This window comes from Pongo abelii, chromosome 1 (genome assembly GCF_028885655.2).
Source record: "Pongo abelii isolate AG06213 chromosome 1, NHGRI_mPonAbe1-v2.0_pri, whole genome shotgun sequence".
In the NCBI taxonomy this organism is placed as follows: Eukaryota; Metazoa; Chordata; class Mammalia; order Primates; family Hominidae; genus Pongo; species Pongo abelii.
In genome coordinates this window covers 1,694,547-1,766,635 of record NC_071985.2, presented here as the reverse complement: position 1 = coordinate 1,766,635, position 72,089 = coordinate 1,694,547, and the positions used below count along the sequence as shown (strand labels likewise).

The 72,089-nt window shown below is 38.1% G+C and overlaps 2 pseudogenes; both read left to right on the top strand.

The window, feature by feature from the left end:
* The first annotated feature begins 13,892 nt into the window (after window positions 1–13,892).
* On the top strand, window positions 13,893–15,718 carry LOC100432177 (zinc finger protein 668-like; annotated as a pseudogene).
* PONPYGV1R-PS1826 (vomeronasal 1 receptor ponPygV1R-ps1826 pseudogene) lies at window positions 43,769–44,820 on the top strand (annotated as a pseudogene).

Here is a 72,089-nt window from a genome sequence, read left to right as displayed (position 1 = left end):
GAATCTTGTCAATCATGAAATAATAGCTACTTTGTCATAATCATTTTGGCAAATATCATCATCATTTTTAAAATTTAGATTATCTCATGGAAAGAAAATGGATGTGTTTGGGTGATAAAATTATCACTGTGAGAAGGGGGCTTTGTTATGCCAAGAGGACAACTGGTGATAGTCATTTCAAAAGCAGGAAAACTGTGGAGAGAAACATAAGAAATGCATGAGCCACATATGGGAAATGCAAAGACTTGAAAATTTGCATATACAATATGCAACCACAATGAGACTACAAAAAATATCATTAAGAAACTGTGGTATAGGCACAAGACAGGGATGCCCTCTCTCACCACTCATATTCAACAGTGTTGGAAGTTCTGGCCAGCAATCAGTCAGGAGAAAGAAATAAAGGGTATCCAATTAGGAAAAGAGGAAGTCAAATTGTCCCTATTTGCAGATGACATGATTGTATATCTAGAAAACCCCATTGTCTCAGCCCAAAATCTCCTTAAGCTGATAAGCAACTTCAGCAAAGTCTCAGGATACAAAACCAATGTGCAAAAATCACAAGCATTCTTATACACCAATAACAGACAAACAGAGAGCCAAATCATGAGTGAACTCCCATTCACAATTGCTTCAAAGAGAATAAAATACCTAGGAATCCAACTTACAAGGGATGTGAAGGACCTCTTCAAGGAGAACTACAAACCACTGCTCAATGAAATAAAAGAGGACACAAGCAAATGGAAGAACATTCCATGCTCATGGATAGGAAGAATCAAGATCGTGAAAATGGCCATACTGCCCAAGGTAATTTATAGATTCAATGCCATCTCCATCAAGCTACCAATGACTTTCTTCACAGAATTGGAAAAAACTACTTTAAAGTTCATATGGAACCAAAAAAGAGCCCGCATTGCCAAGTCAATCCTAAGTCAAAAGAACAAAGCTGGAGGCATCATGCTACCTGACTTCAAACTATACTACAAGGCTACAGTAACCAAAACAGCATGGTACTGGTACCAAAACAGAGATATAGACCAATGGAACAGAACAGAGCCCTCAGAAATAATACCACATATCTACAACTATCTGATCTTTGACAAACCTGACAAAAACAAGAAATGGGGAAAGGATTCCCTATTTAACAAACGGTGCTGAGAAAACTGGCGAGCCATATGTAGAAAGCTGAAACTGGATCCCTTCCTTACACCTTATACAAAAATTAATTCAAGACGGATTAAAGACTTACATGTTAGACTTAAAACCATAAAAATCCTAGAAGAAAACCTAGGCAATACCATTCAGGACATAGGCATGGGCAAGGACTTCATGTCTAAAACACCAAAAGCAATGGCAACAAAAGCCAAAATAGATAAATGGGATCTAATTAAACTAAAGAGCTTCTGCATAGCAAAAGAAACTACCATTAGAGGAACAGGCAACCTACAGAATGGGAGAAAATTTTTGCAATCTACTCATCTGACAAAGGGCTAATATCCAGAATCTACAAAGAACTCAAACAAATTTACAAGAAAAAAACAACCCCATCAAAAAGTGTGTGAAGGATATGAACAGACACTTCTCAAAAGAAGACATTTATGCAGCCAACAGGCACATGAAAAAATGCTCATGATCACTGGCCATCAGAGAAATGCAAATCAAAACCACAATGAGATATCATCCTACACCAGTTAGAATGGCGATCATTAAAAAGTCAGGAAACAACAGGTGCTGGAGAGGATGTGGAGAAATAGGAACACTTTTACACTGTTGGTGGGACTGTAAACTAGTTCAATCATTGTGGAAGACAGTGTGGCGATTCCTCAGGGATCTAGAACTAGAAATACCATTTGACCCAGCCATCCCATTACTGGGTATATACCCAAAGGAATATAAATCATGCTGCTATAAAGACACATGCACACATATGTTTATTGTGGCACTACTCACAATAGCAAAGACTTGGAACCAACCCAAATGTCCAACAATGATAGACTGGATTAAGAAAATGTGGCACATATACACCATGGAATACTATGTAGCCATAAAAAATGATGAGTTCATGTCCTTTGTAGGGACATGGATGAAGCTGGAAACCATCATTCTCAGCAAACAATTGCAAGGACAAAAAGCCAAACACTGCATGTTCTCACTCATAGGTGGGAATTGAACAACGAGAACACTTGGACACAGGAAGGGGAACATCACACACTGGGGCCTGTTGTGGGGTGAGGGGAGGGGGGAGGGATAGCATTAGGAGATATACCTAACGTTAAATGACGAGTTAATGGGTGCAGCACACCGACATGGCACATGTATATGTATGTAACAAACCTGCACGTTGTGCACATGTACCCTAGGACTTAAAGTATAATAAAATATATATATATGTATAAAAAATAGAATTATGACTTCTAAAAAGAAAGAAATAAAAAAAAGAAACTGTGGTATAAATGAATGAGAACTGAGTCCCCAAACCATGGCCCAGACTATCACTTCTTGGCAATGGAATTAGATAGAAGTTTAGTTTGTAGTAATATCCTGTTACTAGTGTCTTTACAATCCCAAGGCATTTATTAATATGTTATTGTAGAGAAGAAGCAGGAAAACAGACATAGAATTGAAATAGTTCTCCCACAAATGGAATGTAACTCAAATGGGAAGCCCACGCTTCAATCTTGCCTATGTTTTCCTGATAGCTACAAAAATTACAATGAGAGCAAAGTGTGTGATTTTTTTTTGTCAGAAAGTTTGCAAAGTCTTACCTCCTCACTTTGCTTGTATCTCAAGTTGGCAAAAGGGAGTAGAATACGCTCACCTTCTGGAAGTCAGGACAAAGAGTCAGAAAGGAGTCAGTAGAAAAAAAAAACATTTTAAATCTGTAACGCAGGATGACTCAGAGTCAGACTGTCCTCCTTCCTTAATGAGAAAAGCTGGCACACGCCTGAGCATAAAAAGAGAAAGGGAGTTTTGACTTTGAATATGTTTAAGAATATCTGAAAAATTTCTCAGTAAAATCCTTAAATGTAGATTTTTCTCCAACTTAGGTTTTCTGTTTTTTTTTTTAAATTTGATTCTTGGGAGACATAAAAGAAAAATATCTGTAATTTTGACTTGGCCTTTTATTTACCTTATTGTTGGTCCTGCCCCAATTTTCTTCTTTTCTGAAGGCATATTACAGAGAGTATGGTGGAATTACCTAATCACAAACTACCAAGTTGACATTTGTGGTAAATCATTTAACTTTTTATAAAGAATATTTTTATTGATTAAATAAAAATTTGAGTTTTTAGAAGAAGATACATTATAATTCTATTACGATAAAATATTTTGAACAAAAGGAAATTTTAAAAATAATTTTAATTTACTCTTATCCATTTATTAAGAAAATAAAGTAAAACCAACAGTTTATCACTCATGTCTTGTGACTTTAGGTAATTAAAAGTAACACTAAAAATATTTCAATAAAATTTAGAGTTGAGATGTCACATTCTTTTCCAGCTAAATATGAATTACTTTTCTAACTGTAAAATCAATTAAGTCACTAGGGAGAAGATATCTCAAGTTATATGAAAGATACAGTAAGAGGCTGGTCACTAATTACAGTGATGAAAAAGGTAAAATATGGTTACTTGTTAAAATTATATTTCTCATGCAGTTTTTTTTTTTTTTTCTGAGACAGGATTGTGCTCTGTTGCTTGGGCTGGAGAATAGTGGCATGACCATGGTTCACTGCAGCCTTGACCACCTGGATTCCAGCAATCCTCCCGCCTTAGCTTCCTGAGTAGCTGGGACTATAGGTGTGCATCACCACACCCAACTAATTATTTAGCTTTTTATAGAGATGGGGGTCTCACTGTGTTGCCCAAGCTAGTCTTGAATTACTGGGCTCAGGCAATCCTCCCACTTTGGTCTCCCAAAGTGCTGGGATTACAGATGTGAGCCGCTATGCCGTACCATCCCATGCATTTTTGAAAATACTAATCACTGTTACATCACAAATGTAAAATAATTCTATCACTTTGTTTTCTTCTCACAACATCCTTAGAGCACTTTGAATTGAATAAAGTGCCCAATATTTCAAAGAATGTAGTGAGAAACAAATGAGAAGGAAGACATAGACCTTCATTTTGTGGAGAAATAAACATAAGAACCACTATGGGATTCATTTGGTATAAATTTATTACACAGAAGAAACTATAAATTGAGTATTCAAAAAGAATTGAATACATTCACATTTTTAGTCTGCCTCACATTCAGGTTTTAAAGTAACATAGTAAGAGTGTAAAAAGGTTTCAATAATATAAATAAATAAAAATCTAGAATCATTTCTAGAAAAATTATTGCTGAAGTGAGCTTTTGTCTAAAGTCTACTATTCTTTCCAAAAGCAGAGGGGGTTAAAATAACAAAAACCAAAAAACAAATAAAGCCTACTGAATCTAAATTAACTAAAGTATTAGATATTATTAGATTCTGAGCATTATTATAAGTTATTCTGCACCTTAAGAGAAAATCATGCCTCTTGCATATGCCTGGGTAGACCCTAAATAGTCAGTCACTGAAATTATTGTCCTAGACCTACATTTCTTTCCCACTGCCTCACTGTCGCTCTTTCTCAGACTGAAAAATTAAGCAACACTTACCAAGTAGGGCTTTGAGAGTGTATTTTTCCATGTGAGGACAGCCACGCTGTTGTTATATAAAAAGAACCTCATTACCTCATCTCTCCGCCTCTCCCCAGATGAGCAATTTTCCTATTACTTTTGAAATATGGCAATGTCTGGTTGTTTTGGTAGGAAGCAGTCTCAAAACGGAAAAAGAGGTACTTACTTTACTTACCAAGTAAAGCAAAGTGAATGGCGACACCTCTTCAGTTGAACACTTTTTAATGTCATAATCCACAATGTATAAACCTGGGGTGTTCATGTGATTATATCACACTAAGCCAAACTAAATCCCCACTTCCACTTGACCTAGCTTCTCTATCAATGTAATGCAGGATAAGCTCGAACACATTGAGAACTGAAAATTGGAATATAAACTAATTACTTTTTTTGTTTGTTCGTTTGGGTTTTTTTGAGATGGAGTTTCGCTCTTGTTGCCCAGGCTGGAGTGCAGTGGCGCGATCTCGGCTCACCACAACCTCCACTTCCCAGGTTCATGTGATTCTCCTGCCTCAGCCTTCCTGAGTAGCTGGGATTACAAGCATGCGCCACCATGCCCGGCTAATTTTGTATTTTTTTAGTAGAGGCGGGGTTTCTCCATGTTGGTCAGGCTGGTCTCAACTCCCAACCTCAGGTGATCCGCCTGCCTCGGCCTCCCAAAGTGCTGGGATTACAGGCGTGAGCCACCGGGCCCGGCCAACTTATTACTTTTAACTTGTCTTTCTTTACTGAAAGGGTGAAGGCAAGGAGAAACTAGTAGCAATGAGCGGGCCATATATTCAGATTTTTGAAAAACTATTTTATTAAGATTTGACTGACATATAAAAAGTTGTACATATTTGAGGGTAAGTATATGCTACAAAACCATAACCACCATCATGGCCATAAACATATACATCACTTCCCAAAGTTACCTTCTACATCCTTTATTATTGTTGTTCTTTTTGTTTGTTTGTTTGGTTTTGTGTTTTTTTAATGAACATTTAACATAAGATCTACCCTCTTAGCAAATTGAAGGTATACAATACAGTTTTGTTAACTATAGGCACTAAGCTATACATCTTGAGAATTTATTTATCTTGCATAACTATAACTCTGTACAATTTAACCATTACTTCTTCATTTCCTCCTCCATCCAGCCCTTGACAGCCATCATTCTATTCTCAACTTCTGTGAGTCCGTTTTAGATCCTTCACATATAGGTGAGATTATGCAGTATGTGTCTTTCCCTTACAGCCAGACTTTGATTTCTAAATACCTATTTCTATATAAGCCTAACCATGATTCTTTGGTCTTGAGTAGGAAATATATAAAATGGGCCTTTGTCAAAAAGCAAGAAAGCACTCCAAGATGAGTGAGATTTCATCAAAAAGATAGACAAGACAGAATTTAGAGGCTTCCAAGGGTAAATTGGGGATGACATTTTTGTTATTGTTTGTTTGTTTTTTTGAGAGAGAATCTCACTCTGTTGCCCTGGCTGGAGTGCAGTGGTGCCATCTCGGCTCACTGCAACCACCACCTCCCAGGTTTGGGTGATTCTCCTGCCTCAGTAGCTGGGATTACAGGTGCCTGCCACCACGCCCGGCTAATTTTTGTATTTATTTATTTATTTATTTGTAGAGATGGGGTTTCACCATGTTGTTCAGGCTGGTCTCAAACTCCTGGTCGCAAGTGATCTGCCCACCTTGGCCTCCCAAAGTGCTGGAATTACAGGCATAAACCATCGTGCCCAGCCCAAACTGGGGACATTTGGACATCAAAATAAATATTGACTAGAATTAATGCAGCTGAGTGCCATGGTGCATGCCTGTAGACCCAGGTACTTGGGAGGCTGAGGTAGGTGGATCACTTGAGCCCAAAAATTTGAGCCCAGCCTGTGCATCATAGCAAAGCCTAGTCTAAAAAAAGAACTAATGCTTTCTATATATAAATGTTCATTATCCCACTCTCAGTGTTACTTAAAAAAGAGTATGAATATTAATATTGTGTGTGTAATAACATAGATGAAAAGCGAATGTCAAACTCACCCTATCTACCAGTCAGTCTTAAAAATGTCCAATCAGTAATGCTACCCAGTCTCTGAATACACTGTAAAATTTCCCTGGGCAAGGAGGCAAGCCCAAGACCATTCTTATTTCTGGAGTACCTCATTGCCCATTTCTAGTGGCTGAGCAATTATTCCACCGAACTTCTGAGCCTTGCCCAACTGCAAGATCCAAAGAGTAATACCACTCAGCCTGGAGCCACAGCCTGAGACCCTCCTTTATAAAGGTGACAGCAGAGCCCAGTCCACAGCTCCTCCTGACTGAAGGGTCCAACTACTGATTTCACCAGACCTCATAGCCCAGCCAGAAGCTTTAGCTGATCTCAGAGCACAGGCCGCAACCCAGCCCAAAGAGAGAATGTGACAGCAACCTCCTCCTGTCCATGGTCACTGCCATTTGAGCCATCCAGAGCCCAGGTTAGAATAAATAGTAAAGGACTAGTCCCATGAAAGAACACATGTGAAGACTGGGAGATGCGGCATGGTTTTAAAATGACAGACACCAACACAAGGACACAAAGATTATGAAGAATCCGCAAAATATGACACTACCAAAAGAAACTAATAAAGCTCCAATAATAGATTGTTTAAAAATGAAGATCTATAGACTAAGAATGAATCCCTTAAAGAAGTTCACTGAGTGATTAAAAAAAAAAAGAAAACTAAATGGAATTAGGAAAATACGACACAAAGAAAAAGTGAAGATTGAAAAAATAAATAGAAACAATAAAACAAACAAATAGAAATCCTAGAAAGGAAGAATAAGATGACAGAAGTAAAAAACTCAATAGAAACCTTCAATAGCAGACTTGATTAAACAAAAGAAATAATCCATGAGCTTGAAGAAAGAACATTTGAATTTATCTAATGAGAGAATCAAATAGCAAAAAGAATAAAAATGAATGAAGAAAACCTACAGGATCTATAGTATATTATCAAGAGAGCTAATATTTGCATAATAGGAGTTCAGAAGGAAAAGAGAAAGAGAGAAATAAACAAAAAGCTTACTTTTAAAAATTATGGGCCAGACAGGGTGGCTCATGCCTATAATCCAAGCACTTTGGGATGCTGAGGTATGAGGACCATCCGAGATCAGTAGTTCCAGAGCAGCCTGGGCAAGTCCAAAAATATATTTTTATTTTAATAAAAATTTTGATAAATTTATATCATTATAATATATATTGTTTAGAATTTATTAAAATAATAACTATATATTATTATTTTATAATATAAATTTTAAATAAGATATTTTAATAAAATTAATAAATTTAATTTTTGTCACTACAAAAAATAAGTTAAAAAAATTTTTTTAAGATGGTTAAGGCCGGATGCAGAGGCTCATGCCTGTAATCTTAGCACTTTGGGACACCAAGGTGGGAGGAATGCTTGAGCCCAAAAGTTAGAGATTGGCATAGGCAACATAGTGAGAGCCATCTATTAAAAAATTTAAAACTTAGCCAGCCATAGTGATGCATGACTGTAGTCCCAGCTACTTGGGGGGCTGAGGTGGGAGAATTGCTTGAGCCCAGCTGGTCAAGGCAGCAGTGACCTATGATTGTGCCACCGTACTTCAGCCTGGGGGAAAAAGCAAGGCCCTTCCTTAAAAAAAAAGAAATGATGGTTAAAAATTTCTGAATGTGGGAAAAGATATGAGCATCTAGGTATAAGAATCTCAGTGATATTCAGTTAAACTTAAGCCAAAGAATAGCTCACCTAGAATTAAGAAAAACCTCTCAAAATCAAAGAAAAAAAGAAAACTCTGATATCACCATGATATAAAAAATATCACATACATGGGAGTCCCCAGTGTAGTTATCAATGAATTTTTTTAACATTTTTAATTTTTATTTTTAATTTTTGTGGGTACATAATAGGCATATATATTTATGGGGAACATAAGATGTTTTGTACAGGCATCCAATGCGTAATAATCATATCATGGAGAATGGAGTAGCCATCCTATCAAAAATTTATCTTTGTGTTACAAATAATCCAATTATACTATTTTAGTTAGTTTTAAATGCACATTTAAATTATTATTGCCTAGAGTCACCCTGTTGTGCCATATATGAGTAGGTCTTATTCATTCTTTCTAACTATTTTTTGTACCCATTATCCACCCCTACTTCCCTCCCAACCCCTCACTACCCTTCCCAGCTTCTGGTAACCATCCTTATACTCTCTATCTTCATTAGTTTAATTGTCTTGATTTTTAGGTCCCACAAATAAGTGAGAATGTACATTGTCTTTCTGTGCCTGGATTATTTCACTTAATATAATGATCTCCAGTTCCATCCATGTTGTTGCAAAGGACAGGATCTTATTCTTTTTGATGGCTGAATAGTGCTCCATTGTGTATATGTACCACATTTTCTTTATCCATTCATCTGTTGATGGACATTTAGGTTGCTTCCAAATCTTGACTATTGTTAAAGGGCTGCAACAAACATGGGACTGAAGATATCCCTTTGATTTCTGACTTCCTTTCAGTGGGACTGCTGGATCACATGTTAGCTCAATTTGTAGTTTTTTTTGAAGAACCTTCAAACCATTCTCCATAATGGTTGTACAAATTTATATTCCCACCAGAGTGTACAAAGGTTCCCTTTTCTCACACCCTTGCCAGCGTCTTGTATTGCCTGTCTTTTGGATATAAGCCATTTTAATGGGAGTGAGATGATATCTTACTGTAGTTTTGTCTTCCATTTCTCTGATAATCGATGACGTTGAGCACCTTTTCTTTTCTTTTTTTTTTGGAGACACAGTCTTGCTCTGTTGCCCAGGCTGGAGTGCAGTGGCGCAATCTCAGCTCACTGCAAGCTCCGCCTCCTGGGTTCACGCCTTTCTCCTGCCTCAGCCTCCCGAGTTGCTGGGACTAAGGTGCCCACCACCACGCCTGGCTAATTTTTTTTGTATTTTTAGTAGAGATGAGGTTTTACCATGTTAGCCAGGATGGTCTCGATCTCCTGACCTCATGATCTGCCCACCCTTGGCCTCTCAAAGTGCTAGGATTACAGGCGTGAGCCACCACGCCCAACCAAGTACCTTTTCATATGCTTATTTTCCATTTGTATGTCTTCTTTTGAGAAATGGCTATTCAAATCTTTTGCCCATCTTTTGATCAAATTATTAGTTTTTTTGTATATAGTTGTTTGAGCTCCTTATATATTCTGGTTACTAACCCCTTGACAGATAGGTGGTTTGCAAATATTTTTTCCTATTCTGTGGGTTGTCTCTTTGTTGATTGTGTTTGCTGTGCAGAAGCTTTTTAACTTGATGTGATCTCATTTGTCTATTTTTGCTTTGGTTACTTGTGCTAGTGGGGTATTGCTCAAAACATTTTTGCCCAGATCAATCTCCTGGAAATTTTCTCCAATATTTTCTGGTAGTAGTTTCATAGTTTAATGTCTTAGATTTAAGTCTTTAGTCCATTTTCATTTTATTTTTATATATGGTAAAGGAGAGGGGTCTAGTTCCATTCTTCTGCATATGGATATCCAGTTTTCTCAGCACCATTTATTGAAGAGACAGTCTTTTCCCCGAGTGTATATATATTCTTTGCACCTTTGTTGAAAATGAGTTTACTGTAGGTATGTGGAATTATTTCTGAGTTCTCTGTTCTGTTCTATTGGTCTATGTGTCTTCCTTTATGCCAGTGCCATGCTGTTTTTGGTTACTACAGCTCTGTAGTGTAACATGAAGTCAGGTAATGTTATTCCTTCAGTTTTGTTGTTGTTCAGATAGTTTTGGCTATTCTGGATCTTTTGTGGTTTCCTATAAATTTCAGGATTGTTTTTTCTATTTCTGTGAAGCATTTCATTGGTATTTTGACAGGGATTGCATTTTATTTGTAGATTGCTTTGGGTAGTATAAACATTTTAACAGTATTGTTTCTTCCAATACATGAACATGAAATATCTTTCCATTTTTTGATGTCCTCTTCAATTCCTTTCATCAGTGTTTTACAGTTTTTATTATACAGATCTTTCCCTTTTTTGGTTAATTCTAGGTATTTAACTTGATTTCTGGCTGCTGCATATGGGATTCCTATTTTTTATTTCTTTTTCAAATTGTTCACTGTTGGCATAAAGAAATCCTACTCTTTTTTTTGGGGGGGGGTGGGGGGCGGAGAGAGCCTTGCTCTGTCGCCCAGACTGGACTGCAGTGGCGTGATCTCAGCTCACCGCAAGCTCCACCTCCCAGATTGACGCCATTGTGCTGCCTCAGCCTCCCGAGTAGCTGGGACTGCAGGCACCCGCTACCACGCCCAGCTAATTTTTTTGTATTTTTAGTAGAGACGGGGTTTCACTGACCTTGTGATACACCCACCTTGGCCTCCCAAAGTGCTGGGATTACAGGCATGAGCCACCATGCCCAGCCATAGAAATGCTACTGATTTTTTGTATGTTGATTTTGTATTCTGCAACTTTACTGAATTTACCAGTTCTAATAATTTTTTGGTGAAGTCTTTATGTTTTGCCAAACATAAGATTATATCATCTGCAAAAAGGATAATTTGATTTCTTCCCTTACAATTTGGATGTCCTTTATTTCCTTCTTTTGTCTGATTGTTCTAGCTAGAGCTTCCAATACCATATTGAATAACAGTGGTGAAAGTGGGCATCCTTGTTGTGTTCCAGATCTTAAGAGGAAAAGCTTTCAGTTATTCCCCATTCAGTATATTAGCTGTGAGTCTGTCACATATGGCTTTTATTCTATTCTTCCTTCTATACCCAGTTTTTTTGAAAATTATGAAGGAATGTTAAATTTCTTCAAATGCTTTCTAGTCATCAATTGAAATAATTATATGGTTTTTATCCTTCATTGTGTTGATATGATGTATCACATTGATTGATTTGCATATATTGGACCATCCTGGCATCCTAGGGAATAATATCACTTGGTCATGATGAATTATCTTTCTAATGTATTGTTGTATTCAGTTTGCCAGCATTTTGTTGAAGGTTTTAGCATCAATAATCATCAGAGATATTGGCCTGCAGTTTTCCTTTTTGATGTGTCTTTGGTTTTTGTATCAGTGTCATACTGGCCTCGTAGAACGAGTTTGGGAGTATTCCCACCTGCTCTACTGTTTGAAATAGGATTCGGGTAGGACTGGTATTAGTTCTTTAAATGGTAGAATTCAGCAGTGAAGCCATTGGGTTCCAGGCTTTTCTTTACTGGGAGGCTTTTTGTTATGACTTTGATTTTGTTACTTGTTATTGGTTTGTTCAGGTTTTGGATTTCTTCATCATTCAATCTTGGTAGGCAGTATGTGTCTATGAATTTGTCAATTTCTCTAAATTTTCCAATTTATTGGCATATAGTTTCTCATAGTAGCCACTAATGATCCTTTGAATTTTGCTAATTATTTGTAATGTCTCCTTCTTCATGTCTCATTTTATTTATTTAAATAGTCTTTTTTTTCTTAGTTTGTCTGGCTAAATGTCTGTCATTTTGTTTGACTTTTCAAAAGACAACATTTTTGTTCATCTTTTGTAATGTATTAATTATTTCAATTTTAATTATTTCTGCTCTGATCTTTTTTTCTCTTTCACTAATTTGGGGTTTGGTTTGTTCCTGCTTTTCTAGTTCTTTAAGATCCATCATTAAATTTTTTATTAAAAGCTTTCCTTCTCTTTTCTTACAGGCACTTACAGCTATAAGCTTCCGTCTTAGCACTGCTTCTGTTGTATCCCATAGGTTTTGGTATGTTGTGTTTCCATTATCATTTGTCTCAAGAAATTTTCCAATATTCTTCACAATTTCTTTTTTGACCCACTGTCATTCCGGAGCATATTGTTCATTTTCCACATATTTGTATAGTTCTCAAAATTCTTCTTGTTTTATTCCACTGTGGTCAGAGAAGATGCTTAACATTATCTCTTTTGAATGTTTTAAGACTTGTTTTGTGACTTAACATATGGCCTATCCTTGAGAATGATCCACGTGCTGAGGAAAAGAATGTGTATTCTGCAGCCATTGGATAAAATGTTCTGTAAATATGTGTTAGGTCCTCTTGGTCTACAGTGCAAATTGAGTCTGATTTTTTGGTTGATTTCTGTCTGGAAGATCTGTCTAATACTGAAAGTGGGGTGTTGACATCTCTAACTATTATTGTAGTATTGTCTGTCTCTCTCTTTTGGTCTAATAACATTTGCTGTATATATCTGCGTGCTCCAGTGTTGGGTGCATATGTATTTAAAATTGTTACATCCTCTTGCTGAATTGATCTTTTTATCATAATACAGTGAACTTCTTTGTCTTTTATAGTTTTTGTTTTGAAGTTTGTTCTATCTTATATAAGAATAGCTGCTCCTGCTCTTCTTTGGTTTCAATTGTCATAGAATATCTTTTTCCATCTCTTTATTTTCAGTCTATGTGTATCTTTATAGGTGAAGTGTGTTTCTTGTAGACAACAGATGATTGAGTCTTTTTAAAAATATCAATTCAGCCACTCTGTGTCTTTTGTTTGGAGAGTTTAGTCCATTTATATTCAATATTATTATTCATAGGTAAGGACATCTCCTATTTTGTTGTTTTCTGCTTATTTGGTGGACTCCTTTCTTTTCTTTCTTGACTTCCTTTTAGTGAAGGTTTTTTTTATGGTGATATAGTTTCTTGCTTTTCATTTTTTTCTGTATTTGTTGTTTTTTGTTTTTGGATTTGAGATTACCGTGAGGCTTGCAAATACTATATTTTAACCTATTATTTTAAGCCAACAACAACTAACACTATTTGCATAGACAAGCAAAATAAAATTAATATAAACCCACACCTTAACTTCATATCCCTGCTCTTTAATCTTTTTGTTTCTATTTATATCTTATTGTACTATGTTTTATGTTGTTCTAGTTATTATTTTTGACCAGTTTATTGTTTAGCCTTTCTGCTTTGTATAAGAGTACTTTACACACCACAGTAACAGTGTTAACAATATTCTGTGTTTTTCTATGTACCTACTATTACCAGTGAGTTTTGGACCTTCAGGTGATTGCTTACTGTTCATTAACTTTCTTTTCTTTCTAGTTTAAGTACTCCCTTTAGCATTTCCTGTAGGAGAGGTCTTATGATAAAATTTCTCCCCCGCTGACCTCTGGTCCCTCTTTGGCAGGGTCCGGGCTCCGCTGGTGCGAGAAGCCGACTCCGACGCCACCGAGCCAGCCCAAGTCGCATCAGAGAAACCCTGTTCACCAAGGCCATGGAAGTGGAGGCTGCAGAGGCTGGGTCTCCAGCCCCCGGCTACAAGCGCTCTGGCCGCGCTACAAGTGGTGTCCTGTACCAAGACATTTCCAAACTCGCCCAGAGCAGCGCATCACGCTGCCACACATGGGCCGGCAGACTGCTCTGAGGAGGTGGACGAGGTGAAGCGAAAGCCGGAGACAGAAGCCAAGGCAGAGGAAGCCAGTGGGGACAAGCTGTCAGGCTCCTCGGGTAAGCCTAGGCCCTCTGCGTGCCCGCTGTGCCCCAAGGCCTAGAAGAGGGCACCCGAGCTGCGCAGCCACGGGCGCAGCCACACGGGGGAGAAGCCCTTTCCGTGCCCCGAGTGGGGCCGCCGCTTCCTGTAGCCCGTGTGCCTGCGCGTGCACCTGGCCTCGCACGCCGGTAAGCTGCCCTTACGCGCCTTCACTGCCCCAAGGCCTATGGCGCGCTCTCCAAGCTCAAGATCCACCAGCTCGGCCACACGGGCGAACGGGCCCTACGCCTGCGCCGACTGCGGCAAGTGCTTCGCCGACCCTTCAGTGTCCGCAAGCACCGGCGCACTCACGCTGGCCTGCGGCCCTACAGCGGCGAGCGCTGCGGCAAAGCCTACGCGGAGCTCGAGGACCTCCGTAGCCATGAGCGGTTCCACACCGGCGAGCGCCACTTCCTCTGCTCGGAGTGCGGGAAGACCTTCTTCCGCTCGTCCTAGTTCACGTGCCACCAGCGCATCCACGCGGCACAGACGCCCTATCGCTGCCCGGCCTGCGGCAAGGGCTTCAGGCAGCTCATCCTGCCAGAGCCACGAGTGCACGCACTCGGGGGTGAAGCCCTTCCTTTGCTCGCGGTGCGCCTACATGTTCTCCAACCCCTCGAGCTTCCGGCGCCACCAGCACGCGCACGACGGGGTGAAGCCCTACCCCTGTGAGAAAGGTGGCAGGACTTCCGGCAGCCGGCTGACCTGGCCAGGCACCGCCACGTGCACACAGGCGACCGGCCGTTCGAGTGTCTGCAGTGTGACGAGACGTTCCTGGCGTCCTGGGATCTCAAGCAGCCCTTCCGAGGCGAGGAGTGCGGGCGAGCCTTCCCCGAGCCTGCCAGCCTCACGAAGCACAGCTGGGTGCACTTGGGGGAGCGCCCCTTCCCCTGTAACGCGTGCAGGCAATCCTTTGTGGTGTCGTCCAGCCTGCCGAAGCAAGAGCGGACCCATCAAAAGCAGCGAGGCCCCGGGGGCGCCCCCTGCACAGGAGCTGGTGGTGGGGTTGGCGCTGCCTGTGGGCGTGGCAGGCGAGGGCTCAGCCGCCTCAGCAGCAGGGGCGGGGCTAGGGGACCCTCCAGCAGGACTGCTAGGGCTGCCCCCGGAGTCAGGTGGTGTGATGGCCAGACAATGGCAGGTGATGGGCATGACGGTGGAGCACGTGGAATGCCAAGATGCTGGCGTCCGAGAGGCTCCTGGTCCCTTGGAAGGGACAGGTGAGGTGGGGGGTAAGGAGGTTGACGAGAAAACCTCCCAGTTGGTGTGCTGAGAGTTCAAGGAGACTTTCACAATGACGCTGCTGCATCGGCATGAGCGCTCAACACCCGGAGCTCCGGTCCTTCCCCTGCACCCAGCGCGGCAAGAGCTTCTCTGACCGGGCTGCGCTGCACAAACACAGATGCACTCATATCTCATTGTGCACCTACACCTGCCCCAAGGCCTTCTTGAGTGCTAGCGACCTGCGGAAGCACGAACGCACCCACTCTGTGCCCATGGGGACCCCCACGCCCCTGGCGGCTTTGCTGGGAATGCCCGAAGAGGGGCCGGCCTGAAGCCCATGTCCCCCCAGGAGCACACTCCGGGAGCCCAGCCCCCATCAGGGGCTTCCAGTACTTCCTTTTGCCTGGCTCGCTCTTTAGACTCCAGATCACTACCCCTCACCAACTAGTTCACCTGTCGCCCAGCTAAGAGAGCTGGGACAGTGGAGGCTGGCAGCAGTTGAGATGTGACTGTCTAGGAGTAACATTCATTAAAGCTTTGATTTTGGCACCAAAAAAAAAAAGTAAATAAAATTTCTCAGTTTTTGTTTGTCTGGTAAAGTTTTTATTTCTCCTTTATGCTTAAATAATACTTTTGCTGGATATACTATTCCAGTGTAAAAGTTTTTTTCTTTCAGCACCCTAAATATATCATACCACTTTCTCCTGGCCTGTAAGGTTGCCACTGAAAAGTCTGCTGCCAGATGTATTAGAGCTCCATTGTATCTTACTTGTTTCTTTTCTCTTGCTGCTTTTAGGATTCTTTCTTTATCCCTGATCTTTGGGAATTTGATTATTAAATGCCTTGAGGTAGTCTTCTTTAGGTTAAATGTGCTTGATTTTTCTCTTTCTTATACTTGCATATTAATGTCTTTCTCTAGGTTTGGGAAGTTCTCTGATATTATCCCTTTTAATACACTTTCTACCCCTAACTCTTTGTCTACCTCCCTTTTAAGGCCAATAACTTTTAGAATTGCCCTTTGGAAGCTATTTTCTAGAATTTGTCAGTGTGCTTCACTGTTTTTATTCATTTTTCTTGTCTCCTCTGACTGTGTGTTTTCAAGTAGCCTTCTTCAAGCTCATTAACTTTTTTTCTGCTTAATGAATCCTGCTATTAACAGACTCTGATGTATTTTTCAGTATGGCAACTGCATTTTTCAGCTCCAGAATTTCTGCTTGATTCTTTTTAAATATTCCAATTTCTTTGTTATAATCATCTGATAAGATTCTGAATTTCTTCTCTGCATTATCTTTAATTTCTTCGACTTTCCTGAAAACAGCTATTTCAAATTCTCTGTCTAAAAGGTCACATATCTCCATTTCTCTAGGATTGGTCCTTGGTGCCTTATTTAGTTCATTTGATGAGGTTATGTTTTTATGGATCATCTTGTTACTTGTAGATTTTCATCTGTGTCTGAGAGTTGGGTCCAGTTTTTTTTTTTTCTGCTATAACAAGACAACAATTAGTTCATTTTTTCACAATTGCTGCACTCTCCCTCAGCACACAGAAATGCTTTTCACACCTTGCCATTGCTGTTCAGGGATGCAGCAGTGGTGGCATTGGTGATTCAAGGCTTTTTTTTTTAAAACTGTTTAATACCTCTTTCCATGATATAAAGTTTAAACCAGGTACTTTGAGTGCTAACTTTATTTTGGTTCCTTTGATGATGTATTTTTGGTGTAGACAGTTGTTAAATTGGTGTCTTTGTTGGGGGGATAATCCGTGGAACCTTCTATTCTGCCATCTTGCTCTGCCTCTTCCCCTATCAACATATTTTTAAACAGAAATCTTGAAGATCAGGAGAGGTGGAATGATATATTCAAAGCACTGAAAGAAAAAAAAAACCCTGTTAAACAAGAGTACCTTATACAGTCAGCCTGCTTTTCAGAAATGAGAGAAAAATAAAGACTTTCTCAGACAAACAAAAGCTGAGTAAATTCATTACCACTAGATGAGCCTTAAAAAAAATGAAAAAAGAATGTTCTTCAAGCTGAAAGAAAAGGATGCTTACTAGAAAAATGAAAACGGATGAAAGTATAAAACTCACTGGATAAGAAAGTACATAGACAAACCCAGAATATGCTAGCACTGCGATGATAGTGTATAAGTCAGTTATATAAATGTGTGAATGTTAAAGGAGAAAAATATTTAAAATAATGTAGTTATTCTTATAATAATTTTTAAAGAAAAAAATTACTTAAAATGCTATAAATTGCAGCATAAAAAACTGGGCATAATGTGTACAGTTTTTGTATGTGATGAAAGTTAGGTTGTTATCAAGTTATGTGTTATATTTTATTTGGTAACCACCAAATAAAAAACTATAGTAGATACACAAAAGACAAAAAGAAAGCATTCAAAGCATACCACTACAAAAAATCCTTAGGCTACAAAAAAAGGGAGTAAGAATAAAAAACAAAGAATCTACAAAACAACCAGAAAATAATTTAAAAATTGGCAGAAGTAAAACCATCCTATTAATGATTACTTTGAAATTAAGTGGAGTATATTGGTAGAAATGTAAATTAGTTCAGCCACTGTGAAAAGCCATTTAGACATTTCTCAAAGAACTTAAAACAGAACTACCATTCTACCCAGCAATCCTATTACTGGGTATATATACAAAGGAAAATAAGTCATTCAACCAAAAAGACAGACACAATGCTACGTTCCTCACAGCACTACTCACCATAGCAATGACATGGAATCAACCTAGATGTACATCAGTGGTGGACTGGATAAAGAAAATGTGGGACATACACACCATGGAATACTACACAGCCATAAAGAATGAAATGATGTCTTTTGCAGCAACATGGATGCATCTGGAGGCCATTATGCAGGAACAGAAAACCAAATATAGCATATTCTCACTTATAAGTGGGAGCTAAACATTGGGTACACATGACATAAAGATTGCAACAATAGACATCAGGGACTACTAGAGGCGGGAGAGAGAGGGAAGGACAACAGTTGAAAAACTGCTGAGTACTATGCTCATTACCTGGGTGATGGGATTAATTTTGCCCCAAACCTCAGCATCATGCAATATACCCCTACAACAAACCTGCACATGTACCTCCTGAATCTAAAATCAAAGTTGAAATTATTTTTTTAAAGATGGCAAAAAATAAATTCTAGAAGCCACTGCTGGTTAACTTGTGAGTACATAATACATGCCTGTTGCTGCTGGGAGTAAACTGTACCAAAGGGAAAACAAAATTAAGTAATTGGATAAAATTCTTCAATCAAGAGGCATAGAGTGGCTGAATAAATAACAAAACAATATCCAAATATATGGTACTTCAAAGAGACTCACTTCATCTTTAAGGGTACACATAGACTAAAAGTGAAGGAATGGAAAAAGATATTCCATGCAAATGGAAACCAAAAGAGAGTGGAGATGCTGTACTTATATCAGACAAAATAGACTTGATGTCAAAAACTGTAAAAAGAGACAAGATTATTATATAATAATACAAAGGTCAATTCATCAAGAGGATATAACAATTGAAAATATATGTGTACCCTATATCAGAACACATAAATATATAAAGGAAATATTAAGATCTAAGGGAAAGACAGACTGAAATTCAATAATAGTAGGGAACCTGAATACCCTACTTTCAACAATAAACAAATCATTCAGTGAGAAAATCTATAAGTAAACACTGGATTTGAACTATACTTTAGCAAAAAAAAAGGCCTAACAGACATATACAAAACATTCCATCCAACAGAAGCAAAATACACATTATTCTCAAGCACATGCAGAACATTCTCTAGGAAAAAATTTTATGTTAGACCACAAAAGAAGTCTCAACAAATTTAAGAAGATAAACATCATTATCATGTATCTTATTTTACCACAATGGTATGAAACTAGAAATCTATAACAGAAGGAATCCTGAAAAATTCACAAACTTGAAAAGTAAACAACACAGTTCTGAACAACCAATAGGTCAAATAATTAAAAGGGAAATTCAAAAACCTTATGAGACAAATGAAAATTGACACACAATATGCCAAAACTTATGGGATGCAACGAAAGCATTTCTACAAGGTTAGTTTATAGTAATAAACACCTTCATCAAAAAGGAAGAAATAGGCTGGGTATGGTGGCTTATGCCTGTAATCTTAACACTTTGGGAGGCTGAGGTGGGCAGATCACTTGAGGTCAGGAATTCGAGACCAGCCTGGCCAACATGGTAAAACCTGTCTCTACTAAAATTACAAAAAATTAGCTGGGTGTGGTGGTGGGCGCCTATAATCCCAGCGACTCGGGAGTCTGAGGCAGGAGAATCGCTGGAACCTGGGAGGCTGAGGTTGCAGTGAGCCAACATTGTGCCACTGCACTCCAGCCTGGGCAACAGAGAGAGACACGTCTCAAAAAAAAAAAAAAAAGAAAGAAAGAAATATCATAATAAACAACCTTACATTACACTTTAACATACTAGAAAAAGAACAAACAAAACCCAATGTTACGGATGAAAAAATAACAATAATTAGGGCATAAATAGACACAAAACAATAGAAAAAATTAAATAAACTGAATTGTTTCTTTGGAAAGATAAAATGGAAAGTTCTTGAGATAAACTAGGAAGAAATAGAAAAGCTCCAAAATGAATAAAATCAGAAATGAAGGCATAGACAGTACAACTAATACCACAAAAATACGAAGCAGTGTAAGAGACTGCTATGAGCGATTATACATCAATGAATTGGATAACCTAGAATAAATGAATAAATTTCTAGAAAGATTTAACCTATAAAGACTGACTCTTTTTTAAAATAATTTCAATTTTGATTTTAGATTTGGGGGTACATGTGCAAGTCTGTTACATGGGTATATTGCATGATGCTGCAGTTTGCAGTACAATCAATCCCATCATGGGTGATAAGCATAGTACCCCGTAGTTAGTTTTTCATTCCTTGTCCTTCTCTCTCTCCACTCCGCTTAAGTAGTTCCCAGTGTCTATTGTTACTGTCTTTATGCCCATGCATACCCAGTGTTTAGCTCCCACTTATAAGTGAGAATATGCAGTATTTGATGTTCTGCTCTGCATTCCCTTAGGATAATGACCTCCAGCTGCATCCATGTTGCTGCAAAGGACATAATTTTAATACTTTTATGGCTTTGTAGTATTCCATGGTATATATGTACCACATTTTCTTTATCCAATCCACCACTGATGTACATCTAGGTTGATTCCATGTCTTTGCTATGGTGAGTAGTGCAGTGAGGATTGTTCGTAGTTCGTATGTTTTTGGTCGAATGACTTATTTTCCTTTGGATATATAACCAGTAATAAGATTGCTGGGTTGAGTGGTAGTTATGTTTTAAGTTCTTTGAGAAATGTCTAAACTGCTTTTCACAGTGGCTGAACTGATTTACATTCCCACCACCAGCGTATAAACAGTGTCTTTCCTGTGCAGCCTCACCAGCCTCTGTTGTTTTTTGGCTTTTAAATAGTAGCCATTCTGACTGGTGCAAGATGGTATCTTATTGTAGCTTGGTTTGCATTTCTCTGATAATCAGTGATGCTGAGTATTTTTTATGTTTGTTGGTCGCTTGTATGTTTTCTTTTGAAAAGTGTGTGTTCATGTCTTTTGCCCAGTTTTTAATGAGGTCATTTGTTTTTTGCAAAGTGTGTGTTCATGTCTTTTGTCCAGTTTTTAATGAGGTCATTTGTTTTTTGCTTGTTGAATTAGGTTCTTTATAGATTCTGGATGTTAAACCTTTGTCAGATGCATAGTTTGCAAATATTTTCTCTTATTTTGTAGGTTGTCTGCTTACTCTGTTGATAGCTTCTTTCACTATGCAGAAAATCTTTGTTTAGTTATACCCCACTTGTCAATTTTTGCTTTTCTTGCAATTGTTTTTGAGAACTTAAGGACTGAATCTAGAAGAAAATCTGAACAAACTAATAATGAGTAAGGAGGTTAAATCGGTGCTAAAAAATCTCTCATCAAAAATGGCCAGAACGGGTGGCCTTACCACCAATTCTACCCAACTTTAAAGAACTAACATCAACTGTTCCCAAACTTTCCCAACAAGTTAAAGAGCAAAAAATGCTTGAAACTCATATTATGAGGCCAACATTACCTGGATATCAAAGCCCAAGACATTATAATAAATAAAATTAGAGTTCAATATCCCTGGTTGACATAAATTAAAAATTCCCAGCAATATACTAGCAAATCAAATTTGACAACACATTAGACTAATCATTCACCTTAATCAAGTGGGATACAGGGGTTGTTCAACAAACACATATCAATAGAAGTGACACATTCCATTAAAAGAATAAAGGGCAAAAATTATAGATCATCTCAGTAGCTTCTAAACTGCATTTGACAAAATTCAATATTCTTTTATGATTAAAAACTCTCAAGTTATAATTTCTCCTGTTACTGATTTCTAGTTTCATACCATTGTGGTTGGAAAAGATAGTTGATATAATTTTGATCTTCTTAAATTTGTGAGAACTTGTTTTGTGGCCTAGCATGTGAGCTATCCTGGACAATGTTTTATGTGCACTTAGAAAAGTTGTTTATTCTGTTACTATTGACAGAATATTCTATATATGTATGTTAGGTCCTTTTGGTCTAAAATGTAGTCCAAGTCCATTGTTTTCTTACTGATTTTCTGACTGGATGATCTGTGTATTATTGAAAGTGAGGTGTGGAGGTTCACTAATATTATTGTTTCACTCTGTCTCCCTTCATGTCTGTTAATGTTCACCTTATATATTTGTGTTCTAATATTGGGTGCATATATATTTACAACTGTATCCTGTTGATAAATGGACCCTTTTATCACTACATAATTATCTTTATTTTCTGTTTTTACAGTTTTTAACCTAAAGTCTATTTTGTCTAAAATAAGTATTTTCACTCTTTGGTTTCCATTTTATGACATATCTTTTCCATTCCTTCCCTTTCAGTTTCTGAGTGTCCTTTAAGGTGAATTGAGTCTCTTGTAAGCAGAATATAGTAAGATCTTGGTTTTAAAGTTGTTCATTTAGTTACTCTGTGCTTTTTGATTGATGAATTTAATTCATTTACTTTAACATGATTACTGGAAGATAAGGATTTCCTAGTGCAATTTGGTTAATCATTTTCTGAGCTTTTTGTAGCTCTTTATTTTTTCTCTTTCTCTTGCTTTCTTCTGTTCTGGTTTGATGGCTTTTGTATTGGTATGCTTTGGATCTTTTTCTTTTTCTTTTATTTATGTTCTTGGGTACATGTGCAGGTTTGTTACCTAGGTAAACTTGTGTCATGGGGGTTTGTTGTACAGATTATTTGAGCATGCAGGTATTAAACCTAATACTCATTAGTTATTTTTCCTGATCCTCCCACTTTCCACCATCCAAAAGGCCCCAGTGTGTGTTGTTCCCCTCCATGTGTCCATGTGTTCTCATCATTTACCTCCCACTTATAAGTGAAAATATACAGTATTTTGTTTTGTGTTCCTGTGTTAGTTTGCTAAGGATAATGGCCTCCAACTCCATCCATGTTCCTGCAAAGAGCATAATCTCATTCTTTTTTATGGCTGCATAGTATTCCATGGTGTACATGTACCACATTTTCTTTATCCAGTCTATCATTGATGAACATTTAGGTTGACTCCACATTTTTGCTATTGTGAATAGTGCTGCATTTGTCTCTATAATAGAATAATTTATATTCCTTTTGGTATATACCCAGTATTAGAATTGCAGGGTCAAATGGCATTTGTCTTTAGGTCTTTAGCTCTTTGAGGAATCACCACAATGTCTTCAGAAATGGGTGAACTAACTTACACTCCCACTAACAGTGTAAAAGCATTCCTTTTTCTCCACAACCTCACCAGAGTCTGTTATTTTTTGACTTTTTAATAGTAGACATTCTGAGTGGTGTTAGATGACATCCTATTCTGGTTTTCATTTGCATTTCTCTGATGATCAGTAATGTTGAGCTTTTTAAAATATATGCTTGTTGGCCACACGTATGTCTTCTTTTAAAAAGTGTCTGTTCATGTCCTTTGCCTACTTTTTAATAGGGTTGTTTTTCCTTGTAAATGTAATTACATTTTTTATAGATGCTGGATATTAGACCTTTGTTGGATGCATAGTTTGCAAAAATTTTCTTCTATTTTGTAGGTTGCCTGTTTACTATGTTGATAGTTTCTTTTGCTGTGCAGAAGCTTTTTAGTTTAATGAGATCCCATTTGTCAATTTTCACTTTTGTTGCTATTGCTTTTGGTGTTTTTCTCATGAAATCTTTGCCTGTACCTGTGTCCTGAATAGTATTGCCTAGGTTGTTGTCCACAGTTTTTATAGTTCTGGCTTTTACATTTAAGGCTTTAACCCATCTTAAGTTAATTTTTGTATATGGTTTAAGGTGAGGGTACAGGTTCAATCTTCTGCAGATGGCTACTCAGTTATCCCAGCACCATTTATTGAATAGGAAATCCTTTCCCTATTGCTTGTTTTTGTCAGGTTTGTCAAAGATCAGATTGCTGTAGGTGTGCGGCCACATTTCTGGGTTCTCTATTCTGTTCCATTGGTCTATGTGTCTGTTTTTGTACCAGTACCATGTTGTTTCAGTAACTGTAGCCCTGCAGTATAAAGTGGGATAGGATAATGCCTCCAGCTTTGTTCTTTTCGCTTAGGATTGCCTTGGCTATTTAGGCTATTTTGTGGTTTTATATAAATGGTAAAAACTGTTTTTTCTAGTTCTTTGAAGAATGTCATTAGTAGTTTAATAAAAGTAGCATTAAATCTATAAAGTGCTTTGGGGTGTATGGCCATCCATGCTCATAGATTCTGCCTGTTCATGAGCATGGAATGTTTTTTCACTTGTTTGTGTCATCTCTGATTTCTTTGAGCAGTGTTTTGTAGTTCTCTTCATAGAGATCTTTCACATTCCTGGTTAGCTGTATTTGTAGGTATTTTATTTTATTTTGGCAATTGTGAATTAGATTGTGTTCCTGATTTGGCTCTCAGTTTGACTGTTTTTGAAGTATAACAATGTTAGTGAATCTTGCACATTGATTTTGTTTTCTGAGACTTTGCTGAAGCTGTTTATCAGCTAAAGGAGGTTTGGAGCTGAGAATATGGGGTTTTCTAGATACAGGATTATGTCACCTGCAAAAAAGATAATTTGACTTTCTCTCTTCCTATTTAAACGCATTTTATTCCTTTCCTTTGCCTGATTGCACTGGCAGGGAATTTCTTACTATGTTGAATAGGAGTGGTGAGAGAGGGCATTCTTGTCTTGTGCTGGTTTTCTAAGGAAATGCTTCCAGCTTTTGCACATTTAGTATAATGTTGGCTGCGGGTTTTTCATAGATGGCTCTTATCATTTTGAGGTATGTTCCTTCAATACGTAGTTTATTGACAGTTTTTAACATGAAGGGTGTTGAATTTTATCAAAAGCCTTTTCTGCATCTATTGAGATAATCTTGAAGATTTTGTCCTTAGTCTTGTTTATGCAGTGAATCATATTTATTTGTTGACATATGTAGAACCAACCTTAAATCCCAGGAATAAAGCTGACTTGATCATGGTGAATAAGCTTTTTGATGTGCTGCTGGATTTGGTTTGCCAGTATTTTGTTGAGGATTTTTGCATTGATGTTCGTCAAAGATATTGGCCTGAAGTTTTCTTTTTTTGTTGTATCTCTGCCAGGTTTGGGTATCAGGATGATGCTGACCTCACAGAATGAGTTACAAAGGAGTCACTCTTTTTCAATTTTTAGTAATAGTTTCAGTAGGAATGGTATCAGTTCTTTGTACATCTGGTAACATTCAGCTGTGAATCCATCTGGTCCTGGGCTTTTATTGGTTGGTAGGCTATTTATTACTGATTCAATTTCAGAATTCATTATTGGTTTAGGGATTCAATTTCCTCTTGGTTCAGTCCTGGATGTATGTGTCTAAGAATTTATCCATTTCTTCTAAATTTTCTAGTATATGTGCAGAGAAGTGTTTTTAATATGGTTGTTTGTATTTCTGTAGGGTCAGTGGTAATATTCCCCTTATCATTTCTGATTCTGTTCATTGGAATTTTCTCTTTTTTATTCTTTATTATTCTAGCTAGTGGTCTATTTTTTTTCCAGAAAACCAGCTCCTGAATTTATTAATCTTTTGAATGGTTTTTCATGTCAAATCTCCTTCAGTTCAGCCCTGATTTCAGTTATTTCTTGTCCTCTGCTAGCTTTGGGGTTTGTTTGCTCTTGGTTCTCTAATTCTTTTAGTTGTGATGTTAGGCTGATAACTTGAGATAATTCCAGCTTTTTGATGACTTGTTTTGCAGCCTATCATGTGATCTATCTTGGAGAATGTTCTGTGTGCTGATTAATAGAATGTATATTTTACAGTTGTCGGGTAGAATGTTCTGTAAATATCTGTTAAGTCCATTTGTTGTAGAGTATAGTTTAAGTTGTTTCTTTGTTGACTTCCTGCCTTGATGATCTGTCTAGTGCTGTCAGTGAAGTATTGAAATGTCCCTCACTATTATCATGTTGCTGTTTATCTCATTTCTTAGGTCTAGTAGTAATTGTTTTATAAATTTGGGAGCTCCAGTGTTGGGTTCATATATATTTAGAATTGTAATATTTTCCTGTTGGACTAGTCCTTTTACCATTATATAATGTCTTTCTTTGTCTTTTTAAACTGTTGTTGCTTTAAAGACTGTTTTGTCTGATATGAGAATAACTACTCCTGCTCCCTTTTGGTGTCCATTTGCATGGGATATTTTTTTCACAACTAGACCTTAAGTTTATGTGAGTCCTTATGTGTTAGGTAAGTTTCTTGAAGACAGCAGATAGTTGGCTGGTGAATTCTTATCCATTCTGCCATTCTGTATCTTTTAGTGGAGCATCTAGGTCATTTACATTTAATGTTTGTATTGAGATGTGAGGTACTAAACTATTCATTGTGCAATTTCTTGCCTGAATACCTTGTGTTTATTTCATTGTGTTATTGTTTTATAGGCCCAGTGAGAATTATGCTTTAAGGTGGTTCTATTTTGGTGTATTTTAGGTTTTCTTTAAAGATTTAGAACCCCTTTTAGCAGTTCTTGTAGTGCTGACTTAGTAGTGGTGAATTCTGTCCGCATTTGTTTATCTGAAAGAGACTTTATCTTTTCTTCATTTTTAAAGCTTAGTTTCACTGGATACAAAATTTTTGGCTGGTATTTATTTTGTTTAAGGAGGCTAAAGATAAGACTCCTTTTTTTTCTAGCTCGTAGGGTTTCTGCTGAGAAATCTGCTATTAATCTGATAGGTTTTCCTTTATATATTACCTGATGCTTTTGCCTCACAGCTCTTAAGATTCTTTCCTTCATCTTGGCTTTAGATAAACCTCATGACTATGTGCCTAGGTGATGATCTTTTAGTGATGAATTTCCTAGATATTCTTTGAGGTTCTTGTATTAGGATGTGTAGATCTCTAGCAAGATCTGGGAAATATTTCTCAATTATTTCCACAAATAAGTTTTTAAAACTTTTAGATTTATCTTCTTCCTTAGGAACACCAATCATTCTTAGGTTTAGACATTTAACATAGTCTCAAATTTCTGGAGGCTTTGTTCATTTTTTCTTTGTTCTTTTTTCTTTGCCTTTGTCAGACTGGGTTAATTCAAAAGCCTTGTCTTTGAGCTCTGAAGTTCTTTCTTCTACTTGTTTCTTTCTTCTACTCTCTTTTTTAAATTTTTATTTATATATTTTTTATTTTATTCTTGAACCTTTAAATCTACTATTAAAACTTCTTGTTAAAGCGCCTGTGCCTTGCAGCTCTTTCTTCTGTTTTTATTTTACTAGAACCCTGTTTGTGTGATAGTAAGGTGTTGGAGAGGGGAAATGCATTCTACACAGGTTGAGTACCTTTAATCCAAACATTCAAAATACCCCAAAATTCAAAAATACTCCAAAATGCCCGAAGAAGCATTTTGGATTTCGTATTTCTGAATTATAAATGTTCAAACAGGCTAAATATCTAAAAATATTTGAAAATTTGAAAAAAATCTAAAATCTGAAACACTTCTCATCCCAAGCATTTTACATAAATTGACCTATAATATTATATTTAAGTCTGAGATTTGTATGCGACCTGTGTCCCAGCACTATGACATTCATGTGCGCGTCTTAGCTTTACTCTTACACCATGCTACATGGGCTGGAATTTTTTTCATCGGCCTTCTTCTCTTTCAGATAAGGCTTTAGTAAGTTCATCTTTTCTACACAGAAGGCTTTTGGTATAAAGAATATTCAGGGCTTATTTAAAAATGATTATATTTCACCTCCCTGTGCCAGAAATATCAGAATATTTTTCTTCACTCCTCACTATGAGAACATGGAAGGATTCCAAGAGGTAAAATTCACACATTCCCAAGACTGTGACTTCTACTAGTTTTTCACTGCCATCCTACCCCATACTCAACCTCCAAAATTTATTTAAATTGCCCTTGGGGTGTTTCACCAGTTTATGGCTCCAGTGACTTCTGTTTCAGTTAAGCATAACATCCCTCTCACTATCTGCATTCACCTCTCTCCAGATATTGGGTTGTTGAAATGCCCCACAATTTCAATTCTCTGATTGATCAAACAATTTATTAATTTTCTATTTGTCCTATTTTTCTTTTGATAACGTCCAAGTTTTTTACATGTTAAAGTTGAAACTGAAAGTTGCATCTACTTCACTTCTTAAATGCTCTGTGGTGCTTTAAAAATGTTGTGAATGTTATTTGCAATGTTTGTGCTTTTTAGGTTTTTAAAGTTTGGAAAGTATTATTTAATAAAACCTATCCACAAGTTTCTCACAGGGTTAGCTTAAAACTTTCAAAGATAATGATAGATTTATTTGTTTTTTCATTTTTATCTGTGATGATAAAATTTATTTTGAGATTGTATTGGCACATGTGTGAAGGTATGGAGGCCTTATCTTTATAATTCTCTCTCTTACTCTCTCTCTAAATATGTGTATGTTTTAATATATCTATATATTATATATATTTTGTATATATTTTATATACAAAAGAGAGAGGAAAATGGAATATCTTTTTCACTGTCATAATTTTATTTAAATTTTAATTACACCGACATCAAGACTGTTACCACAGGTTTTTAAGTCAATATTTGCATGGGATATAGTCTCATTATACTATTTCAAACCTTATGTGTCTTTTTTTATTTTCCACATATCTCTGATATATTTTCACAATTTTCTATCCAAAATATAAACTACTCTCTTTAATTCACAATTGTGAGATATTTTATTTACTGAAACATTATATTAAAACTAGTATCTGTCAATTGTTTTATAGTATCAATTTTGTGTACTTTCTTTTTATATTTTTAGCTTCTTTTTCTTAGGAGCTTAAAACAATAAACATTTATTATCTTAAACCTTCTAATGGTCAACAATTTAGAAGTTGCATAACAGGACTCTTCTGACTCAAAGAGTCTCATGAAGCTGTAGCCAATACTATTAAAGTTTAAATATTAACTTTGTATTACATGGTATTACAGATACTTAGATACTTTTGTTAGGTATAATAAGGTAATAATGTTTTGGTAGAAGAATGTGTTTATTCTGAATGGATATATGTTGAAGTTATTTTTTTGAGACAGGGCCTCACTCTGTCACCCAGGCTGAAGTGTGATCATGACTCACTGCAACCTTGACCTCCTGGGCTTAAGCAATTCTCCCACCTCAGTCTCCTATGTAGCCGAGACTATGGGCATGCACCACCATGCTTAGCTAATTTTTTTTTTTTTTGTAAAGATGGGGTCTTACTATGTTGCCCATGCTGCAAGGTGAAATACTTATATTAAAATATTATTATATCTGTACTTTAAAATCGCTTTTATTTACCTATTATTAATTTTCTATTATCCATATTCATCAATATCTATCTAGTTATCTGTGGATGAAAAATAAATGTAAATGCTATTACTTATTGAATCTAAGTTTGAGTTAATGAGTATTCAATATACATATTTTTTCAATTTTCTATGTTTGCAAATATTCATATTATAACAATCAATAGAGGCTCTTGAGAGGGAAGATGACAGAGTGGAATGCTCCAGGAACATCATTTATCTACCTAGACAACAATTGTCCCGGTAGAATTCATGTGAAGTAGCTATATTCAAATTTTGGCATCTATTTGATATTTTGGCATTGAAAGGAAAGTTTGGCTGGCAAATCATGAGTGGTTTTTGTCAAATTCTGCCTTTGGTGTCATGGTGGCTGTCCATCCCCTACTCCCCAGAAAAATAGTGATAAACTGTGCCCATATTCCTTGTGTGCCTTGCTGGAGCAAGCGAGGGCAACAGGGATCTTGTCTTCCAAGTATTGGGACTCTATGTTCTGATTGCTTATTGTTGCTTTTGACCACTGGGGTGCACATGTGTTTCAACTTTTGTTTCAACCACCACCAGATGAAATGACTTCCAGGGAATTTAAAGGAGCTCTCTCTATATATATTTTCTATTTTTCCCCTTTGGGTAGCCAGATTTTAAGAGTTAAGACAGTCAAAAGCAACCAAATATACAGAGAAATTAAGAAAACCACTGTGCATGACCAGGGAAGAAAATACTTAGAAAAGGCATGAGAATACTTTAAGCTTTTACCTCAAGCCAATCACTAGCAGACAGACACTCCCCAACAATCAAAACGCAAACAAAGAAAAAACTAGCAAATCCTGGAGAGGGGAAAGATGTGACTTCCAGAATTATTTCAATATAAGATTCAAATGTTCAGTTTTCAACAAAAAGACAGCAGAGTATGGCCCATTCAGAGGAACAAAATAAATCAATAAAGACCATCTCTGAGGAAGCCTATATGTCAAGCTTACTAGAAAATTGTCTTAAAGACACACAAAGAGCTAAAGAAAGACACATCACATACAAAATTAATGTATAAACAAAATGATAATATTAACAAAGATGTAGAGTAGAAATTATTTTAAAAGGAACTAAATATAAGTTCTGGTGCTGAAAAGCACAATAAGAAATGAGAGAGTCACTAGACCTGCACAAAATAAAATTTGAGAAGGCAGAAAAATTAACAAACTTGAGGAGAGAAAAATTAAAATTACCAAGTCTAAAGAAAAAAAAGAATAAGGAAGTGTGACAAAGCACAACAAACTGGTAAGACACAATCCAGCTGACCAACATATACATTTTTGGTCTCAGAAAGAAAATAAGCTGAGTGTGGTGCCCCATGCCTATAATCCCAACACTGAGAGACTGAGGCAGGAGGATTGCTAGAGTCCAGGAGTTCAAGACTAGCCTAGGTAACAAGATAAGACTTTGTCTCTATATGATAATTAATTAATTAAAGAAAATAGATAAAGGAGGAGAAAGAATATTTGAAGAAACAGTGACTGAAAATGATTTCAAGTTTAACAAAAGGCATAAATCTACATATCCAAGAAGTTCAACAATCTCTAAGTAGGATAAATTCAAGAACTGTTGAAAGACAAAGACAAAGACAGAATCTTGAAAGGAGAAAGACAAAAGTGACTCATCATGTACAAGGGATTCTCAATCAGACTATCAGTTGATTTCTTATAAGAAACCTTGGAAATAAGAAGGCAAAGGGTTGATATATCCCAAGTGTTGGGGAAAAAACTGTCAACTGAAAATTCTATATCTTTCAAAAATGAGGGAGAGGTTAAGATGTTACCAGATAGACAAAAGCTAATGAAGTTTAATGCAACTAGGTCTGCTATGCAACAAAATCTAAAGAGAGTCCTTCAGGAGGGTGGAGCAAGATGGTCAAATAGAAACCTACACAATTCATCCCACCACCCCCTCCGTAATATCAAATTTTAACAACTACTATACACAAAAAAGCACCACCATAAGAACCAAAAATAAGGTGAGCAATCACAGTACCCGGTTTTAACTTTATGTTCCTGAAAGAGGCATTCAAGAAGCTAGGAGAGACAGTCTTAAATCACCAATGCCACTTCTCCCCATCCCCTACCCATGCAGTGCACAGAGAGAAAGTCACTTGGCTGAGGGAGAATGCACTGACTAGGGACTTTACCTTAAACTTAGTGCTGCCCTGTCACAGCAGACAGTAAAGCCATGATGAGCTCAGCCAGTGCCCACCCACAGAGAGAGCATCTGGACTAAACCTACACAGAGGGGAATCACCCATCCCAGATGTCAGAACTTGAGTTTCTCTGCAGGCCTCACCACTGTAGGCCAAAGTGCTCTGGGGTTCTAGAAAAATCTTGAAAGGCAGTCTAGGACACAAGGACCACAATATGTGGGCAAGTCCTAGTGCTTGGCTGGGCTTAGAGCCAGTGCATGTGTCACCCCTCCCTCGGCCCAAGGCAGCACAGCTGGCAACAATAAAAGTGACTCCTTTCTTCTGTTTGAGTAGAGTGAGGAGTAAATAGAACTTTGTCTTGCATGCTGGATACCAGTTCAGCCACAGTAAGATAGGGCAGTGGGCAGGGTTGTAAGGCCCCCATTTCAGGCCCTAGTTCACAAACATTTCTGGACATGCCTTGGGTCAAAATGGAACCCACTGCTTTGAAGGGAAGGACCCAGTCCTGGCAGGACTTATCACTGGATGAATAAAGGGCTCTTGGGCCCTGAATAACCAATATTGATACTCAGGTAGTACACCATGGGCCTTGGGATCTGAGACATGCTGTGTTCAGGTACAATCCAGCACATTTCAAGCTGTAGTGGTTATGGTGAAAGGTTCCTTCTGTTTGAGAAAAATCTGAGGAAAAAGTAAAGGAATTTTCTTGACATCTTTGATACCAGCTTGGCCGCAGTGAGGTAGAACGTCCAGCACACATGTGAGGTCCCTGAGTCCAGGCCTAGGCCCTTGAACAGCACTTTCCAAACCTAAAGAAAGACATCAATACTCAAGTGCAAGAATAACTATAACTAGAAGAGTATAACTGATTTTTTGTAACAGAAAGGATAAATGTTTGAGGGCATGGATGTCTTCTTTATCATGGTATGATTATTATGCATTGCATGCCTGTATCAGAGTATTGCATATACTCCATAAATATATACCCTCGTATGTATCCATAAAAGTTAAAAATTAAAAATTCTTTAAATAAAATAAAGGGAGTCCTTCAGGTTGAAATGAAGAGATAGTAGACAGTAACTCAAACCTGTATAAATAAAGATCTCTTATCAAGGTAAATACATGGACAATAACAAAAGATCATTTTGTTGTAATTTTGGTTTGTAACTCCACTGTTTATTTTCTACAATGATTTAAATGACAAATGCATAAAAAACTAATTATTAAGATGTCTATTATTTTAAAAAGTGCTTACTTATAAGGATGTGGAAAAATTGGAGTGCTTATGAACTGCTGATGAAAATGTAAAATAGTGCAGCCACTATGGAAAACAATATGACAGTTTCTCAAAAAAAAAAAAAAAACCAGAATTAGTTTATAATCCACAAATTTCACTTTTAGGTATATATCCAAAATAATTGAAAATGGGATTTGAACAGATATTTGTACATCAATCTCCATACTAGCATTATCCATAATAATCAAAAGGTACAAATGACCCAAATGTTCATCAATGGATAAATGGAAAATCAAAATGTAGTATGTACATGAAATGGAATATTACACAGCCATACAAATGAAATTTTGATATACGCTGAAACATGAACAGACCTTGAAAACATGTTAAGTGAAATAAATCAGACACAGAAGGATGAGTATTATATGATTTATATGATTCCACTTATGTGGGTATCTAGAATAGGCAAGTTCTTAGATACAGAAAGAATAGAGGTTACCAGGAGCTTAGGGAAAGATGAATGGGGAGCTGTTTTTTAATGAGCACAGAATTTATGTTGGGAATAATAAAACATTGTGAGTAGATAATCATAGTAGTTACATAACTATGAATTCATTTAATGTCACTGAATTATAGATTCACAAACGGGTAAAATTCTAAGCATTATGCTATATATTTTACACAATTAAAAATTAATGGAACCAACTTCAGATTTCACAAGATCTCTGTAATTCAAGGTCTCCTGGGGGCCTGCATGAGTGTTGAGAAATGACCACTCACTAGGTGTGGTGTCATACGCTCTCTTTCTCCAGCATGCTTCTTCCACTGCCATGAGACTCCCAGATGGCTATGGTGATGTACACTGCCACACTTAGGCTCTCACTTTTCTATTATAGTTTCAGGACTTACATACAGTTCCTTTCCCCTGACATTTTGTTTGAACACTGGAATCTAATTTTTAAAACTTACAATAGCCAGGAGAATGCTTTTTTTTTTTTTAATGTGAATTTTCAGTAAGAAAAAACTGGTGTTTAACATACTTGTCTATCAACTCCTTGCTTAGTGAAAGCTATAGCGACAGAGGCCCTCATCAATGGTGTGGCCTGCTTGTTCCAGAGAGTAATATGCACCTTGTCTCAATGAATTGTGGTTGTGTGTTTTGACCAATCTGACGTCTTCCAGAGGTATTGACACTGGGGCTTCCCTTTGTTTCACTTGCCCTGGAACTTCCTCAGGGATGGAAAGGCTTCCCAGGGGGGATTTGTTAAAAGCATTTAAGGCAAATATGCAGACTACAGCTGCCATAGGCAAGTGATAGTGGAGCAAGCAGCAGATAGAGAAAATACCTGAGAAGGAAAAGCCTACCGAAGAGACACATAAGGGAACACAAGCTTTGAAAATCTGTGAATCCTGGGGAATCTAGGCAGCTAGTTGCATCCCAGAGTTAAGTGCACGCTCAGGAGAGACTGAAAAGACCCTGAGCTTTAACCTCTGGCTGACCTTCAGGCTCCATGCATTGAGGAAGTGTAGGACAAGTCAGAGTTGTAAATGTTCTATCTAAGCATGAAAGTGAGAGACAGGACTAGCTGGATTTCCTAGGATGACTAAGAATCCCTAAGCCTAGCTGGGAAGGTGACCGCATCTACCTTTAAACACGGGGCTTGCAACTTAGCTCACACCGACCAATCAGGTAGTAAAGAGCGCTCACTAAAATGCTAATTAGGCAAAAACAGGAGGTAAAGAAATAGCCAATCATCTATCGCCTGAGAGCACAGCGGGAGGGACAATGATCAGGATATAAACCCAGGCATTCCGGCTGTCAATGGCTACCCTCTTTGGGTCCCCTCCCTTTGTATGGGAGCTCTGTTTTCGCTCTATTAAATCTTGCAACTGCACTGTCTTCTGGTCCATGTTGGTTATGGCTCCAGCTGAGCTTTCCCTCGCCATCCACCAGTGCTGTTGGCCGCTGTCGCAGACCCGCCACTGACTTCCATCCCTCCGGATCCAGCAGGGTGTCCACTGTGCTCCTGATCCAGTGAGGCGCCCATTGCAGCTCCCAGGGCTAAAGGCTTGCCACTGTTCCTGCACAGCTGAGTGCCCAGGTTCGTCCTAATCGAGCTGAACAATAGTCACTGGGTTCCATGGTTCTCTTCTGTGACCCACGGCTTCTAATGGAGCTATAATACTCACCGCATGGCTCAAGATTCCATTCCTTGGAATCTGTGAGGCCAAGAATCCCAGGTCAGAGAACACAAGGCTTGCCACCATCTTGGAAGCGGCCTGCCACCATCTTGGAAGCAGCCTGCCACCATCTTGGGAGTTCTGGGAGCAAGGACCACACCCCCCCCCAACAAAAGGAGTGCCCCAAAACAGAACCAGACTGCAAAGACTGGGAGAGAAAGTACTTATTGTTTTTCGTTGTTGTGATTTGTCATGATTTGGTGTGGTTTGTTTGGTTTTGGTTCAGACACTGAACAAAATATTTAGTCTTTCAAAAAATACTTTAGGCCAGGCATGGTGGTTCATGCCTGTAATCCCAACGTTTTGGGTGGCTGAGGCAGGAGGATCATTTAAGCCCAGAATTTCAAGACCAGCCTAGAAAACATAGTGAGACCTCATCTCTGCTAAAAATAAAAATAAAAATAAATTAGCTGGGTGTAGGGGCATGCTCCTGTAGTCCCAATTACATGGGAGGCTGAGGGAAGAGGACTGCCTGAGTCCAGGAGTTCAAGGCTGTAGCGAATTTTGATAGCACCACTGCATTGCAGCCTAGGTGACAAAGCAAGACCCTGTCTCAAAATAATAATAATAATAATAATAATAATAATAATAATAATAATAATGGGTTAGGAGAACAAAATAGCTACATTTCCCCAAAAACAAAGAGTAATCAAAGAGTAGGAATTAGTAAAATAGAAAACAAATAATGTTTTGAAGTCGTTTGAAATAATATTCTCAAGGAAGATGGAACAAATAAAATAAGACATAAATGAAATATAGTAAAACATCTATAAGTAACACAGATCTTCTGAAGCATTGAAGTAACTTACTATAAGGAAATATATGCTAATAAATATTAAAATGTAAAGGAAATTTATAAATTGCTAGAAAATACAAATGTCCATATTAATAAATGAAAGATTAGAAAATTTGAATATTTCAATAAATCCCCTTCTGGGTGCTCTGGTTTCAATGTCAATTCAGTCCACAAAGTCTTTGCTTTTAGAATATACACTGTGTGGCAGCTATCAGGGGCAGTACGACACCTTGTTTCCTCTATAACCACTACTTCCTGGACAGTAAAATTCATATCTGAAGGTCTGATTTAATTGAAGTTAAATGTCTTTGGAAGAATGACTTCATACTTGATGCCATATTCTTTATGTTGTTACAATACAGCAGCAAGCAAATGTGGTACCTAGGATTCTAAGGCGGACACCAAGATTCCTGCCCTGTTGTGTATACAGCTTGCATTATCCACTTTCTTGAATGTAGTGTTAACATGATGGAGTATCACTACATTGATTATATTATGTTATACGGCCAAAACAAAAAAGATTTTGAAGATGTAATTAAGGTCCTCAATCAGGTGATTTTGCATTCAGTGAAAGGTAGAGTATCTTGAGTGCACCTGTCATAATGAAGAAAGTTCTTGGCCTCTTGGAGCCAAGAGTAATCCCAGCCAACATCAAACAAGAAAATGGGGGGTTTCTGTCATACAGCCTACTAGGACATGAATGCTGCCAACAACCCATGGGAGCTTGGAAGGGGATCGTTCCCTAGTGGAGCCTCCTGACAACGGTCTAACTGGTCAACACCTTGATTTTAGCCTTGTGAAATGCTCAGCAGAGAACCCAGGTAAAATGTACCAGACTCCTGACCCACAGAAACTGTATCATAATAAATGTATGTTGTTTCAAGCTACTAAAACTTCATGTAGCACATAATGTCTGATTACTCACCATTAGCGATCCTAAGAGTAATAAATATGGGGATTAAATCGATCGTTAGTCTTTCATCTCTGCTGTGATACTTCTAGCATGCAAATATCTTTCTTTTTCTTTAGGTAACACTGAGAATGGACTCATGGATATTTATATGTGCAATGTCACTCAATCAGTTCCAGTTATTATTCATTTTTAAACAGCTTTATTGAGATTGAATTAATGTATCACAGTTTATATATTAAAATAAATGGAGTTTATTTTCTTAGATATGTGCAACCCTCACCACAGTTAATACAGAGCATTTTTACCACCATGAACAGAAGCCCTGTACTTATTAGAGCAATCCCTTCAATACTCCCATCTATCTCAGCTCTGAGCAACCACTGATCTAACTTCTGTCTCTACATTTTTTGGCATTCCTAGACATCTCACATAAACAAAAGCATATACTATGTAGTCTTCTGCGACTGGCTTTTCACAGTTAGCATAATATTCAACAGGTACATCCACATTGCATCATATGTTAGTACTTCATTTTCATTTTATAGATACATCACAAATTGTTTATCCATTCATCTGTGATGAACATTTGGATAATTTCCACTTTTTGGCTATTGTGACTAGGAATGGTACAAACATTCATGCAGAAACTTTTGTCTGAACACTGGTTTTCAGTTCTTTTGTGTATATACCTAGGAGTGGAATTGCTAGATCCTATGATAATTCCATGCTTAATGTATGAGGAAAACCAAACTGTTTTCCACATTGGCTGCACCATTTTACAATCTCACCAGCAATGTAAAAAGGAGTCCAATTTCTCCACATGCTTACCAACATTAGTCATTTCTGGTTTTTCTTATTATAGCAATCATAGTGGTTGTGAAGTGATATCTTGTGGTCTTGAGTTGCATTTCCCAACAGTTAATAATGTTAAGCACTTTTCCATGAGCTTGCTAGCCATTTGCATATTGTATTTGACTATTGCTTTCACATTAATATTTTTCCCAATCCAGGAGCATGAGATATTTTTCCTTTATTTAGATCTTATTTAATTTGTTTCAACAATGTCTTGTGGGTTTTGAACTTAATTTGTTAAATTTATTAGTTTTTTTTCTTTTTTATGCTATTGCAAATGTAATTATATTCCTAATTTCATTTTTGGATTGCTAACTACAAGTGTATAGAAATACAATTAATTTTATTCTATTGATATGGTATATTATATGTTGAATTGCATCCTCTAAAAATTTACATACTGAAGTTCTAACCCCAGTACCTTCGAATAAGTCCTTATTTGAAGATAGCATCTTTACAGAGGTAAGTGACAAACATGAGATCATTAGGAGTTCCCTAATTCAGTATGACTAGTGTCCTTATAAAAAAAAATTTGGACACAGAGATAGACATAAAAAGAAGACAGTGTGGAGACGATGGTCACCTAGAAGCCGGAAAGAAGGCCTAAAACAGATTCTTATTTCCCAGTGTTCAGAAAGACCAATGCTGTTGACACATTGGCCTCCAGAGTAAATTTCTACTGCTTAAGACATCCAGCATGTGGTAGTTTGGGTTTTTCTGTTTGTTTTTGTTTTATGAGACAGGGTCTTACTCTGTTGAGTAGGATGGAGTCTGGTGGCACGATCTCAACTCACTGCAACCTCCACCTCCTGGATTCAAGGGATTCTCCTGCCTCAGCCTCCTGAGTAGCTAGGGTTACAGGCATGCACAACCATGCCCAGCTAACTTTTTTTTTTTTTTTTGGTATTTTTAGTAGAGACGGGGTTTTGCCATGTTGGCCAGGCTGATCTCGAATTCCTGGCCTCAAGTGATCTGCCCGCCTCAGCCTCCCAAAGTGCTGGGATTCCAGGCGTGAGCCACCATTTCAAGCTGCATGTGGTAGTTTGTTAGAGAAGTCATGGAAAACTAACACATGGTATATTACATTAATTGATTTTTGGGTGTTAAAAATATCTTGCACACTTGGGAAATCCTATTTGGCTGGATTCTGTTTGCAAGTATTTTGTGGAAACTTTGTGTATCTATATTCATAAGAGACATTGGCCTGTAGTTTTATTTTACTGTGGTGTCTTTTGTTTGATTTTGGTATGGGTAAAACTGGCCTCATTGAATTAATTTGAAAGTGTGACCTCCTCTTTGATTTTGGGGGGAATATTTGTAAAAAATATTTGTATTAATTCATCTGTAAAGGTTTCTTGTAATTATTCATTTTGATAATAAAATCTCCCCAGATTCACCTTTGGAAGATCTTAATGCTATCTTCTCTGTCTTTTTTATATAATATATTAGTCTTAGAATGCTTTCTTGCTCTCTGACACAAAGTCGCTCTACACATTACCTTCTTAAAGTCAAGCAATCATGGTTAGCTTTAGAGGGGAAATCATATTTAGAAATCAAAATCTGGCTATAAGGCATGCTCATTATTACTGATGCTTTTAGCCATTTCAGAGACTAGAGCTAACATGTATATTTATAAAATTATGATTTTAGATTTCTATTTCTAAATCTGAATGTACCTGAGCTTATTGTCATATTGTCAGAATTTAGTTTTGCTTGTCATGACTGGAAACACATGAATACCCCAGACTTGAAAATTGAAGACTATGACATTCAAAAAGTTTTTCAAGTGAAATGTCCCTGCTTACTTTGCTTTACTCTGTAAGAAAAATAAATGCTTTTTTTTTTTACTTTCAGTACTCCCTCTTTCCCCAAACAACAGTGCATGATTATGCTTTCAGAAGTAACATGAAAATTGCATGTCTAGAGAGAGATAAGTTAATGATGTTCTTTCCATATAACTACAGGGTAGCCCTCCTTTCATGAGAAAAGAGTCACCTGCAAAGCCTTGTTAGGTAAGTGTCACTTTATTTCTCAGACTGAGAAGTTGTGAATAGGAGACAGGAGGAAATGAATTAGGTCTAAGGTCTGGACTTCAGTGATTCACCCTCCACAGCCCACTCAGGCAGACATGGGAGGCAGGATTTTATCTTTAAGGTGTAGAAGAACTTATGAGAATTCTCAGAGTCTAATAAATTAGTGAATTAATTTAAATTCAGTTAGATTAATTAATTCAGAAGATTAAGCCTTTTACATAAAAAGCTTACCTCAGCAAAAATCTTTCCAGAAACCATCAATTTCCATGTTTTTTATAACTTATTTGAGTGAGCATTTTTGTATTATTGTTTTGTGACTTTAAAAACTGAATGTCAGGCTGACTGCAAATTCAACTTGAATTATTTTTTGATACAAAATTTCTAAAATCAGGGTGGAATATGTTTACACTAAATAAATATTGTGTTTCTTTAAAATGTTTATGCATTTACTCCTTCTAAAGGCCTTTATCTTCCTTTATACTCCCTTCTCACTAAGTTCTTTGAAATTTAGGGAATTTTTATTTTATTTGAAATGTCCTAAAGATATCATGTAGAAAAAGAAAAGTAGCAGGATTATTTTAATTTTGTCACATAATAGTGCTTGGTTCTTTTTAATTGCATAGGGTAATACATTTTAACAGATGACTACCTTGTCATCTTTTTAATCACTGTAATTAGACAATGCCTTTTTAATATATCTGACATATATCTGGAACTGTCACCTTTTGCTTGGTGATTTAGTTGATTTTACACTTAGAAATGTGACATATTTTATTAGAAGACAATATAAAGCCTCATTTTTGTATCTTATTAAAAATTCTTTCAGTTTTACTGTTTTAAGTACCTAAAGTCTCAAGATGTGAGTGAGAACATATTTAATAGTAGTCTCAGTTAATTGTATTAATAGATAAGAGTAAATAGTTCAAATGTTTTCTACCTCTTGTTAAAAACACTTTATCAGTAAATTTATAATGCACTTTCTTTCAAAGTCTCAAATTATAATTCACTCATCAAAAATGCAGTTCACAAAAAAAGTCAGATAATTTGCCACAAATGACAATAAATGGTTTACAATATGTCCATCATATTCTGTATAATTAGTTGCTTTCAAAGGATAATAAAATTATAGTAGGACCATAAGTAAGATGAATAAAAGAACAAAGTCAATATGGCAAAGATTTTTCTTTCCTGGCTCCCAGGAAGTGAAGCATAAAATCTCAGGAAATCTGAATACGAGAAAATCTACATTTAAAGCCATGAGTGGATAAAATTTCAGAGCCTCCTTGTACCTGTTAAAAGTGGAAAAAGTCCTTCTTCTTTCCCTGAAAATGTGTGCCACCTGATCACATTAAGGATATAATTTGGATGTCTGTCCCCTCAATATCTCATGTTGAAATGTGATTCCTAGTGTTGGAGCTGGGGCTTGGTGAGAGGTGTTTTGATCATGGGGGCAGATTCCTCATGAATAGCTTGGTGCCCTTCCTATGGTAATCAGTTCATATGAGACCTGGTTGTTAGAGTCTGGGACCTCCTCCCTCACTTGTTTTCTCTCTCACTCATGTGGCATGCCCGCTCCCCTTCCCCTTTCAGCGTGATTGGAAGCTTCCTGAGGCCTCACCAGAAGCAGATGCTGGCACTATGCTTCTTGTACAGCCTGCATAACTGTGAGCCAAAATAAACCTCTTTCCTTTATAAATTACTCAGCCTCAGGTTTTCCTTTATAGTAACACAAAATGAACTAATGCAAGGACAGACTGAATTTAGAATGAAGCTGAGACCTGGACTGTAGATTTTAAATAGTTCGTTTTCCTTCAGCTGACAGTTTCAAGGCCTTGAATGTGAAAAGCGGAATGTATTCTACACCCTTTCACTAACCTGGGGTGCAAACAAAGTCAGGGCATAAACTTTGCAAATTGTTTAAACAACAGAAGTCTTACTTATTTAAAAAATGTAAATTGACAGTTTAAAATTCTATATGTTTATAGGGTCTAAAGTGATGTTATAATTTATTAAGACAATGTGGAATAATTAAATCAAGCTAATTAACATGTTCATCACCTCAAATATTTTCATTTTTATGGTAAGAGTATGTTAAATTTACTCAGCAATTTTGAATTTTACAATGCATTATTAACTATATTTACCACACTGTGCAATAAATCTCATTTTAAAAAAACCTTATTCCCCCAATCTAACTGAGATTTTGTGCCCTTTGACTGTCATCTTTCCTTTCCCCATGTTCCCCAGCTTCTATAGCCATGGTCCTACCACCTGTTTCTATGAGTTTAATTGTTCTAGATTCTACATTTTAGTGAGAACATAAAGTATTTGTCTTTCGTGCCTGGCTTATTTCACTTAGCACGATGTCCTCCAGGTTCATCCGTATTGTTACAAATGACAGAGTTTCCTTCTATTTTAAGGCTGAATAGTACTCCATTTTTTATGTATACCACATTTTCTTTATCCATTTGTCTGTTGATAGACACTTAGGTTGATTTCATAACTTGACTATGGTGAATAGTTCTGCAATGAACATGGGAGTGATTTCAAATCTTTTAGGTAAATGCTGAAATATATAGTAATTTTATTTTTAGATTTGTACGTATGGACATTTAAACCTCCATTCTATTTTCTGTAATTGTTGTACTGATCTACATTCCTACCAACAGTGTAACCTGTTCCTTTTCTTCACATCCTTCCTAACACTTGCTCTCATAATTTTTGTAGTGATCAGGAAAATAGAAAAGTTTGAAATGTGAGTTTCCCATTAGAATTACATTCTATTCATGGTAGAACTTCTCCAGTTTATTTTCCATCTCCTTCCTCCTACTTCATGTCTACAATGACATAGGTGCCTTGAATTATAAACATTCTAGTAGTAAGATAGAACTGTGAACTAAATCGTATATCCAATTCACTTGCCAAACAAGTGATAGCCTGCACCATGGTTTTGGAAATTAGTTCGCATTCATGAATTCCAAAGTTTCCTAATAACCTTTTTTTTTTTTTTTTTTTGAGATGGAGTCTTGCTCTGTCGCCCAGGCTTGAGTGCAGTGGCGCGATCTCAGCTCACTGCAAGCTCCACCTCCTGTGTTCACGCCATTCTCCTGCCTCAGCCTCCTGAGTAGCTGGGACTACAGGCGCCCGCCATGACGCCCGGCTAATTTTTTGTATTTTTAGTAGAGACGGGGTTTCACCGTGTTAGCCAGGATGGTCTCGATCTCCTGACTTTGTGATCTGCCCACCTCAGCCTCCCAAAGTGCTGGGATTACAGGTGTGAGCCACCGCACCCTGCCCCAATAACCTTTTTTAATCTTAGTGAAGTTGTATGTTTCATACACAAATTTTGTCACATGGCCTATGGTAACAGAGTTATAAATGAAGTATATGCAAAGTTATGCATTGTGTAGAAATAAAATAATAATGCAATATTCATTTATACTGATTTTGACTCCTCAAAATATTTATTATATATAATATTGATTTTGTAACTATAACATTAATATTCTATTGATGCAACTTGTTAATATAAATAAAATAATGTAAAAAATATACACACACACAAGCACATGTGTACACACACACATGAGGGGTAAATGGCTAAGTATTTTAATTTTACTTAGATGTGCTCATCCCTGTAATCCTAGCACTTTGGGAGACTGAGGCAGGAGGATCACTTGAGCTCAGGAGTTTGAGACCAGCCTGGATAACATAGTGAGACCTCATCTCTACTTAAAAAAATAACTAATAATAAATAAATAAAATAAGAATAAAGAATTATTACATGATTGAGTTGAATCTTGGATGGTGAGAAATAAATGATGCAGATTTAAGCTATAGGCCAGGTGCAGTGGCTCATGCCTGTAATCCCAGCACTTTGGGAGGCCAAGGCAGGTGGATCACCTGAGGTCAGGCGTTCAAGACCAGCCTGGCCAACATGGTGAAACCCCATCTCTACTAAAAATACAAAATTACCCGAGTGTGGCAGCACATGCTTGTAATCCCAGCTACTCAGAAGGCTGAGGCCAGAGAATCACTTGAACCCGGGAGGCAGAGGTTGCAGTGAGCCGAGCTTGCACCACTGCACTCCAGCCTGGGTGAAAAAGAGAGACTCCGTCTCAAAAACAAAACAAAATAAAGATTTAATCTATATTTGTAGTTTAGAAACTAATGATTCCAGATCATAGAAATTGTTGAAATTGGTTATTATTGATAACATGGCAGAAATTATGCTATTCTCATCAGATCTCTTGCTTTTCTCCACAGATATCCTTTGCTTTAATTTTCCTTCTAAGATGATCAAACTTCCTGGTTTTATTACCATACAAATCTTCTTTTATCCACAAGCCAGCTTTGGAAATTCAGCAAACACCATCCTTCTTCTTTTCCACATCTTCACCTTTGTTTTCAGTCACAGGTCTAAGTCCATTGACATGATAATTAGTCACCTGTCCCTCATCCACATACTGTTGCTCTTCACCCAAGCAATATTGGTGTCCTCAGACTTCTTTGGTTCACAGAATATTCAGAATGATCTTAGGTGTAAGGTAATTGTCTTTTTAAACAAGGTGATGAGGGGCCTCTCCATCTGCACCCCCTGCCTCCTGAGTGTGCTCCAGGCTATCATCAGCCCCAGCATCTCCTCCTTGGCAAAGCTCAGACATCCTTCTGCAAGTCACATCTTAGGATTCTTCCTCTTCTCATGGATCCTCAACATGTTCATTGGTAGTAATCTTCTGCTGTACACCGTGGCTACCGCCAGTGAAATGGGGCCAGTCTTCTGTTTGTCATGCAGCACTGTTCCTTTTTGCCCATGAGCTACACCTACAGGAGACTGTTTTTCACACTAATGACTTTGAGGGATGTCACCTTTATAGGGTTCATGGTCCTCTCAAAAGGCTACATGGTGATTATTTTATACAGACATAAGAGGCTATCTCAGTGCCTTCACACAGCCAGCCTGTCCCCCAGAGTCTCACCAGTGAAAAGAGCCTCCCAGACTATCTTACTGCTGGTGAGTTGTTTTGTCTTCATATATTGGGTGGACTTTATGTTCTCATTTTCAAAGGGTGTGACACGGATAAATGATTCTCTGCTAGTGTGGTTCCAGGTTATTGTGGCCAATAGCTATGCCACAATTAGTCCTTTGATGCTAATTTATGCTGATAAGCAAATATTCAAGACTCTGCAAATGTTATGGTTTAAATATTTGTCTCCTCCAAAACTCATGTTGAAATTTAATCGCCAATGTGGCAGTACTAAGAAGTGATGAGAGGTTAATTCATTCATGAACTCATGAATTAATGGGTTATCATGAGAATGGGACTGGTGGCTTTAGAAGAAGAGGAAGAGAGACCACTCAGCCTCCTTGCCATATGATGCCCTCTGCTGCCTCAGGACACTACAGAGTTCCCACCAGCAAGAAGGCTCTGATCATCTGGTGAGATATTGGACCTTCCATAACTGTAATAAGCAAATTCCTTTTCATTAGAAATTGCCCAGTTTCAGGCATTGTGTTATAAGCAATAGTAAATGGACTAAGATAACAAGTTGTCAGAAAATAAGAATAAATGTTTAAAAAGAAGTGATGAAAATTAAGACTTAAAAATGAAATTGGCCATCACCTAGGCTTTTTAAATGTCATATGATATTTTGTCTCTGTGTAAATTTTTAACGGGTATTACTAATCTCTGTTGCATCTGATTTAGGAATTTTTATAATATGGCAGAAAAGCCCTTGTCGATAATTGATCACATTTTATACATCAGTCATATATGTCCATAGGCTTTTTTTTTTTTTTTTTTTTTTTGAGATGGAATTTCACTCTTCTTGCCCAGGCTGGAGTGCAATGGCATGATTTTGGCTCACTGCAACCTCTGCCTTCAAGCGGAGGATCTGTTGGTTTTGAGTTATATTTACCCAGCATAGTCAAGGAAAACCTAAACCAAGACATTAATTTGAAAATGCCCCAGCTGTAGGGTATGGGGCTTTGGGGCTTTTGGAAGAAGCAAATACAAATTTTCTTTTTTTTTGAGATAGGGGTCTCTCTATGTTGCCCAGGTTAGTATTAAACTCCTGGACTCAAGCAATCTTTTCACCTTAGCCTCTCAAAGAGGTCCAGGTTCAAGCGATTCTCCTGCCTCAGCCTCTGGAGTAGCTGGAATTACAAGCGCCTGCCACCATGCCCAGCTAATTTTTTGTATTTTTAGTAGAGACGAGGTTTCATCATGTTGGCCAGGCTGGTCTCGAACTCCTGATCTCAGGTGATCCACCCGCCTTGGCCTCCCAAAGTGCAGGGCTTATAGGCGTGAGCCACCATGCCCGGCCTTCCATAGGCTTTTTATTTCTTGTGTTCTATTCTTTTTTTTCACATCTCAGGCCAGATTTCTGGAATCATTTTCTTTTTTCCTGAATTATATTATTTGAAAATTGTTTTATTGAAGATCAGTTTAGGCGAATTGTTGTCATATGATCCGAAATGTCTTTCATTCTCCTTTTTGTAAAAGTTAAAGTTTTATGTTGACAATCTCACATCACACTCTCAAGCAAATATTTCCGAGTCCCAACTTCCATTTTTGATTATGAAAATTACACAGACATTTACAATATTGTTGTGTGTGTGTGTGTGTGTATGTAACTTAAATTTCCCTCTCCTTCTAGCTAACTTTAACTTTTGTCGATTTATGGTTGATATTCCTATGACACTCTGGTGCATCTGTATACAGATATTTCTATTTTTTATATTACACTTATTTAATATTCTTCATCAATCTTCATTAATTCATTAATTTAATTAATTGGACCTTTTTCTTTTATTCCTTATATCACATAACCTCTTTTATATACTTTACATTTCTTTGTTTTCGAGTTCACATTCTAGGAAACTTATTCAGCCAAATAGCTTGGTTTTACTAAAAGTTTTTTTCAACTCTGTATCAACCGCAATCTAACCAGTCCATTGATTCTGGGTACACAATTTTTTAAAAAGAAACTTTATTTGCAGTTATTCTATTTAGTTATTTTTCAAATATGCCACATCATGCTTCTAGTCTCCTACTCTTTATTTACTCTTTAAAAATTTAAATTCATTTTTGTTTTCTCTTAATCTGATATTCATATCTCATATCTCGAGGTATAATTATAATAATTTCTGGTTTTGATAATTATTAATTCTTCTGGCGTGTTTGTTGCCTACTTTGTAATTTAATTGTCATAAGTGACATAATTTTGTTTCTTGAGAAGGCTGAGGGTCTTAGTGATAGATGACTGGAAAGAAAATTTGGAAGCTTGACACAGTGGCACACATTTGTAATTCTAGAAACTTGGGAGGCTAAGGTGAGAAGACTGCTTGAGCCCAGGAGTTTAATACTAGCCTGGGCAACATAGAGAGACCCCATCTCAAAAAAAAAAAGAAAGAAAGAAAGAAAATTTGTATTTGCTTCTTTTTTTTTTCATTTTTCTCTTTATTGTTCAGATTGAAAAATTTCTTTTTTTTCTTTTCCAGTTTTTTTTTAAATTTTATTATTATTATACTTTAAGTTTTAGGGTACATGTTGTACAACGTGCAGGTTTGTTACACATGTATAAAGCCCCATGCCCTACAGCTGGGGCATTTTCAAATTAATGTCTTGGTTTAGGTTTTCCTTGACTATTTATGCCAGATAAATATAACTCAAAACCAACAGGTCCTTTATTCCCTTCAGAGTTTAAGTATCAAGGTAGAAATAGTTCCATTGTGTAATCTGGCTTACCAACTTCTCTTTTGATTCAAAGTATAAAACCTTGAAAGTATTAGCATTGTGTACATGTCCCAGTTTCATTCAATGGGTTAAATAGATTGATGTTATTTTCCCTTTACCTATACAATTGACATAAATCAACATTTCACATTGGTAGTACCAGCCAATCCCTTCAGAGGAGACCGGGCGTCCCAGTTTGATTTCAGCCAAGCTTCAGAATTATCTTTATTTTATTCCCATGGGGGATTCCCTCTATTATCTTGTAGGCTCAGCTAGACATTTAAATATATGTTAATTTGTACATCATTTACAAACTAAAGAGTTTCTGCAAAGCAAAAGAAACTATCAACAGAATAAACAGATGACCTGCAGAATCAGAGGAAATAATTACAAACTGTACATCTGGCAAAGTTCCAGAATCCATAAGGAGTAGTCCATAATATCCAGAATCTATAAGGAACAAATCAATAAACCAAAAACAAATAGCTCTACTAAAAATGGGCAAAGGACATAAAACAAATGTTTCTGAAAATAAGACATTCAATAAGCCAAAAACATAAAAATGCTCATCATCACTACTTATCAGCAAAACGCAAATTAAAACCACAAACTATCTGACACTAGTCAGAATGGCTATTATTAAAAAGTCAAAAAATAGCAGATGCTGGAGAGTTTGCAGAGAAAAGGGGGTACCTGCACACCATTGGTAGAAATGTAAGTTCATTCAGCCACTGTGGAAAGCAGTCTGGTAATTTCTCGAAGAACTTAAAACAGAACTACTATTCAACCCAGCAATCCCACTACTAGGTATACAATCAAAGGAAAATATACCATTCTATAGAAAAGACACATGCACTTGTATGTTTGTCACCACACTATGCACAATAGCAAAGACATGGAATGAACCTAAATGTCCATCAATGGTGGATTGGATCAAGAAAATATGGTATATGTATGCCATTGAATACTATGCAAACATAAAAAAGAGTAAAATTATGCCCCTTGAAGTAACATGGTTGCAGCTGGAGGCCATCATCTTCAATGAATTAACTCAGAATCAGAAAACAAATACTGGCCAGGTGCAGTGACTCACGTCTGTAATCTCAGCACTTTGGGAGGCCGAGGGAGGCAGATCACGTGAGGTCAGGAGTTCAAGGCCAGCCTGGCCAACATGGTGAAACCCCATCTCTACTAAAAATACTAAAAATTAGCTGGACATGGTGGTGAGCACCTGTAATCCCAGCTACTTGGGAGGCTGAGGCAGGAGAATTGCTTGAACCTGGGAGGCAGAGGTAGCAGTGAGCTGAGATCCTCCATTGCACTCCAGCCTGGGCAACAAGAGTAAAACTCTGTCTCAAAAATAACATAATAAAATTAAAATAAAATATAAAAATAAATAAACCTATTCATCATTTGTATGTCTTTTTCTGTGAAATATCTATTCAAGTAATTTCCTTCTTTTTTTAATTGGGTTCTTTGTTTTCTTGCTGTTGAGTTGTTTGAATTTTTTTTTTTTTTTTTTTTTGAGATGGAGTCTCACTCTGTTGCCCAGGCTGGAGTGCAATGGTGCAATCTCGGCCCACTGCAACCTCCGCTTCCCAGGTTCAAGTGACTCTTGTGCCTCGGCCTCCCAAGTAGCTGGGATTACAGGTGTGCACCACCACACCAGGCTAATTTTTGTATTTTTAGTGGAGAGGGGGTTTCACCATGTTGCCCAGGCTGGTCTTGAATTCCTGACCTCAGGTGATCCACCCACCTTGGCCTCCCAAAGTGCTGGGATTACAGGCCTGAGCCAACGCACAAACCAAGTTGTTTGAATTCCTTACATATTTTGGACATTAGCCACTTATCTGATGTATGGTTCGTCAATATTTTCTATCACTCTGTGGATTATGTCTTCACTTTGTTAATGGTTTCATTTGCTGTACAGAAGCTTTTAAGTTTGATGCAATCTCATTTGTCTATTTTTGCCTTTGTTGTCTGTGCTTTTGGGGTTATACAAAAAAAAAAAAAAATTACCAAGCCTAGTGTTATGGGCCTTTTCCCCATGTTTTCTTATAGTGGTGTTTAAAATTTCAGTAAACTCTTAAAATTTTTAAACATTGTCTATTTGATACTTATTTTCTCCCCACATCATTTCTGTGTAAAAAATTTTCTTTCTCTGTTTTTTTTTGACTAGTTTATTTTGTAGTTATTCATCTTTTTCTACAAAAAAAGTTTGGAATTTTTAATGATTTCATTTTTTTCTGTGTCTAACTCATTGATTTCTTATTTTTAAATTAACACCTTTGTTTTTATTCATTTATAGTCCTTATTGTTCAGTTGAGGTGGTAATACATTAGTTGCATTATTTATATAGATTTAAATATTGTAAATATACATTCAATAACTGAACTTTCAGCTGTCTGAAAAATGCTGGGGGATAATTGGGTATGGATATTTCTAAGTATTGTGTATTCTCACCTTTTTGTGTTGTAATGTATCTTCCTCACTTTGTTTACTGTTTGTCATGTTACTATGTTAGATACTAAAAGGTAAATTTTTACTTACTTTCCTTTTGTTTTTTTTTTAGAGATGAGGTCTCACTCTGTCACCCAGGCTGGGGTACAGTGGTGTGATCATAGCTCACTGCAGCCTCGAACTCCTGGGCTCAAGCAATTCTCCTGCCTTAGCCTCCACAGTAGCTAGAAGTGCAGATACCTCTTTGATATACTGATTTCCTTTCTTTTCAGTATATACACAGCAGTGGGATTGCTGAATCATAGAATAGCTCCACTTTTAGTTTTCTGAGGAACATCCAAACTGCTGTCCATAGTGGTTGTACTAATTTAAATTCTTACCAACAGTGTACGAGGGGTTCTCTTTTCTCCACAACCTCGTCAGCATTTGTTATAGCCTGTATTTTAAATATAAGTAATTTTGGCCAGGCACGGTGGCTCACACCTGTAATCCCAGCACTTTGGGAGGCCAAGGTGGGCGGATCACAAGGTCAGGAGTTTGAGACAAGCCTGGCCAATATGGTGAAACCCTGTCTCTACTAAAAATACAAAAATTAGCCAGGCTTGGTGGCGGGCACCTTTAGTCCCAGCTACTCAGGAGGCTGAGGCAGGAGAATCACTTGAACCTGGGAGGTGGAGGTTGCAGTGAGCCGAGATCATGCCACTGCACTCCAGCCCTCCAGCCTGGGCAACAGAGCAAGACTCTGTCTCAAAAAAAAAAAAAAAAAAAAAAAAATATATATATATATATATATATATATAAGTAATTTTAACAGGGGTGAAAATATATCTCATTGTAGTTTTGATTTGCATTTCTCTAATGATCAATGATGTTGACCACCTTTTTATATACCTGTTGGCCATTTATCTGTCTTCTTTTAAGAAATGGTGATATGGTTTGGATCTGTGTCCCCACCCAAATTTCATGTGGAATTGTAATCCCCAATGTTGGAGGTGGGGCTTGGCAGGAGTTGACTGGATCATGGGGACAGAGTTCTCATTAATAGGTTTGCACCATCAACTCAGTGCTATTCTCATGATAGTGAGTGAGTGAGTTATCATTAATCTGGTTGTTTAAAAGTGTGTAGCACCTCCCCCATCTCTGTTGCTCCTGCTTCAGCCATGTAAGATGTGCCTGCTTCCCCTTTGTGCCTTCTGCCATGATTATAAGTTTCCTGAGGCCTCTCCAGAAGCAGAAGCCACTAGGCTTTCTATATATCATGCAGAACCATGAGCCAATTAAACCTCTTTTCTTTATAAATTACCCAGTCTCAGGTATTTTGTTATAGCAATGTGAGAACAGACTAATACACCTGGCTATTTAAATCCTTTGCCCATTTTTTAAATCAGATTTTGCATTTTTCCCTATAAAGTTGTTTGAATTCCTTATATATGCTGGTTATTAACCCCTTGTCATATGGGTAGGTTGCAAATATTTTCTCCCATTCTGTGATTTGTCTATTCACTTCGTTGACTGTTTTCATTACTGTGCAGATGCCTTTTAACTTGATGTGATACAACTTGTCCATTTTTGTTTTGGTTGCCTGTCTTTGTGGATATTACTCAAAAAATATTTTTGCCCAGACCAATGTCCGGCAAGTTCCCCAATGTTTTCTTATAGTAGTTCCATACTTTAAGGTCTTAGATTTAAGTCTTTAATCCATTTTGATTTGATTTTTACATGGCAAGAGATAGGCATCTAGTTTCATTCTTCTGCATATGAATATCCAGTTTTCCCAGCACCATTTATTGAAGAGACTCTTTTCTCCAGTGTATGTTATTGGCACCTTTGTTAAAAATGAGTTCACTGTAGGTGTGTGGATTCATTTCTCGGTTCTCTATTCTGTTCCACTGGTCTATGTGTCCGTTTTTATGCCAGTACCATGCTGTTCTGGTTATTACAGCTCTTTAGTATAATTTGAAGTCAGGTAATGTGATCCCTCCAGTTTTGTTGTTTTTGTTTAGGATGACTTTGGCTATCCTGCATCTTTAATTGTTCCATATAAGTTTTATGATTGATTTATCTATTTCTCTGAAGAATGTCTTTGGTTTTTTGATAGAGATTGTATTGAATCTGCAGATTGCTTTGGGTCGTATGGACATTTTAAAAACATTAATTCTTCTAATCCACGAACATGAAATATTTTTCCATTTTTTTGGTGTCCACTTCAATTTCTTTCATCAGTGTTTTATAGTTTTTATTGTAAAGAATTTTACCTTTCTGGTTAATTCCTAGGTATTTAATTTTATGTGTGGCTACTATAAATGGGATTACTTTCTTTATTTCTCTTTCAGAGTGTTCACTGTTGTCATATAGAAATGCTACTGATTTTTGTGTGTGGTTTTGTATTCTGCAACTTTACTTAATTTATCAGTTCTAACAGCTTTTGATGGAGTCTTTAGGTTTTTCTAAATATGAGATCATATTGTCTGCAAACAACAATAATTTGATTTTTTTTCCTTCCAATTTGAATCCCCTTTATTTCTTTCTCTTGTCTGATTGCTCTAGCTAGGACTCTCAGTATTAAGTTGAATAACAGTGATGAAAGTGGGCATTCTTCTCATCTTCTAGATCTTAGAGGAAAAGCTTTCAGTTTTTTCCCATTCAGTATGATACTAGCTGTGAGTCTGTCATGTATGCCTTTTATTACGTTGGGGTATGTTCCTTCCTTACCCAGTTTTTTTAGGGTTTTTTTTTCATGAAGGGCTGTTGAATTTTATCATATGCTTTTTCAGCATTAATTGCAATGATATCATTTTTGTCCTTCATTCTGTTGATATGATGTATCACATTGAGTGAGTTGCATATGCTGAACTACCCTTGCATCTTAGGGATAAATCTCACTTGGCCATGATGAATGATCTTTTTAATGTACTGTTGAATTCAGTGTGTTAGTATTTCATTGAGAATTTTTGCATCAATATTAATCAGAGATATTGGCCTGCAGTTTTTTAAAATATGTCTTTGATTTTGGTTTCAGGGTAATACTGGCCTCTTAGAATGAATTTGAAAGCATTCCATTCTCCTCTACTTTTCAGAATAGTTTGAGTATGAATGGTATTCGTTCTTTTTAAATGTTTGGTAGAATTTAGCAGTGATGCCATTGGGTACTGGGCTTTTCTTCACTGGAAGTCATTATTTGGGTACCAGGCTTTTCTTCATTATTGGGTACCAGGCTTTTCTTCACTGGAAGTCATTATTTGGGTACCAGGCTTTTCTTCATTATTGGGTATCAGGCTTTTCTTCACTGGAAGTCATTATTTGTTTTTGGTCTGAACAGGTTTTGGATTTCTTCATGGTTCAATTTGGTAGGTTGTGTCGGTGAATCCATTTCTTCTAGATTTTCCAATTTATTGGTGTATAGTTGCTCATAATGGTTATTAATAATCCTTTGAATTTTTGAATTTCTGCAGTATAAGCTATAATGCTTTCCTTTTTTATGTCTAATTTTATTTATTTGAGTCTTCCTTCTTTATTCCTTAGTCTGGTTGCAGGTATGTTAATTTTGTCTAACTTTTCAAAAAACCAACTTTTTGTTTATTGATCTTCTGTATTGGGTGTTTTCATTTCAATTTCATTTATTTCTGCTCTGATCATTATTATTTCTTTTCTTCTACTAATTTTGTGTTTGGTTTGTACTTGCTTTTCTAGTTCTTTAGATTATTTGAAGTTTTTCTTTTTTTCTGATGTAAGCACTTATTACTATTAGTACTGTTTTTAATGTGTCCCATAGGTTTTCATGTCTTCTATTTCCATTATAATTTGTTTCAGCAAATTTTTCAATTCCCTTCTTAATTTCTTCATTGACCCACTGGTCATTAAGGAGCATATATTTAATTTCCATGTTTTCAAATACTTTCCAAAATTCCTCTTATTTTATTTATTTATTTAGAGACAGAGTCTCATTCTGTTGCCCAGGCTGGAGTCCAGTAGCATGAGCTTGGCTCACTGCAACCTCTGCCTCCTGGGTTCAAGCGATTCTCCTGCCTCAGCCTCCCAGTGGCTGGGATTACAGGCTTGTGCCACCATGCCTGGCTAATTTTTGTATTTTTAGTAAAGACAGGGTTTCACCCTGTTGGCCAGTGTGGGAAAGAGTTTCTAGGGTGCCACTTGAGTTGGTCTCCCCTGTGTGAGACACCCATGGGAAGCCATGGGCGGCCTCTGAGGAGAAAAGTCTCCTTATTGCCTTCATGTCTTTATACCCCGAGAGCGTAACAGCTCAGCGGCATGCCACAGGTTGCTCAGGGAGATAACACTCCCTTGAAGCAGTGGAGTGTAATCAAACATCTTGACTTCTCCTGAAACCCACTCCCACCCATTTCAGTCCCGATAAGTTAAAGATCTTAAGTAGTTTAGACACATGCCTTTGCTCAAGGAAAATTCACAGAAACCGCCACTGCTATACATCTTATCGAATGACTCATGAATTCTCTTTCACTGATTAATCCTTTTCCTCATCCCTTTTTCCCCCTCCCATCTGCCCTAAGAGCAAAGAGCTTGTAAACCAATAAATTGGGCAGAGCCTGAGAGCTCTGGGCTGTGAGCAAACTTCCAACGCTCCGGCTCCCTGGACCCACCTTTTAAATGCTTATTCTGTCTAACTCCTTTGTCTCTGCCAGAATTGGGGTACCCACTGGGTGGTGTGGGGATGGTTTCCCGAACAGGCCAGGCTGGTCACAAACTCCTGACCTCAAGTGATCTGCCCGCTTCGGCCTCCCAAAGTGCTGGGAATACAGGCATAAGCCACCATGCGCAGTCCCTCTTGTTATTGATTTCTAGTTTTATTCCACTGTGGACACAGAAAATGATTGATATTACTTCAATTTTTTGAATATTTTAAGACTTGTTTTGTGATCTAACACACAGTCTATCCTTGAGAATAATTAATATTCTGAGGAAGAGTGTGTATTCTGCAGCTGTTGGATGAAATGTTCTGTAAATACCTATTAGGTCCATTTGGTCTATAGTGCAGATTAAGTTCAATGTTTCATATATATAAAAATATATATATAATACATATATTATATAAAATATATATATTTATATATAATATCTATATTATATATAAATATATATAAAATATATATTTATATATAATATCTATATTATATATATAAAAATATATATAAATATATATATTATATATAAATATATAAAAATATATATAAATATATATTATATATAAATATATAAAAATATATATAAATATATATATTATATATAAATATATAAAAATATATATAAATATATATATTATATATATAAATATATAAAAATATATATAAATATATATATTATATATATAAATATATAAAAATATATATAAATATATATATTATATATATAAATATATAAAAATATATATAAATATATATATTATATATATAAATATATAAAAATATATATAAATATATATATATTTGCTTTATGTATCTGGGTGCTCAAGTATTAGGTGTATATATATTTAACATTGTTATATTCTCTTGCTGAATTGACCCCTTTATCATTATATAGTGGCTTTCTTTGTCTCTTTGTATAGTTTTTCTTTAGAAATCTATTTTGCCTGATATAAATATGGCTACTCCTGCTGTTTTTGGTCTTCATTAGCAAGGAATATCTTTTTTCATCCCTTTATTTTTAGTTTATGTGTGTCTTTACAGGTTGTAGGCAACAGATGGTTGGGTCTTGTTTTTGTGTCCATTCAGAGTCAGTCTATGTCTTTGAATTAGAGGGTCTAGTCCATTTAAATTTGATGTTATTATTGTTAAGTAAGGACTTCCTCCTGCTATTTTGTTATTTGTTTTCTGGTTGATTTGTGGGCTTCTCTTCTTCTCTTCCTTCTTTCTTTTCTTTCTGTCTTCCTTTTAGTTATGGTGGTTTTCTCTGGTGATAAAATTTAGTTTCTTGCTTTTTATTTCTGGTGTATTCGTTGTATGTTTTTTGGTGTGAGGTTACCATAAGGCTTGCAAATACTATCTTATAACTCATTATTTTCAGCCGATAACAGCACTGTTTGCACAAAGAAACAAGCAAAAGGAAAACTAATAAAAACTCTGTCTTAACTTTGTCTCCAATTTTTAATTTTGTTATTTCTATTTATATCTTATTGTGCTGTATATGCCTCGAAAAGTTGTTGTAGTTATTGTTTCTGATTGGTTCATCATTTACTCTTTCTACTTAAGAGTAATTTACACATAGTCCTTGACTTTCTAGTATAAATAAATGTTTAAAAATAGTAATTTACATACCACAGTAACAGTGTTATAATATTCTGTGCTTCTCTGTGTACTTACTATTAAGTTTTGTGCCTTCAGATGATTTCTGATTGCCCCTTAACCAACAAGCCAACCTTCCTTCCTTCCTTCTCTTCCTTCCTTCCTTCCCTCCTTCCTTCTCCTTTTCTTTTCTCCTTCCTTCTTTCCTTTCTTTCTTTTCCTTCCTTCCTTTCTGTTTCTTTTCTTTCTTTCTTTCTTTCGCTGGAGTGCAGTGGTGCGATCTCTGCTCACTGCAACCTCCTCCACCTCCTGGGTTCAAGCAATTCTCCTGCCTCAGCCTCCAGAGTAGCTGGGATTACAGGTGCCTGCCACCACATCCAGCTGCTTTTTGTATTTTTAGTAGAGATGGTGTTTCACCATATTGGCCAGGCTGGTCTTGAACTCCTGACTTCAGGTGATCCGCTCACCTTGGCCTCCCAAAGTGCAAAGATTACAGGTGTGAGCCACTGTACCTGGCCACATTCTTTTCTTTCTGATTGAAGTAATCCCCTTAGCATTTCTTGGAGGAAAGCTCTGGTGTTGATGAAATCTCTCAGCTTTCATTTGTCTGGGAAAGTCATATTTCTCCCTCCCAAATATTCTTCAAAAATTTTTTGAAGAAAAATATGCTATTTTAAAATATGCATTCAGAGGAGACTAAAGAAAAAAAGAATAAAAAAGAATGAGGCACATCTATAAGATCTAGAAAATAGCTGAAAAAGGGAAAATCTGAGAATTTTTGGCTATGAAGAGGAGGTAGAAAAAGATAGAGGTAGAAAGATTATACAGAAAAACAACACAGAACTCCCCAAACCTAGAGAAACATACCAATATCCAACTAAAGAAGGTTACGTATTAGAACATCAAGCAGATTTAACCCAAAGAAGACTACCTCAAGGCATTTAATAACCAAACTCCCAAAGGTCAACAATAAAGAAAGGATCCTAAAAGAAGCAAGAGAAAAGAAACAACACACAATGGAGCTTCAATATGTCTGGCAGCAGACTTTTTAGTGGAAACCTTATAAGCCAGATAAGCCAGAAGAGAATGGCATGATATATTTAACATGCTGAAGAAGAAAAAAATAAAACTTTTATCCTAGAGTAGTATATCTGGCAAAAATATTCTTCAAATTCTCTGTCTGAATTTTGAATTCTCTGTCTGAAAGGCCACATATCTCTGTTTCTCCAGGATTGATCTCTGTTGCCTTATTTAGTTCACTTGGTGAGGTCATGTTTTCCTGGATGATCTTGATACTTGTACATGTGTGTCTGTGCCTGGGCATTAAATAATTAGGTATTTATTGTAGTCTTTACAGTCTGGGCTTGTTTGTTCCCATTCTTCTTGGGAAGGCTTTTCAGATATTCAAAAGGACTTGGGTATTATGTTCTAAGTTGTATCTGCTTTAGGGGGCACCGTAAGCCCACTAATGCTATGGTTCTTGCAGACTCACGGAAGTACTGCCTTGATGGTCTTGCACAAGATCTGGAAGAATTCTCTGATTTACAAGGCAAAGAGTCTTGTTATCTTTTCTTACTTTCTTTTAAACGGTCTCTCTTTCTGTTTTGAGCCACCTGGAGCTGGCAGTGGAGTGACACAAGTACTCCTATGGCCACCACTTCTAGAGCTGTGCTGGGTCAGTCCCAAAACAAGCACAGAACTGGGTCTCACCCAAGGCCTGCTGTAATCCCTTTCTTGCTACAGCCTTTGTTTGCTCAAAGCTCTGGGGCTCAACAATCAGCATGTGGCAAAATCAGCCAAGCCTGTGTTTGTTCCCTCAGCGTGGTGAGCTCCCCCAGGCCAGGGACATGTCCAGAGGTGCTATCTGGGAGGCAAGGACTAATGTCAAAAACCTTAGAAGACTACCTAGTGTAATATTGTTCTGCAGCTGAGCTAGCGCTCCAGCCACAAGATGTAGTCCTTCTCATTCTTCCTCTCTTTTCCAAAGGCAGAGGACCCTCACCCCATGGCCACCACCACAGGACCATTGGGAGTATTGCAAGACTGCTGCTGATGTTCCCTGAAGGCCCAAGGGCTCTCCATTCAGCTTGTGGTAAATTTTGCCTGACCTAGACTCACCCTTCAGGGCAGCAGGCTCCCCTCTGATCCAGGGCACATCCAGAAATGCCATCTGTGTTAATTTATTCTTACATTGCAAAACATAATCGTGCCTTCCCAACAGTGCCCCAAAGTCTAAAATCATCCCAGGATTAACTCAGAAGTCCAAAGTCCAAATTCTCATCTATGACAAAGCAAGTCTCTTCCACCTATGAACTTGTAAAATAAAAAACAAGTTAGTTACTCCCAAGATACAATGGGGGTATAGGTATTGGGTAAATACTCCTGTTCCAAAAGGGAGATATTGGCCAAAAGAAAGGGGCTCCTAGCCCCATGCAAGTTTGAAACCCAGCAGGGCAGTCATAAATCTTAAAGCTCCAAAATAATCTCTTTTGACTTTATGTCTCAAATCCATAGCACACTGGTGCAAAGGATGGGCTCCCAAGACCCTGGGCAGCTCCACCCCTGTGACTTTGCAGGGTTTGCCCCAAGTGGCTGATCTCACGAACTGGTGTTGATTGCCTGCAGCATTTCCAGACACAGGGAGTAAGCTGCCAGTGGATCTACCATTCCAGGGTCTAGAGGATGGTGGCCCCCTTCTTACAGCTCCACTAGGCAGTCCCTGGGGGGGACTCTGTGTGGGGGCTACACATTTCCCCTCCACACTGCCCTAGTAGAGGTTCCCCATATGGGATCTGCCTCTGCAGCAGGCTTCCACCTGAATACCCAGGCTTTCCCATATATCCTCTGAAATCTAGGTGGAGGCTCCCAGGCCTCAACTCTTGTACTCTGTGTACCCACAGGCTTAACACCACGTGGAAGCCACCAGGCTTACAGCTTGCACCCTCTGAAGCAGTGGCCTGAACTGTGCCTGGGCCTTTTTGAGCCAAGGCTGGAACTGGAATGGGTGGGATGCGGGGAGTTGTGTCCCAAGGCTGTGCAGGGTGAGCCCTGGTCATGTTACATAAAACCATTTTTCCCTCCTAGGCCTTTGGGCCTGTGATGGGAGGGTCTCTTGCCAAGGTCTCTGAAATGCCTTTGAGGCCTGTTCCCTATTGTCTTAGCTATCAGCACTCGACTCATTTTTACTTATGCAAATTTCTATAACATGCTTGAATTCCTCCCCTGAAAATGGACTTTTCTTATTTCTTCTTAAAAAAAAAAAAAAGGGGGATTCCCATGCAGAATGTGCAGGTTTGTTACATAGGTATATGTGTGCCATGGTGGTTTGCTACACCTATTGACCCATCTTCTAAGTTCCCTCCCCTCACCCCACAGACCTCAGCAGGCCCTGGTGTGTGATGTTCCCCTCCCTGTGTCCATGTGTTCTCATTGTTCAACTCCCACTTATGAGTGAGAACATGCAGTGTTTGGTTTTCTCTTCCCGTGTGTCAGTTTGCTGGGGATGCTGGCTTCCAGCTTCATCCATGTCCCTGCAAAGGATATTATCTCATTCCTTTTTATGGCAGCATAGTATTCTATGGTGTATATGTACCACATTTTCCTTATCCAGTCTATCATTGATGGGCATTTGGGTTTGATCCATGTCTTTGCTATTGTAAATAGTGCTGCAATAAACATACGTGTGCATGTGTCTTTATAGTACAGTGATTTATATTCCTTTGGGTATATACCCAGTAATGGGATTGCTGGGTCAAATGGTATTTCTGGTTCTACATCCTTGAGGAATCACCATACTGTTTTTTGCAATGGTTGAACTAATTTACATTCCCACCAACAATGTAAAAGTGTTCTTATTTCTCCACAAGCTCTACAACATCTGTTGTTTCCTGACTTTTTAAAAATTGCCATTCTGACATGAGATGGTATCTCATTATGGTTTTGATATGCATTTCTCTGATGATCAGTGATGTTGACCTTTTCTTGTTTTTTGGCCACATAAATGTCTTCTTTTGAAAAGTGTCTGTTCATACGCTTTGCCCACTTTTTGATGGGGTTGTTTGTGTTTTTCTTGTAGATTTAAGTTCCTTGTAAATTCTGGATATTAAACCTTTGTAGGTTTAATTGCAAAACCTGGTGAGGGGGTAGATTGCAAAAATTTTCTCCCATTCTATAGGTTGCCTGTTCACCTGATGATAGTTTCTTTTGCTGTGCAGAAGCTGTTTAGTTTAATTAGATCCCATTTGTAAATTTTGGCTTTTGTTGCAATTGTTTTTGGTATTTTAGTCATGATGTCTTTGCCCATGCCTAATGTCCTAAATGGTATTGCCTAGGTTTTCTTCTAGGGTTTTTCTGGTTTTGGGTTTTACATTTAAGTCTTTAATCCATCTTGAGTTAATTTTTATATAAGGTGTAAGGAAGGGGTCCAGTTTCGGTTTTCTGCATATGGCTAGCCAGTTTTTGGGCTTTTCTTGTCTACCACATGGCCATGCTGCATATTTTCCAAACTGTTACGCTCTGCATCCCCTTATGCTCTGCATCCCCTTATGCTCTGCATCCCCTTATGCTCATATGCTCATATGCATATGAGCATAAGCTTTTGGAAGCAACCACTCTACTTCTTGAATGTTTTGTTGTTCAGAAATGTCTACCACCAGATACACGAAATCATCATTCTCAAGTTCAAAGCTTCACAAATTTCTAGGGCAGATACACAAAGCAGCCAAGTTCTTTGCTAAGGCATAACAAAAGTGACCTTTGCTCCATTTCTTAATAAGCTCCTCATTTCCATCTGACAGCCTGGACGTTCATGTCCCTATCACTATCAGCATTTTGGACACAACCGTTTAACCAATCTGTAGGATATTCCAAGCTTTCCATCATCTTCCTGTCTTCTTCTGAACCCTACAAACTCTTCCAACTTCTGCCTGTTACCCAGTTTCAAAGTCACTTCACATTTTCAGGTATCTTTATAGCAATGCCCCACTCCTCAGTACCAATTTTCTGTATTAGGCTGTTCTTGCATTGCCATAAACAAATATCTGAAACTGGTTAATGTATAATAAAAAGAGGCTCAATTGGCTCAGGATTCCACAGGCTGTACAGGAAGCATGATGCTGGCAACTGCTCAGCTTCTGGGGAGGCCTCTGGAAACTTACAGTCATGGTGGAAGATGAAGGGGGAGCAGGCATGTCACAGCAGCAAGAGAAAGATGGGGGAGGGGCTACATGCTTTTAAATAAACAGATCTCATGAGAACTCACTCGCTATTGTGATGACAGTACCAAGGGGGGATAGTGTTAAATTATTCATGAGAAACCACCCCCATGATCTAGTCACCTCTCACCAGGCCCTACCTCCAGCTTTAGGAATTACAGCTGAACATGGGATTTGGGTGAGGACACAGATCCAAGCCATATCACCATAAAAAAGCCAAGTCCTTGAATTGAGGACCCCAAGAGCCTGCTTGGTGCTCTACTCCCCTGTGGCCAAGCTGGTACCTAAGGTGCAAAATGAAGTCCCCTTTACTTTTCCCTCTGCTTTCCTCAAACAGAAGGAGTCTTGCCCCATAGCCACACAGATGGTAATGTGCTGAGTCTCACCTAAAACCGGAACATCTCAGAGTCTCACCAAGACATACTGCCTAGCTATCATGCTCCTTATTCAGGGCCCAAGGGCTCTTCAGTTAGCAGGTGATGATTCTTGGCAGGGCTGTGTTCTTCCTTTCAAGGTACTGGGTTCCCTTCTGAACCCATGTGTGTCTAGAAATGTTGCCCAGGAGCCAGGGCTTGGAAAAGGGGCCTCACAACTCTGACTGGTACCCTATTCTGCTGTGGCTGAGTTGGTATCCAAGGTGCAAGACAAAGTCCTCCCACTCTTCCCTTTCCTCTCCTCAAGTGGAAGTAAGTGTTCTCTTTCAGAACTACAAACTCTGCAGCCTGGGTGCAGGGAAGGGGTAATGCCAGCACTCCCTTAATCTCTTTTAGAACTACAAACTCTGCAGCCTGGGTGCAGGGAAGGGATAATGCCAGCACTCCCTTAATCTCTTTTAGAACTACAAACTCTGCAGCCTGGGTGTAGGGAAGGGGTAATGCCAGCACTCCCTTAATTGCTCCAGCTGGTGTCTCAGTAGGTCACGTGCGCCCACAGCCCACTGGCTATGAGCCCAGTTCAGCATTGGAACTTGCCTAGGAGTTGCAGCCCTTGTAGCCTAGACTGTCTTTCAAGTTTATTTAGGGCCCTGGAGCACTTTAGCCTGTGGCAGTGAGGCTTGCAGGTTCTGACTGCTGGAATTGGCGATTTCCCGATTTCCCTCTGGCTAGAGTTTGTTTATATGCTCCTTCCATTGATGGGCATCAGCTGAGTTTTGTTCCATTTTGTTTTCTGCTCTAACAGGGCAGCACTGAGTTCAACGCCTCACAATTGTTGCACTTTGCCTCTCTCCAGTGCACAGAATCACTCTCCGCACCATGCCGCAGCTGCTTGGGAATGGGGGAGGGATGGTGTTTGTGATTCAAGACTGTTTTTCCTATCTCTTCAATGCCTCTTTCAGCAATATGAAGTTAAAACCAGGTACTGTGAGTTCACACTTGATTTTTAGTTCTTATAAAGGTGCTTTTTTTGGTAGATGTTAAATTGGTGTCCTTGCAGGGAGAATGATTAGTGAAGCCTTCTGTTCTGCCATCTTGCTCTGCCCTTCCCTTAATTTTGCTTCATGCTTAATTTTTACTTACGTTTACTTACAGTTTTACTACACTTAAATGTGACTTATGCTTAATATTACTAAGCAGATTAGTTTTAAAACTCTATGTAGTCAAATATATTAATATTTTCCTTGTTTCAGGATTTGAGACATGGTGAGAAAGTTTTCCATGCTCCCATTTATACAATGATTCATCTATGCATTTTCTTCTGGTATTTTTTTTAAATTAGAATGGAATATATGGAACCTTTGCTATTTGCATGCATTTACTTTTATGGTTTATATGATTTAAGCTTTATTCTGATCCATATTACTATCTAGTTATTCCCACATGACTTGTCTTAATATGTCTTCCCCCACTGCTTTAGATATCACCATACATTTATTTGTTTTTCAAGTGGATCTATTTTCCTTTTTCTAGATTGGTTAATCTCTTTCACTGGAAAGTCTATTATTTTTAATAAGCTCATGGTTTACATTTATAATATTTTATAGGTTTTTCATTGATGTTAATAAATACGAATGATCTGCTGTTTTTTTCTTTTGATACCATCTTTGTTAGTATTTGGTACCAATGTTCTATTTACTTCATAAAACATATTTGGAATTTGATTATATAAATGTATCCAATTATCAGATGTACCCCCAAAATACATACATCTATTACATATCAATAAAAGGTAATTTTTTTTTAAGTTTGGAAGTTTTCCTTTTTTTCTTTTCTCAAAAAAACCAATTTTATAATATTGATATTTTTTAAACAATTAAGGATTTCTTTATGACTAATATTTACTCTACTTTAAAAGTATTTTGTGCTACATAAAAATGATTTTAGTTTTGTTTAGTTTATACTTATTCATTTGAGATTAATAATGATGCCTTTGAAAATGTTTAATGTCTAGGAAGTCTTATTTAGCTGAATATATCCATCAGTCCTTAGGGGTATGGGCTAAATTTTCTCCCATAGGCAAAAATGTGGATGATTCACATGGAGAAAAGCAGCTCATAACAGTTATCAAATAATAGTGACATGGAGGAGGACTCCTCCAAGGGAGGTGTGCAGTTGGCAGGCAAGCTTATGAGGATCACACTGAGAAGGGCTCAGCAGGCATGAAGGCCTGGAGTGCTTTTAGCACTGTTGCAATGGAAAGGAGGGGGTTGCTCTCAGATGTCTCATGGTTTCTTCAGCTAGTGGAAGCCCTCAGAGGAGAACAGAAGATGGTCCCCACATCGTAAGGTGTGTACGCCAAGTAATTATATGTCTCCTTTATGTTTTCTTGTCAGTATGTTGAACTAGTGTGGTAACCTGGTTAATTATTGCCGACTCAGGATATAGGGAGGTTTAAACATCTTTGATTTACATAGAATCAGGGCAAGGATGAATCATGACTGAAAAAGTGTTGGGTCCAGCGTAAATATGCCTTGTGACTACGCAGACTTCATGTGAGAAAGTCTCTAAATAGGAGAAGTCACTGCAATAGGAGTTGCCATGTTTCTTGTGAATGCCATAGGTTGCATATTGTTGGTTATGTACAATAGCTAATGGCTCTCCCCTATAGGACCATAGCTAGCTAAATCCTACTGTTCTGCAGTGACATGGTGGCCTGTGATGTAGGATGTCCATTATGGAGCTATTTCCATTCTATATGGGAGACTGAGGCGGGCAGATCACTTGAGGCCAGGACTTCAAGACCACTCTGGCCAACATGGTGAAACCCCATCTCTACAAAAAATACAAAAATTAGCCGGGCATGACGGCACATGCCTGTAATCCCAGCTATTCAGGAAGCTGAGGCAAGAGAATCCCTTGAACCTGGGGGGCAGAGGTCGCAGTGAGCTGAGATCATCCCACTGGATTCCAGCCTAGTGACAGAGCGAGACTCCATCTCAAAAAAAAAAAAAAAGAAAAAAGAAAAAGAAAAGGAAAAAAAGCGAGTGGAATAGAATAGGAGACAAGTAGAGAGAATGTAATGGAATAGAATAGAAAGAATATAATTGGGTTAAATTGAATTGAACAGAATGGTGTGAAGTGGAATAGAACAGAGTTGAATGAAATAGGAGTGGAGTGAAATGGAACAGAATGGAGTGGGATGGAATGGAGTAGGACAGGAGTGAAATGAAGCAGAATAGAGTTGACTAGACTGAAATATAATGGAATGGAGTGAAGTGGAATGGGGTGGAGTAGAATAGAGTGGGAAGGAATGGAATGCAATGAAGTCGAGGGAGTGGAGTGGAAATGAATGGAATGGAATACAGTGGAAAGAAATAGAATAGATTAGAATGAAGTGGAATGGAATATATTAGAATCAATTAGAGTGTAATGGAATAGAGTAAAATAGAATGAAATAGAATTGAATAGGATGGAATGGAGTGGAATGGAATAGACAGAATGGAATGGAATGAAGGCAAGTGAAGTATAGTGAAAGACAATTGAATTGAACAGAATGATGTTGAGTAGAGTGGAATACAATGGAGCATAATGAAATAGAATGGAATGGAATAAGAATGGAGTAGAGTGGAATGGAATATAATAGAGTAGAATAGAATAGAATGGAATGGAGTAAAATGAAATAGACTAGACTAGAATAAATTGAAATAAAATGGAGTGGTGTAAAACAGAATATAATTGAACATAATAAACTAGAATGCAAAGGAGTGGAGTAGAATAGAGTGGAGTGGAATGGCACAGAATATAACAGAATGCAGTGGAAGGGAATTGAAAAGAATGAAATTGGCCAGGCACAGTGGTTCACGCCTGTAATCCCAGCACTTTGGGAGGCTGAGGTGGGCGGATCACGAGGTCAGCAGTTCGAGACCAGCCTGACCAACATGGTGAAACCCCATCTCTACTAAAAATACAAAAATTAGCCGGGCGTGGTGGCAGGTGCCTGTAATCCCAGCTACTCGGGAGGCTGAGGCAGTAGAATCACTTGAACCCGGGAGGCAGAGGTTTCAGTGAGCCGAGATCACGCCACTGTACTCCAGCCTGGCACAGAGTGAGACTCCATCTCAAAAAAACAAAAAACAAACAAATAAAAAGAATGAAATTGAATAAAATAGAATAAATTGGAAAAAATGGGATGGATTGTAGTGAAACAGAATATAATTGAATAGAATATAATAGAATGGAATGGAGTGGTGTGGAATACAGTGGAGTAAAATGAAAAAGAATGGAAGAGAATAGAAAGAACAGAATAAAATGGGATGGAGTGAAATGAAGGGAGTGAAGTATAATGGAAGGGAGGGGAATAGAATAGAATGGAGTGGAGTGGAATAAAATGAAATGAAATAGTATAGAATGAAATGGAATAGAATAAGCAAAATGAAATAGAGTGTAGTAGAATGGGGTAGAATAGAATAAGAGAAAATGAAGTAGAGTGGTGTGTAATCGAATAGAACAGACTAGAGTAGACCAGAATAGAACAGAACGGAGTGCAGTGGGATGGAAACAAATGGAGTAGAACTAAATAAATGAAATGGAATGGAGAGGAGTTGAGTGAGCTGGAGTAGACTGAACTGAGAGGAGTGGAGGGCTGCATCTTGTAAGGACCTTCTTTCCAGTGGAGACTCTGCAGAGTTCCAAGGTAGGGCAGGGCATCACATAGCAAGGGGGTTGAGTGCGATAGCTCAGGTCTCTCTTCCTTTACTTATTAAGCTGCCAGCTCCATTCCTATGATAACCCATTAATCAGGTAATCCATGAATGAATAATTCATTCATGAGAGCAGAGCCCTCATGGTACAATCACCTCCTAAAGGTCCCATTTCTCAACACTGCCACATTGGGAATTAGGTTTCAACATGAGTTTTTGTGGGGACAAGCCATATTCAAACCACAGCACTGGGAGAGTACATTCTACCTTTAATGTTGAAGGGATAGAGATTGCCTGGGACATAAGCAGAAAAATCCACCAAGAAGAAAATGGTTTGTTTGTTTGTTTTGAAACAGGGTCTTGCTCTGTCACCCAGGCTGGAGAGTAGTGGCACGATCTCAGCTCACTACAGCCTCAGACTCCCAGGCTCAAGAGATCCTCCTGTGTCAGCCTGGGAGTCAGGCTGATTTCCATTCAGTCAGTAACTGGGATTACAGGTGCATGCCACCACGCCTGGCTAATTTTTATACAAAAAAGTTTTTAAGGCTGGGCATGGTGGCTCATGCCGGTAATCCCAGCACTTTGGGAGGCTGAGGTGGACGGATCACGAGGTCAGGAGTTTGAGACCAGCCTGGCCAGCATGATGAAACCGCATCTCTACTAAAAAAAAAAAAAAAAAAAAAAAAATAGCCAGGCGTGGTGGCATGCGCCTGTAGTCCCAGCTACTCAAGAGGCTGAGGCAGGAGAATTTCTTGAACCCCGGAGGTGGAGGTTTCAGTGAGCCGAGATCACACCACTGCACTCCGGCCTCGGTGACAGAGCAAGACTCCCGTCTCAACAACAACAACAACAAAAAAAAAAAAAAAAAGAAAAGAGAAGTTTTTAAATTTAATTAAATGTTTAAAAATGTACTCAGGGACCGGGCACTGTGGCTCATGCCTGTAATTCCAGCATTTTGGGAGGCTGAGGCAGGTAGATTACCTGAGGTCAGGAGTTCAAGTCCAGCCTGACTAACATGGTGAAACCCCATCTCTACTAAAAATACAAAAATTAGCAGGGTGTGGTGGCATGTGCCTGTAATCCCAGCTACTCGGGAGGCTGAGGCAGGGGAATCGCTTGAACCCAGGAGGTTGAGGCTGCAGTAAGCTGAGATGGCGCCACTGCACTCCAATCTGGATGACAGAGCAAGACTCCACCTCCAAAAAAAAAGAGTACTCAGGCATGAGTACACCAGGCATGGTGGCTCACGCTTGTAATCCCAATATTTTGGGAAGCCAAGGCAGGCAGATCACTTGAGGTCAGGAGTTCAAGACTAGCCTGGTCAACATGGTGAAACCCATCTCTACTAAAAATATAAAAATTAGCCAGACGTGATGTTGTGTGCCTGTAATACCAGCTGCTAGGGAGGCTGAGGCAGGAGAATCATTTGAACCCAGGAGGTGGAGGTTGCAGTGAGCCGAAATCATGTCATTGCACGAAATCACGTCATAGCACTCCAGCCTGGGCAACAGAGCAAGACTCTGTCTCAAAAAAAAAAAACAAAACCTTCAAAATTCAAAAGGACAAACCAAAATAACATGAAAAATCTCCCTGTGACCTTTTATCAACTAGACCTTCAGTTCCATTTTCCAAAGGAAATGATGTTAACATTGCTATGTAAATCTCTCAGAAATATTTTATACATACAATAGCAAGTATATATAGCATATATAACTATAGATGTGTGTTGTATTAATTTCCTATTGGTGCTATAAAAATTACCACAAATTTAATTGTTTAAAATAAAATATATTTAGGCTGAGCACGGCGGCTCACGCCTGTATTCCTAGCACTTTGGGAGGCCGAGGTAGGCAGATCACCTGAGGTCGGGAGTTCGAGACCAGCCTGACCAACATGGAGAAACCCCATCTCTACTAAAAATACAAAATTAGCCGGGTGTGGTGGCGCATGCCTGTAGTCCCAGCTACTCGGGAGGCTGAAGCAGGAGAATCCCTTTAACCTGGGAGGCGGAGGTTGCGGTGAGCTGAGATCGCGCCATTGCACTCCAGCCTGGGCATCAAGAATGAAACTCTGTCTCAAAATAAATAAATAAATAAATAAAATATATTTATTATCTTGCAATTCTGGAGTCAGACATCTCACATGGGCCATAGTGGGCTAAAAATCAAGATGTCGGCTGAGCCTGGTGGCTCATGCCTATAATGTCAGTGCTTTGAGAGGCCTAGGCAAGAGGATCACTTGAGCCCAGGAGTTCAAGGCCAGCCTGTGCAACATAGCGAGACCCCCATCTCTACAAAAAATTTTTTTTTAACTAGCCAGGTGTGGTGGCACACACCTGTAGTCAGAGGCTGAGATGGGAGGACTGCTTGAGTCCAGGAGTTCAAGGTTGCAGTAAGCCATGATCATGCCACTGCACTCCAGCCTGGGTGACAGAGGGAGAACCAGTATCAAAAAAAAAAAAAAAAAAAAAAAAAAGAAAGGAAAGAAAAGAAAAAAAGACATAAAGAAAAGTGCATATGCAATATATGCAATGTTAGTTAAATAGATGAGTTGATTAGACATGTTTGTTTATTTATTTTTATTTATTCATTTTTGTTTGAGACAGAATCTCATTCTCGTTGACCAGGCTGGAGTGCAGGGGCATGATCATGGCTCACTGCAGCCTCAACTCCCTGGGCTGAAGTGATCCTCCCACCTTAGCCTCCTGAGTAGCTGACTACAGGTGCTCACTACCACAGCCAGCTAATTTTTTGTATTTTTAGTAGAGACTGGGTTTCACCACATTATCCAGGTTGGTCTCGAACTCCTGGGCTCAAGTGATCTGCCCGCCTCGGCCTCCCAAAGTGCTGGGATTACAGGTATTTGCCATGGCACCTGGCCTGTTCAGTTTTGAGATGAGGTCTGGCAATGTGACCCAGGCTGGACTTGAACTCTGGGCTTAAACTATCCTCCTGCTTCAGCCTCCTGAGTAGTTGGGACTACGGGCTTGCACCACCACACCCAGAATATTATTAAACACCTCCCAAATCCAGGTGCTTTTTTTAGCCTGCGTGACAAAGACATGAGCTCATGATTATTACAGCATCCAGCCAAACAGCAAGGATTCAAAATGAATATGGGAAGATATATCCCCAAACCACTGTCTTGTTTTGTCTTACGACTACAGCATTTCTGATTCTTAATTTATTCACAGACCACTTTCATGACATCGCCACTGCGAATACCACCTGTACTGTGTCAAGTACAAAAAAAACTCCAGACTTGGTGAGGAGTCACTTTATAGAAAAGGATTATTACAAGAGGAAGTGGAAGGGGCTGTTGTAATAGGAAGTGGGGGACTATTTCAATACGGCGAATGCTCCTACCATGAAATCCGCCAGCATCTCAAAGGTTGGGTAGAAAGGGGTTTTTCTTCTAGAGGGAAGAGTGACTAAAGCTAAGAAGAATGAAGTGTGGGGAAATGGGAGGAACCTCATGAAGGGATGGGTGGGAGGTGGGGTGAATGGAGAGTAGAGAGAGAATGTTTTATCCAGTGTCCAGCCTGTTCTCTGGAGGGGTTGTCTGCTGCTCCAGGCTGAGGGTGGGTCCAGGATCAGGGGCTTGGGAGAAGGAGAGTTTGGCTAACAAGCACTCTGTTCTGATGGATCAGTGAGTACAGGCAGTCAGCCTAATCATTTGTGGGGCAATGAGTGGGAATTCGGAAGGTCTGTGTGTGGCCTTGTGCCAGGTCAACAAGGGGACATCTCTTAGAGAGATCTAAGTCATGTGAGGAACGGAAGTTCTTGGCTGTGTCAACTAAATTAAGGCTGTGGAGGCAGACATAATTTGATAAATGTTTTGTAAATCAAAGAGTATCTGAGACAAGTCTCAGTCAATTTAGGAAGTTTATTTTGCCAAGGTTGAGGACACACCTGTGACACAGCCTCAGGAGGTCCTGACGACATGTGCCAAGGTGGTCGGGGCACAGCTCAGTTTTATACATTTTAGGGAGGCATAGGACATCAATCAGCACATACAAAATGTCCATTGGTTCAGTCTGGAAAGGCAGGACAACTTGAAGTGAGGAGGGGGCTTCCAGGTAATAGGTAGATAAGAGACAAAGGGTTGCATTCTTTTGAGTTTCTGATTAGCCTTTCCAAAGGAAGTCATCAGATACGCATTTATCCCAGTGAGCAGAGGGATGACTTTGAGTTCTGTCTGTCCTCTGGTCCACAAATTGTGAGCAAGGTATGTCGTTTTCTTATGTTTTTTTTTTTTTTTTTTTTTTTTTTTTTTAAATCTTAGTAGCTATTTTTTTGGAATAGAAGGGGAGGCACGATGAGATTTGAGGAACTCAACGCAAAGATTTTTTACTCAGGGACAGGATGTAAGAAGCCACGAATCATAAAACCTTCTCCAGGTAGTTAATTTGGACCTGTAGGTTATCAGCTGGAAGCCATTTCCAGGACACAAAGGGCAGGAGGATTGTTTTGATTCACACTCATAGGGCTCAAGTAAAAGTCACCATTGTCAACCAGTTTACTTGATGTTCTTCCTTTTAATAACTGCAATCAAATTCATTAAAGAAAGCTTCAGATTGCTCATACAAAAGGACAACCGGTAGCATTTGCCATAAAGAAAGGGTGTCTAAGGGCCAGGCGCAGTGGCTCACGCCTGTAATCTCAATACTTTGGGAGGCTGAGGCGGGTGGATCACAAGGTCAGGAGATCAAGACCATCCTGGCTAACACGGTGAAACCCTGTCTCTACTAAAAATAAAAGAATAAAAACATTAGCCAGGCATGGTGGCGGGTGCCTGTAGTCCCAGCTACTTGGGAGGCTAAGGCAGGAGAATGGCACGAACCCAGGAGGCAGAGCTTGCAGTGAGCCGAGATCAAGCCACTGCACTCCAGCCTGGGCAACAGAGTGAGACTCCGTCTCAAAAAAAAAAAAAAAAAAAAGGGTGCCTGAAGATGAACTCAAAACAAAGCAATGCTATTGAAATGTAGGCACTGGAGTCCAGCTGGGTCTATGAGTTTGTCGTCATTAAATAATGGAGATTAGTAAGTGTCAAAGAAGCCATGAAGACATCCTAGCACTGAAGAAGACTCACTGTGTGATCTCACCAGAAGAGCTGAAGAAAAGAATAACTTTTCAGTATGTAACTTTATGTTTTTAATGCTATATCCATTTGCCAAACTAAAATTATCTCATTAATTCTCCACTTCGGATATCCCAAACAATACGTTAGGATGCCAGAGAAAAATTTCATATCAGTTTTTTAAAAAGTAAACTTTAGTTTTTAGACGAGAGCTTTAGACATTCAGAAAAATTGGTAAGATAATGCAGAGAGTTCCCATAAACTCTGCACTCAGTTTCTTCTATTATTAGTATTTTATTAATGCATTTGTTGGGTACACATTATAATTAATGAATCAATGTAGATACATTATTAACTAAAGTCCATGCTTTGTTCAGATTTCCTCAGTTTTCACCTTATGTCTCTTTACTGTTTCGGGACATCAATCTAGGATGCCTCGTTGCACCCAGCTGTCCTGCCTCCTTAGTCTCTCCTTGACTGACAGTTTCTCAGACTTTCTTGTTTTTGATGACCTTGATGGTTTTGAGGTATTGTGGTATTTTGTAAACTATCCCTCAATCAAGGTTTGTCTGATGATTTTCTTTTTTCTTTTTTTAAATAGAGACGAGATCTCACTATGTTGCCCAGGCTGGTCTGGAACTCGTGGGCTCAAGTGATCCTCTTGCCGCAGCCTCCCAAAGTGCTGGGATTACAGGCATGAGCCACTTTGCCCAGTC